The sequence below is a fragment of the Natator depressus genome, chromosome 3, assembly GCF_965152275.1.
Source record: "Natator depressus isolate rNatDep1 chromosome 3, rNatDep2.hap1, whole genome shotgun sequence".
Lineage (NCBI taxonomy): Eukaryota > Metazoa > Chordata > Testudines > Cheloniidae > Natator > Natator depressus.
In genome coordinates, this window is record NC_134236.1 from 61,805,071 (window position 1) to 61,872,038 (window position 66,968).

The 66,968-nt window shown below is 42.2% G+C and overlaps 1 protein-coding gene across 1 annotated transcript; it reads right to left on the reverse strand.

Moving 5' to 3' along the window:
* Nucleotides 1-50,613: 50,613 nt before the first annotated feature.
* Nucleotides 50,614-55,180, reverse strand: HTR1B (5-hydroxytryptamine receptor 1B). Its single transcript, XM_074948011.1, has 2 exons — nucleotides 53,515-55,180; nucleotides 50,614-51,617 (listed from the first exon to the last, which is right to left on the reverse strand). Exon 1 carries the CDS (start codon nucleotides 54,728-54,730, stop codon nucleotides 53,576-53,578), a length of 1,155 nt encoding a protein of 384 aa, XP_074804112.1. The 5' UTR covers nucleotides 54,731-55,180; the 3' UTR covers nucleotides 50,614-51,617; nucleotides 53,515-53,575.
* Between the last annotated feature and the right edge of the window lie 11,788 nt (nucleotides 55,181-66,968).

Genomic DNA, 66,968 nt, shown 5'->3' on the forward strand with positions numbered 1-66,968 from the left:
AGGGGGGCATTTAACAGCAGTCTCCTGGTTCACCCCTGCTGCAGTGGCCAGCCACACCCCAAAGTCTGACACCTTCCCTCAGGGGTCTGGTGCAGTCTGTTATGGCCACTTCCCACAGTCAGGTGCAAGATGGGGGGAAGACAACCCAGGCCCACTACTCTAGGTCCCAACCCAGGGACTCTCTACCAACAGCCTCCCTGCCCTCCTTTTCTCCCCTCATCTGTCCACTCTCCCTGGGTCATTTCCCATCTGACCCCTTTGCATCCTCTGGGCCCTTCTGGTCAGGGCCCACAGCCTGGCAGGTAACAGGCTGGAGCTCTCCTAGGCTCCCCTGAGTCTGCCCAGTACTGCGCTGTCCTAGGTGCTGGTCTCCTTGCTCAGGAGACTGACCTTCCCTGCTGGAGGTCTGGGAGAGAATCCCTGCTCCTCACATGGGCAGCCTTTATATAGGGCTGAGCCCAGCCCTAATTGGTCACCTCTTGCCCAACCTTGATTGGCTCTGTAACAGGCCCTCCCTGAGTGGCTGCCACTTTGCGCAGCCCCTCTGGCCTGTCTTTACCCACTCTCACAGAGGGGGTGGGGCACTCGCCCCACCACACTTCCCCAGTTACAGTGTGTTTATATGATACTAAATGTGGCAGTCCAGTAATGATAAAATCACTAGATAAGGCTGAGATTAAGACATCAAACAGCCTTTTAAAAACCTGTTCCTTGCATTACATATCCAGCTACTCTTCACATAGGTTGTTAAAAGCCTTCAGAAACATTCTATTCCCGTATAAGAACAGCTGATTCTTAAAGATAAATTTTAAACAACTGAATCAGAAAGAGCACAACAAGGTTGGGTCTCAGCATTTATTCTGAGTGGTTGCTTGACTCGAGCAACGAAATATCATGTTCAAAAATGAGTTAATAGTTATCAATCTTTGTTCCCATGTCACTCCTAAGGGATACTTGTCCTGTTTCTGAATTTTCATTTGCTATTACTTGTTTTACTTTGGATATTCCTCTCAAAATTCAACTCTCCATTTTAGAGGGGGCACTGATTTGTGGTACTGTAACTGTAGCCAACTCTCTCAGAGCATATTTTTTAAAATAAATCAGATAAGAAATATTTGATGCAAAGATATTGATAAACAAAAGTGAAGCAGTTACAAAAGAACCTTCAATGTATTGTAATGCTAATGTTTTTTTCAAAAAGTGTAAGGACATGCTCAGGAAGTCTTTCATTTTCCTCTTGCTGCTGTGGCTAAATGGAATGTGTGTTTGGTGGCAGATGGATAACTGTGAAGTGCTCTCTTTATCTACTCAGCAAGGGCAACACAGCAGCAATGGTGTAATCTGCCCAGTTCTTTTGATTTTGCTTCATCTTCGGCCTGAAGTGATCAGGGGCTGGACAGGAGAGCAGCAAGCCTCTTTGCCCATTAAATCATTGTTCTTTCCGCTGAGAATTTCCAGTTGGCCTTCAGTGGCTATGATACTGATGCCTCTCTGTTGGGAGCTAACCTAAGCATATTTCCCACAGGCTCTAAAATGGCAAAGACTTTTGGTAACTACCAAACTGGAACTGGTATAAATTGTTCAGGAAGGACAGGTACAGGAGGAAAGGTGGAAGAGTTGCACTGTATGTAAGTGAGCAGTATGATTGCTGAGAGCTCCGGTATGAAACTGAAGAAAAAGCTGAGTGTCTCTGGATTAAGTTTAGAAGCATGAGCAACAAGGGTGATGTCGTGGTGGGCGTCTGCTATAGACCACCAGATCAGGAGGAGGAAGTAGATGGGGCTTTCTTCAGACAACTAACAGAAGTTTCCAGATCACAGGCCCTGGTTCTCATGGGGGACTTCAATCACCCTGACATCTGCTGGGAGAGCAATACAGCAGTGAACAGCAATCCAGGAAGTTTTTGGAGAGTGTTGGGGACAATTTCCTGGTGCAAGTGCTGGAGGAACCAACTAGGGGTTGTGCTCCTCTTGACCTGCTGCTCACAAACAGGGAAGAATTGGTAGGGGAAGTAGAAATGGGTGGCAACCTGGGCAGCAGTGACCATGAGATGGTCAAGTTCAGGATCCAGGCAAAAGGAAGAGAGGAGAACAGCAGAATATGGACCCTGGACTTCAGAAAATCAGACTTTGACTCCCTCAGTGAACTGAGGGAGGATTCCCTGGGAGGCTAATTTGAAGGGGGAAGGAATCCAGGAGAGCTGGCTGTATTTTAAAGAAGTCTTGTTGAGGGCGCAGGAATAAATCATCCTGGTGTGCGGAAAGAATAGCAAATATGGCAGGTGACCAGCTTGACTTAACAGAGAAATCTTTGGTGAGCTTAAACACAAAAAGGAAGCTTACAAGAAGTGGAAATTTGGACAGATGACAAGGGAGGAGTATAAAAATATTGCTTGAGCATGCAGGTGTGTAATTATTAGGGTGTCCTACCTTGGCCTCAATATTTTAACACTTCACAACTAAATTTAAGTTTAAATTGTAAATATCTTTCTTATCATAACCTTACTATAGTATTTTGTTTAAACCTCTCAGGAGTCAAGGGTTACGTGATTTAGAAAAGCCTAAACAACCTTATATTTTAGTGGTCCATTGCTGTGGCACAATGATATTGGCATGAAGTCAAAAGCTAGAGCTATTTAATGGCAGAGTTTACAGGAGAACCCAGGAATCCTAATGCCCAGTCTCCTACTCTAACCACTAGTCCTCTGTTATGTATTCAATGGACTTCAGTGATTGGTGTACTTATAAAAGTTTCACTATCACAGTTCTTCAAAGAGGCTTCACGATTGTTTTTCATTATATCCCTGTGTTTACTTTCTGAAGTGCACTACTCAGTTTTCCCTGAAGCACGTAAATGATGAAAGATGTTATTCAGTTATGGGGTATACTGGCATAGATTGTACTGACTTTCCTTTCTTCCTTATTTTCTAAAATCTTATGATTGCATTTTAAAATACCTCATTACTACTAAATAACTACTTCCTTAGCTGAATAACTGGACCTAAAATTTTTCCATTGCCATCCAAACTTTCAAACCTGTTACCTTCATACACGTTACCCATTACAGTTCGATATTTGGTGATATCCAGCTGTTCAGAATCCCTTTAACTGCACATCGTTATTTAACAGTTTCTCATGGATTTTGTGAAAGGAAGATCAAAATAAGGAATCTAATTACAATGTAGAATTTATAATCCACTCTTTTTTCCGGTCCCCAGACACCAACCAGGACCAGCTAATGCCAAAGTATAGGGGGGCAGTTGGCAGAACACCCATATCTCAACCAAGTCAGCTAATTGTTGGAGTAATCTGTAGGGAGTTTGCTGAGTGAAGACTATATTACCTTGAATCAATTTTACATAAAACTTTTAGACAGTGTTACTGAGATTGACTCATTACCTCATCTTTCATTCTATATCTTCCTTCCCCCTTTTTTCCTTTCTGAATTTTATTTTTCAGATTAGTGTCTCATCTTGGTGTTGTTTAAAGTGCATCTCTGTCACAGCTGGCAACTCCAATATTGCAGCAGTCCTGCCAGTCTATGAGCAAATTGACAATTGTATCAAACTGATTAGTGCTTCTGTGAGGTTTAAGTGATGTTAAAGTGAGACCAAAGAGTTATTTTTACCTTTGATGTGACTCAATCTAGGATTCGTGTGTGTAACCCACCAGAGAGTATGTTATCGGTCTCCCTCTGTGTGGATCTCCAAAGGTGAAAGGTTAATGTATTACATCACTGTCCAGTTCTCTTCCTTTCCTTTTTGGAAAGGCGGGAGCAGAAAGAGCTGAGTGTGGTAGAAACTAAGTATTCCAAAATCATAAATAAATCTGATTGATACATTGGAACCCAACAATCTCCATTACACCCGTAAGCCTCGAACCTGCCAGCACCTACTCCCTCCCTTAATTTTACACCTGTGAGTATACCTCCTGGGTGAGATTCTGCACTGTGATTCTAGGGCTATGTCCACACTACGAACTGGGGGTGTGATCCCCAGCTCACATAGGTATATTCGTGCTGGATCTCATCTGAGTTAGCAAGCTAAAAATAGTAGTGTAGACAGGGTAGCAGCAGCATGGGCTAGTAGCCCTGAGTACATACCCAGGTGGTTCCGGCAGGTTTGCACTAGCAGTGGCTAGCCTCTGCTGCTGCTACTTTGGCAATGCTACTATTTTTAGTGTGATGGCTCAGGTGAGAGCTAGTATGAGCTGGGAATCAACCCCCCCCCCCCTCCACCCCGTCTTGTATTGTAGACATAGCCTAAAAGGTGCAGCCCAGAACTCACTCCAGCAGCTGAAGGGAGAGGAGGGGGTAAGATGGCTTTGGGTCCTGATCCTGGCCTCCTCAGAGGCTCCCAATTCTTCCTGTATAATATTCTGATCCTTGATTGATCTCTATTGATCATGCCTCACAACTTTGCATCAGCAAATTTCATTAGTGCTTTTTGTGCCAATTAAATATTACATAAGATTGGTCCCAAGAACAATCCTTGAGGAAAAAAGAAAAGGAGGACTTGTGGCACCTTAGAGACTAACCAATTTATTTGAGCATGAGCTTTCGTGAGCTACAGCTCACTTCATCGGATGCATACTGTGGAAATTGCAGAAGACATATACACAGACACCATGAAACAATACCTCCTCCCACCCCACTCTCCTGCTGGTAATAGCACCCACCCCACTCTCCTGCTGGTAATAGCTTATCTAAAGTGATCATCAAGTTGGGCCATTTCCAGCACAAATCCAGGTTTTCTCACCCTCCGCCCCCCCACAGACAAACTCACTCTCTTGCTGGTAATAGCCCATCAAAAGTGACCACTGTCTTCACAATGTGTATGATAATCAAGGTGGGCCATTTCCTGCAGAAATCCAGGTTCTCTCACCCCCTCACCCCCCTCCAAAAACCACACACACAAACTCACTCTCCTGCTGGTAATAGCCTATCCAAAGTGACCACTCTCCTTACAACCTGCATGAAAATCAAAGTGGGCCATTTCCAGCACAAATCCAGGTTTTCTCACTCCCCCACCCCCATACCCACACAAACTCACTCTCCTGCTGGCAATAGCTCATCCAAACTGACCACTCTCCCCACACTGTGCATGACAATCAAGGTGGGCCACTTCCAGCATAAATCCAAGTTTAACCAGAACGTCTGGGGGGGGGGAGGAAAAAACAAGGGGAAATAGGCTACCTTGCATAATGACTTAGCCACTCCCAGTCTCTATTTAAGCCTAAATTAATAGTATCCAATTTGCAAATGAATTCCAATTCAGCAGTTTCTCGCTGGACTCTGGATTTGAAGTTTTTTTGTTGTAAGATAGCGACCTTCATGTCTCTGATTGCGTGACCAGAGAGATTGAAGTGTTCTCCGACTGGTTTATGAATGTTATAATTCTTGACATCTGATTTGTGTCCATTTATTCTTTTACGTAGAAACTGTCCAGTTTGACCAATGTACATGGCAGAGGGGCATTGCTGGCACATGATGGCATATATCACATTGGTGGATGTGCAGGTGAACGAGCTTCTGATAGTGTGGCTGATGTTATTAGGCCCTGTGATGGTGTCCCCTGAATAGATATGTGGGCACAGTTGGCAACGGGCTTTGTTGCAAGGATAGGTTCCTGGGTTAGTGGTTCTGTTGTGTGGTATGTGGTTGTTGGTGAGTATTCGCTTCAGGTTGGGGGGTTGTCTGTAGGCAAGGACTGGCCTGTCTCCCAAGATTTGTGAGAGTGTTGGGTCATCCTTCAGGATAGGTTGTAGATCCTTAATAATGCGTTGGAGAGGTTTTAGTTGGGGGCTGAAGGTGACGGCTAGTGGCGTTCTGTTATTTTCTTTGTTAGGCCTGTCCTGTAGTAGGTGACTTTTGGGAACTCTTCTGGCTCTATCAATCTGTTTCTTCACTTCCGCAGGTGGGTATTGTAGTTGTAAGAATGCTTGATAGAGATCTTGTAGGTGTTTGTCTCTGTCTGAGGGATTGGAGCAAATGCGGTTGTATCGCAGAGCTTGGCAGTCCAGTAGCAAGGATTTTTAATAAATCTATTTCATTTTTCAGTTCTTTCAGTATTATGGGATGGAAGGTACTTGGGCCCCCTGACTTTAAGCTGTTTAATTTTTTTCCTCCTCAAATCTGCTAATTTTCATTTGTGTACTCTCTTTTTTCCAGCATTCATTCCATGTTCCATCTTAGCATCCTTACTGAAAACTGAGGCAAAGTACCCATTTAGTTTGTGGGCCACACCTAGATTATCTTTACTCTCCTTCCCATTCTCATTGCATAGCTGCCAAGTCTCATTCTTCTTTAGTTTCTTTTTATTTATATAACTAAATACCGTCTCATTTTAATTTCCTTAACAAGAGCTAATTCAGCTTGACTTGTAGAAATTCTCACTTTATTCCTACATTTTCTAACTTCCAAGGTGTAGCTTTCTTTGCTGATCCCTCCTTTCTCCCCATTCCCTGTAGGCTCTCTGCTTACTCCAAACAACTTTTTTGAGGCAGTTATTCATGCAGTTGGATCTGGAGGCTCTCTACAAGTTTTTCCCCTTGCTTTGGATGCAAATTGCCAATCGTTTTTGTATAATTGATTTTAAAAAATTCTAAGCCTCCTCCACATTCAAGTCCTTCAGATCTTCAATACAGTTTACTCCTTTAAATAATTCCTTTAGCTTCCCAAAATCTGCCTACCCCACACCATCCCTGAAAGGTTGAAGAAGCTCAGAAAGGGCCAACTAGTGTGATAGGCCCCACATGAGGGAATTAGGCTGGATAACCAACCCCTGATTGGAGAATGAAGCTCACCTGAACAGATATGGGCTGGGCTAGGATAAAGCCAAGAAGCTGGCAACAGAAAAAGTGGTAGTGAGGAAGTCTGTAGCCATTCTCTGCAGTAGAGAGGGAAGAAGGGAACAAGGGAACATTAGAGAGGGAAGGAGGGAACCCAGGAAAAGAGTAGGACCCTGGGAGCCTGGCCCTGAGGCAAAGACATACCCTCAAGAAAGAAGAGTGGAGAAGAAAGCCTCTGAGAGGTGAGTAGGAAGCAGCCCAGGGAGTGAGCAGCAAAGTTGGGGATTGAACAGACCTTGGCTGCATATTGTAGGGTCCCTGGGCTGGAACCTGGAATAGTGGGTGGGCCCAGATTCCTGACTTCCTGAGGAAGTGGCATTGCCTGGACATTGGGTCCAGTCAGACTTTGTACCCTAGAATGGGACAACACATAATGACCTGGCCAGAGGGCTGAGTCACAAAGAGGAAAGCACCCTGTGATGATGCCCTATTGAAATAAAAATACCTCATAGCTGACAAACTGGTTTTGGTTATCCTTCCACTTAATTTAAACTGAATCAACTCATGCTCACTCAATCCAAGGTTATTTCTGGTGCCTAGCTCTTCCATGATGTCCTTACTACTTACCAAAACCAAGTCCAAAAGTGCATTGCCTCTTGTTAGTTCAGTGACTATTTCATGAAGAATCTGTCCTCAATCACACTGAGGAATAACTGGGCCCTACTAGCATTTATGCTCCAGTCTAGATCTGGGAAGTTAGTCTCCCTTTATGACAGAATTCCCAGTAGTATTTCTCTCTAGTAATATTAAAGTATTAAATATTAAAGAGATCTCTATCCATATCCAAGTCTGACCCTGGGGTTCTATATTACTATCACTTCTTTATTTATTCTTTTTTTATTATTATTTTATCCTGTTGAGTTCTAGGTTCTTCAGGACAGGGCCTGTTTCTGTGCAATACTTGGTGTATTTTGGGTGCCCAGAATTTGGAGAGAAATAAATTGCAAAGGTGGGTATAGGGATATCTTTATTGGCAGTTAACAGTAAGATGTTCCCAGGCAATGTTAGCTTGGTACTTTATCTCCAGCTGGTTCTTTGCACAGCCCATCCAAAACTAGGCAATTAAATTAATAATGGTAAATAAAAATAAACAAAAGAAACCTACTCCCAAAGAGGCACTGAATACACACGCTACATTGTCACATAGAGCAATTGCAAAACTCCTTGTGAATTATCGAATATCCTTTTAAAGTGACAACTTTTGATGTCAAAAACAAATTGATTTTTTTCCTCCCAAGACTTCTTTGCTCATCTTATTCTCTCACATTAAGACTCTTCCTCCCCACACACTCACTTTTAACTCTTCAGTACAGAGAGGCATAAATTTTCTGCTGAAACTTGCAGGCTTTTTTGTGAAAAATGAAGATTTGGTGACACTGAAACACTTTCCAAATTCATGTTGGTTTTACCAAATTTGTATAATTAAAAAAATCTGAAAAAATCAAAATGTTTCTTGGTGCTAATGGGGCAGGTTCATGTGGTGGAACGCCGATTCTGGGCTCGGGAAACAAGCACAGACTGGTGGGACCGCATAGTGTTGCAGATTTGGGACGATTCCCAGTGGCTGCAAAACTTTCGCATGCGTAAGGGCACTTTCATGGAACTTTGACTTGCTTTCCCCCGCCCTGAGGCGCAAGAATACCAAGATGAGGGCAGCCCTTACAGTTGAGAAGTGAGTGGCAATTGCCCTGTGGAAGCTTGCAACGCCAGACAGCTACCGGTCAGTCAGGAACCAATTTGGAGTGGGCAAATCTACTGTGGGGGCTGCTGTGATGCAAGTAGCCAATGCAATCAAAGATCTGCTGATATCAAGGATAGTGACCCTGGGAAATGTGCAGGTCATAGTGGATGGCTTTGCTGCAATGGGATTCCCTAACTGTGGTGGGGCCATAGACGGAACCCATATCCCTATCTTGGCACCGGAGCACCAAGCTGGCGAGTACATAAACCGCAAGGGGTACTTTTCAATAGTGCTGCAAGCACTGGTGGATCACAAGGGACGTTTCACCAACATCAATGTGGGATGGCCGGGAAAAGTACATGACGCTCGCATCTTCAGAAACTCTGGTCTGTTTCAAAAGCTGCAGGAAGGGACTTTATTCCCAGACCAGAAAATAACCATTGGGGATGTTGAAATGCCTATAGTTAGCCTTGGGGACCCAGCCTACCCCCTTAATGCCATGGCTCATGAAGCCATACACAGGCAGCCTGGACAGTAGTCAGGAGCTGTTCGACTACAGGCTGAGCAAGTGCAGAATGGTGGTAGAATGTGCATTTGGACGTTTAAAAGCGTGCTGGCACAGTTTACTGACTCGCTTAGACCTCAGCGAAACCAATATTCCCACTGTTATTAGTGCTTGCTGAGCGCTCCACAATATCTGTGAGAGTAAGGGGGAGACGTTTATGGTGGGTTGGGAAGTTGAGGCAAATCGCCTGGCTGCTGGTTATGCACAGTCAGACACCAGGGTGGTTAGAAGAGCACAGGAGGGCACGGTGTGCATCAGAGAAGCTTTGAAAACCAGTTTCATGACTGGCCAGGCTATGGTGTGAAAGTTCTATTTGTTTCTCCTTGATGAAACCCCCCGCCCCTTGGTTCACTCTACTTCACCCTCCCCTCCTCCCTTCGATCACCGCCTGAAGAGGCAATAAAGTCATTGTTGCTTCACATTCATGCATTCTTTATTAATTCATCACACAAATAGGGGGATAACTACCAAGGTAGCCCAGGAGGGGTGGTGGAGGAGGGAAGGACAAGGCCACACAGCACTTTAAAAGTTTAAAACTTTAAAACTTATTGAATGCCAGCCTTCTGTTGCTTGGGCAATCCTCTGGGGTGGAGTGGCTGGGTGGCCAGAGGCCCCCGCACTGCATTCTTGGGTGTCTGGGTGAGGAGGCTATGGAACTTGGAGAGGAGGGCAGTTGGTTACACAGGGGCTGTAGCGGCGGTCTGTGCTCCTGCTGCCTTTCCTGCAGCTCAATCATATGCTGGAGCATATTGATTTGATCCTCCAGCAGCCTCAGCATTGAGTCCTGCCTCCTCTCATCACACTGCCGCCACCTTTCAGCTTCAGCCCTCCCTTCAGCCCGCCACTGACTCTCTTCAGCCCGCGCCACCTCTCCTCCCAGTCATTTTGTGCTTTCCTGCACTCTAACATTGTCTGCCTCCACACATTCGTCTGCTTTGTCAGTGTGGGAGGAGAGCATGAGCTCAGAGAACATTTCATCGCAAGTGCGTTTTTTTTTGCCTTCTGATCTTCGCTAGCCTCTGGGAAGGAGAAGATCCTGTGATCCCTGAAACACATGCAGCTGGTGGAGAAAAAAAAAGGACAGTGGTATTTAAAAAGACACATTTTATAGTACAATGGGTACACTCTTTGACGGTAAACCTTGCTGTTAACATTACATACATAGCACATGTGCTTTCGTTCCAAGGTCACATTTTGCCTCCCCGCAGCGCGTGGCTAGCCCCTCCACCCTCCCCGTGGCTAACAGCGGGGAACATTTCTGTTCAGCCACAGGCAAACAGCCCAGCAGGAACGGGCACCTCTGAATGTCCCCTTAAGAAAAGCACCCTATTTCAACCAGGTGACCATGAATGATATCACTCTCCTGAGATTAACACAGAGAGATAAAGAACGGATGTTGTTTGAACGCCAGCAAACATACACTGCAATGCTTTGTTCTACAATGATTTCCGAGTATGTGCTACTGGCCTGGAGTGGTAAAGTGTCCTACCATGGTGGATCGAATAAGGCTGCCCTCCCCAGAAACCTTTTGCAAAGGCTTTGGGAGTAAATCTAGGAGAGCTGCGAATACCAGGGCAAATTAATCATTAAACATGCTTGCTTTTAAACCATATATAGTATTTTAAAAGGTACACTCACCAGAGGTCCCTTCTCCGCCTGGCGGGTCCGGGAGGCAGCCTTGGGTGGGTTGGGGGGTACTGGCTCCAGGTCCAAGGTGAGAAACAGTTCCTGGCTGTCCGGAAAACCAGTTTCTCTGCTTGCTTGCTGTGAGCTATCTACAACCTCATCATCAGCTTCCTCATCCCCAAAACCTGCTTCCCTGTTGCCTCCATCTCCATTGATGGAGTCAGACAACACGGCTGGGGTAGTGGTGGCTGAACCCCCTAAAATGGCATGCAGCTCATCATAGAAGCGGCATGTTTTGGGCTCTGACCCGGAGCGGCCGTTCGCCTCTCTGGTTTTCTGGTAGGTTTGCCTCAGCTCCTTAAGTTTCACGTGGCACTGCTTTGGGTCCCTGTTATGGCCTTTGTCCTTCATGCCCTGGGAGATTTGGACAAATGTTTTGGCATTTCGAAAACTGGAATGGAGTTCTGATAGCACGGATTCCTCTCCCCATACAGCGATCAGATCCCGTACCTCCCGTTCGGTCCATGCTGGAGCTCTTTTGCAATTCTGGGACTCCATCATGGTCCCCTCTGCTGATGAGCTCTGCATGGTCACCTCTGCTGATGAGATCTGCATGGTCACCTGCAGCTTGCCATGCTGGCCAAACAGGAAATTGAAATTCAAAAGTTCGCGGGCCTTTTCCTGTCTACCTGGCCAGTGCATCTGAGTTGACAGTGCTGTCCAGAGCGGTCACAATGGAGCACTCTGGGATAGCTCACGGAGGCCAATACCGTCTAATTGTGTCCACAGTACCCCAAATTCGACCCAGCAAGGCCGATTTCAGCGCTAATCCCCTTGTCGGGGGTGGAGTAAGGAAATCGATTTTAAGAGCCCTTTAAGTTGAAAAAAGGGCTTCATCGTTTGGACGGGTGCAGGGTTAAATCGATTTAACGCTGCTAAATTCGACCTTAACTCCTAGTGTAGACCAGGGCTAAGTTTCACTGACAGTTAATGGAACTTGTGCTCCCAAGTCACTTGGGTGCTTTTGAAAACTGTATCTTTAGGCCCTAGTTCAGCAAAGCACTTAAAGAGGTCCTTAACTTTACATTGAAGTTGATCAGGTGCTTACGTCCAGTTAAAGTTAAGCATATGCTTGTGTTCTGCTGAATCAAGGCCTACAATGAGAAAGTTCACTGTGTCAAAGAGAGTCATAGCCACTGGTGAGCTGGAGCTGGTTCGCACTGGTTCGCTAGAACCGGTTGTTAAATTTAGAAGCCCTTTTAGAACTGGTTGTTCCACGAGGGACAACCGGTTCTAAAAGGGCTTCTAAATTTAACTGGCCAAAAGTGGCGCCTTAGGCGCCGACTCCATGGGTGCTCCAGCCCTAAAGCACCCAAGGGGAAAATTTGGTGGGTGCAGAGCGGGAAGCTGGACCAGGCTGAGAAGCAGGTGGTGGCTTCCCGCTCAGGCCCAGGGAAGCGGAGGTGAGCTGGGGTTGGGGGGCGCAGGGAGGGCCGCCTGCGTCACAGCTGGTAACCTGGGGGGGGCGTGCAGGGAAACCACTCCCCGCCGCAGCTCATCTCCACCACCCTCGGCCTGAGCGGGAAGCCACCGCCTGCTTCTCAGCCCTCCCAGGCTTCCTGCCAAACAGCTGATTCGCGGGAAGCCGGGGGAGGAGGCAGAGAAGCAGAGCGGGGCAGCGCATTCAGCGGAGGAGGCAGAGCGGAGGTGAGGTGATCTGGGGCCGAGTGCGGGGTGGGGAGCTGCCAATGGGTGCTCTGCACCCACCAAATTTTCCCTGTGGGTGCTCCAGCCCCAGAGCACCCAAGAAGTTGGTGCCTAAGGCTCCCCCTGTTCCCCCCATAGCTATGCTCCCCCGCCCCTAGGAGCCAGAGGGACCTGCCGGATGCTTCCTGGGAGCTGCCCCAGGTAAGCACCTCCGGGACTCCCCACCTCGCCCCCCGGCAGGTGCCTCTGGCTCTTAGGGGTGGGCACCCACTACGGTGGCCCATGAGACCCTCCTGCCCGGTCCTGGGGGCAGACGGGGAGGGGGGTGGATGGGGCAGGGTCTTGGGGTGGGGGGTGGCGTCAAGGAACGCGGGGGGTTGGATGGGGCAAGAGTCCCAGGGGGCGGGGATGGGCAACGACCCCCTCGTGGTGTGAGGAGGGAACCCATTGTTAAGATTTTGGCAGCTCATCACTGGTCACAGCAATCCTGCACTGGGCCTGAAAAGTGGACTCACCATCACAAGTCAGCAGAATAGTATGTACCAAAATAAAGCCAGTTTACTCATTATACATCATGTATAAAAAGCATCCTTTCCAGATTTCTCACTAAAGTTTTAACAATGACTTAGAAAAAAGAGTTTAAGACTCTGATTGATCTGTGTGAGTACACCTTTGCACTCTCACAATCTATCTTGAGGACGAAAGAGATGGCTGGAAGTTGATGCTAGAAAACTTCAAACTAGAAAAAAAGGAATGCAATTTTAACAGTTCTCACTGGAACAGATTATCAACAGATGTGATGGGTTCTCCACCACTTGAAGTCTTTCAATCAAGACTGGATGTGTTTCTAGTGAATATACGCTAGTTCCACCACAAGTTATTGGGCTTGGAAAGATTATATTTTTATTTGTAAATGTTGATTTCACTGTACACACACAAAGGGACAAAAATATTTCCATCAATAATTAATTAAAATGTAGATAGGCAAAGTAAGAAAAATGCTTCTTGAGAACTTAGCGTTTGAGTGGAGGATATTTACTTTGTATATTTTGATATGTGATGTTGACAATTTGTGTTTTAATGGTTCTAAAACTAACTTTTTGAATCGCAACCTCTACTGTCATTAAAGAATGTTGGACCTCCCCTGTTGTCTGTACCCCATAATTTCCTACCATTGTGAAAAATAAAGATTAAAAACTGAAAATGCTTTAAAATAAACATTATCTGTGAAACTTATATTAAAAAGATCAAATTCTGCCAAGCCTGATATAACAGCAGCAGCAAACAGTGGAACATGACCCCATTGAAAAGTATTTCTTTTTATCAGCAAAGACAGTTGGCTACAGAATGTTGTTACACTAAATGTGTGTCTAAATAGAGTGTTACAAAACCACTAAGACTATAAAAAAAGATAAGCACATTAATAAATAAACCATATAGTAGTGCACACCTTGGAAAAGTCAATCTGATAACAGCTAACTATAAATAAACTCCATCTTTTCCTCCAGCACATGTATGGATGTGAAATTACAGGTGCAGGAAGATAAATAGGAAACACAGCTGCACCTGTGATCTTTGAGCCTTTTATTGTTATGGGATAGTTGGACAATCCAAATGGACTATGTAACATTTACTTTGACAACTGCAACCCTAGGAACTGGTTGTCAGGCTTAGGTTGCAATTGGAACCTAGAACTTCTGAGCTGTCCTATTGCAAGTTCACTCAATGCCTCCTAGGGCAGCCCCATTAGCTGCTAGCAAGAACCCATCCCAAGCAGCCACACAATATGTATGACCCTTGCTTCCATCTGTTTACCTTCATCATTGACATATGTGTCTTTTATTCTTTCTCTTTCCTCTCCATTACGGTTCATTAATTCCAGCTAGGAGGATGCCCAAGTGGTTCTTTGCATGTCTAATGAAAGTGCCCTGGTTTAATAAGTTCTGCTATCTCAGGGCCCAATTCTGTCATTTACAACATGCAGGCAAATTTTAGTGGGGCTCCATGCTGGTGCATTTTGCAAATTGTAGGATAGGGGCTACACTTGCACATTCAGCAGACACTTTAATGAAGCCCAGCTTCTGCAAGCTTGTGAAATTAATACTCGAAGTGCTAGTTTTCATATAGTTACTGCTTGACACTTAGTTTGATTGCTATGAAAAAAGGTCACATCTGCCGACCGTAATCACATACTCAAATTTGGGATACCCTATATATTTCCTGCTAAATAGAGAGACTAAAGAATCGGCAGGGGGAAGGGGAGATTAGAAGCGAGCTTGCTTTTGTCACTACTTGGTGGAAGAAAGTATGATTGGCCTTCTCAGTAATTGGAATGTTGTAAACTAGGACCCAGATCCTGCAATGTCATGGGCACAGGTGTCTGCTCACTTGCTTCTCACGGCATGATTATGGCCTACAATGTAATTGGAAACAGACAATTGAAAATTGTTTTTCTTTGTTCTTATAACTCTTTCAGATTCAACTGTTTGTAAAGACAGGGCCAAATTCGGTGCTGATTTTTTCACTCTTTCTACCCCATTTTTGCCACTGGGATTACACGGCTTTAAACAAAGCAAAGAACATAGGCTCTAGTACATCATTTTCTATTTGGATTCTTTAGTGGATGCTTTGGATAAAGTTGCCCAACTTCAGAAACAGTAGTAATAATTAGTAAGGTATTAAGAAAGCATGAGGGTTTAGCTGGGAGGACGAATATGTTTAAGTTCTTCCCTCTTTCACTCAGTCAAGAGGGGAGCCTGAGTCTGCAGCAGGAATGTCCTATCAGAATTAATATATGTAAGCAATGACAGGGTTAGGATTTTCTATTTAGTGTATGCACAGTTTGAAAGTGCTAAGCGGAGTGCCTTACCACACACAAGTAGGCATATATTAGTGCAAACACACCTCTGAGTATGGAACTATACTTATGAAAGGACTCTTTAAAAGGCAAACAGTCCAGATAAAAATGTCACACCCCATTTGACTGTTTTGTATGGCTCTGCATTTTACGACTGTACACTTGGACTGTAAACATTTTGGGGGAAGATGCCCTCAGACGATTTTCAGTTCATTTACACATAGCACCGTCCTGTGTGACACTATCAGTAAGATGGTATGCCATGAGTAAGCATGTAAATATAATAATGTATTAAGCAAACAAAGGAAATAGTGCTACAGGAATCATGTTGGTTGTCCATCTGTTCTGTGTTATAGATCTCTCCATCCTTCAGGAAGGATTTTGGTTAATCGCTCCTGTTTTGATTTTGGTCATTAGAATTTGTGTGCATTTGTTTTATTTGCAAGATACCACATATACTTAACATTAAATGTGCTAGGGAAGCATGACTATTTTTGTTTTCTCTGGGCATCAGTTAACCCCTTTCCTGCCAACGATATGAAGAAAGTGTTATTTTCAAACAGCCCTCCTCCTTCTCCTTCATGTTAGAGAGTGGAATTCACTGCTCCATTTTCAAATTGCTGACTCATGCTCATCAGCTGGAGGATGTGACTGTGTCGTTTCCAAACATGTCTCTACCCTCCTGAAGGAAGCATCAACTTGAATTTCCATTTCTGACTGTGCTGAGAGAAGGGGCTGAGTCCCTTGATTATTTAAGGTTTGTCTTTGCTTGTCAGCTAGAAGATACTGCAGAACCAGAGCAATTTTGAAAGCCTCTCTTTTCCTGTGCACCAAGGTTATAGTTTTGAAAAGTGCCCAAGTGATTTAGGAGCTGGAGTCCAATGACTGTCAGTGGGACATTGGCTCCTAAATCACTTGAGGGTATTTGAAAATTTTACCCACTGCACGTGAACAAATCTATATAATATAATCATCCAAGGGATTTTATTTTAGTGCTCTCTGACACTTCATTTGCTGACTTTCTAACTGTTTTATAAAGAAAGTATAAAACTTGGAGTTTGGGGGGATCTCCCTGAAACTCATTTCAGCATGCTCTCCTAACAAACTCTTTTTTTAGGCATAGCAAAACTAACTTATAGACATAGGGAAAGCTTCTGTCTTAAAAAAGGCAAATCTACATGCCTAGCTAAAAAGCAGATTTCATGCAGATTTCATGCTTAATGCAAACATTTATCAAATAACATCTAAGTATAGCCCAGGTAAGGTCAGTATAATGATGGGGTATGGCCAGGAGCCAATCCTGCTACAAGTGAAATTAATGGAAGTCCCATTGACATCAAGAGGAGCTGGATCAGGACTATAAATAGTCATAGAGACATGCAGGAATCTTAATATTTGTTTTTTTTCTTGGGTACTTTATCTATCCTACCTCGCTTTCCAGTACTCCACCTAGTTTCTCCTTTCCTCATTGATTATTCAGTACTTCCACATTGGTGCTTCCCACAAAATACAGTTAGGCATGATGTCCGCACCATGGAGCCTACCTCTAAGGCCACAGCCCTGCACTGAGACCTCCGCATGTGCAGAGCCCTATTTATTCCAGTGGGTGGCATTGTTTGGGCACAGAGATCCACTTAGTCATGTGCTTACTGTCCGAGTCAATTGAGCTACTATAGTAAACTAGTATAATGGTCAGATTTCATTGATGTGGAATTCTGTTTTTAAAAATCTTGGGGGGGTTATTAGCTTTTTCAGAAGTGCATTTTAAGAGGGTTTTGAATGAAGTGAGAGTGGGTGTTTGGCACATAAGGGTAAGGAATATGTTCCAAGAAAAAAGGGATGACAAAGAAGAATAAAGAGAAGCAAGAATATGAGCAGTATACTAACAAGGTTTGGAGGAGGGTGTGCTGGGAGGACCAGCAACATCAGGAGGGACTTCTCTAGACACAATACAATGCAAAATTCACAGAGCACTGCTGCTGCAGATCAAAAGTTAAGAAGAAAAATTTTCAGTAAAGACCTGTCAAAATTGACACCAGCAACATGCTGTTTTTAAAAAGCTACCCCCAACAGCTGTATTGGTAATGAATGACTTGAGCTGAGATGCTACTGTAGAAGTTTCTGTCACATTAACCAGATGATACTCATTGGCTGTGGCAGGTGTTGTTGAAACTGACAAATCTATTCTAGCTATTCTGTCAATTTTACCTTCCCTTTCCCCTTAAGTGTTCCATTTGCATTTTCATCACTGTCACAGTGATCGTCAAATACAGATCATCTTTATCAATTACACTCTTAGCCAAAACCTCACGTTGTCTGGCATTCAGGACCCCTTTTGTTTAGAACCACATGAGACTCACCACTGACTAAAACTATATTTGCTGTCTAACTTTCTTCTACACAGTGTTGTGCTGGAGAGAATAAACTGATGTGTCTATTAGAGCTGCTTTATTGAATCTGGATTGGAAATGTTCAGTATTGGGTTTGTTAAAACTAATTATAAGATGTCTATTTTTGAGTGTTTTTCTGCCGCATTTACAATACATTGGATTCATAGATGCATAGATTAAGCTTTGATGACTAAAGGACTGGCAGGAAGAATAGATTCTTCAACAATATCATGCTTCAAAAAACCTGGTTAAATAAATTTGTCTTTGATTCAGTTTCCATCTTTTTGTAAGGCCTTGCTTTTAACCAGTTTTCCAGCTGTTTTCACTAAGATACAAAGAGGTCAAGTGACTTAGGGCTAGATTCAAAAGGGAATTAGGCTGAGTGTTGCAACACCGAACTTTGAGGTGCCCAGCTCAGGTGGAACTTACTGCTCTGAGTTAGACACCCAGGCTCTCAACAAAAAATCCATGGGGAGAGTTAGGCACTTAAAAAAAGGGATTCACAGGTGGTAGCCAGGTTCTCTACCTGAGTGGGGAGCTTAGGGTGACCAGACAGCAAGTGTGAAAAATCGGGACAGGGGTTGGGGGGTGGGTAATAGGAGCCTATATAAGAAAAAGACCCAAAAATCGTGACTGTGCCTATAAAATCAGGACATCTGGTCACCCTAGGGAAGCTACCTAAGCTAGCCAGTAGGAAATGCTGAGGAGAGGGGTGTGGCCTAAGCCTTGCCCTTCAAAGGGAGTTAGGCTACTAAGTCTGGACTGGAGGGATGTGCCATCATCAACTCAGGATTCAAAACCATGAATCCTCTCCTGGAGTTAGCCAGCTGAAGCAGGTTGGTCCTTTCTTAAGGAAAGTTGAGGAGGAGGAGGTGGTTGCAGGTTGCCCCCCCTTTTAGCCAATATTCCAGTGGTTAGACCACTCATTGAGGATGTGGGAGATCTAAGTTCACATCACCATTTTACCTGATGTGGGATGAGGAGTAGTTCTCCCTACTCCCACATGAGTACCCTAACCACTGGGCTATGTCTCTCAAGCTCTCCTGTTGAAGCTGTTCCACTTTGTATAAATCATGAACCATTCATTGGAGCAGAGACTGGAGCCTGAGTATCCCACAGCCCAGATGAGCATGCCAACTACTTGGCTATAGAGTCAATATTTCTCTCTGGCCCAGTACATATTTCAGTGTTTATACATCATGGAATATTTTCAACTGGAGAGAGTGCCACCCCAGAATACCTCATAGCACAATGGTTAGGGCAACCATGTGGGAAGCGTGAGACCTGGATTCAATTCCCTGCTCCTCTCAGGCAATGTGGGGAATTGAATCCAGGTCTCCCATATCCTGGGTGAGTGCTCTCACTGCTGGACAAAAGGGGACTGCTACCACCTCTTCCTTTTCTGGCAGCTGTTTCTCTTCCAGGACCCAGTTTGATAGCCATGCCCTCAGGCAATTTCTGTGTCACCTGGAGTGCCTAGGGAACTTTAGTAGGGGGAATTTAGGCACCTACAGTGTTAGATGGCAGCTGAGCAGGAGTTTTGAGAATGCCAGTAAAATAGGTGAGATTTGAGTCATGGCTTTCTCAATTCGGAGTCCTTTCTGCTGGCCACTCACTATTGAGGGTTACTGAATTATACAATATTTTACATGATAAATGCAAGCACTGCACTAAATTGGCATATTTGACATCCTTATTAGCAGGAGTTAATTAGACCATATTTTCCATGCCCAGAAAATGAACAGAATAGCATCCAAACACTGATTTAAGTATCTAGTAAGATTATGACTAATGAAGGTTCCATATATAGTTCTGCACTGGTGTTTTAGCTGAAGTATTAACAGCAGTAAAAATTACGTATGATGCTTTCCCCTAGTCCCTGGAAGGTCATTACCTAAGGTCACGCTTTATAAGATAACTTGCTATTTAGGTTTTAAGTGCTTTAGAGTAGAGAGCATTTAGTACTGTTTATACACAGCCTGTTCTCAGTTGGCCCCTAGGTGCTGCGATGATGATCATAATAAATAATAATATTTAAAATAGGTCAACAGAAGCAGAGGCAATTTAAAATAGGCAAGCAGAAGCAGATGCCAACTATCTTAAGGCTATGCAAGCCATGTGACTAGTCAGGCTTCATGGCAAACAGTACTTATTACAATTTCAAGGACTTTTGCAAAACAAATGGCTTTTAGGAGCAGTTTTGTGCACAGTATTATGAAAAATCTGAGTATGATTTTTGGCATTTGTCATTCCACTCAGGACCACAGAAAAAGACTTAAACATGTCTTCCAACGACTAGCTTTCCTTTACTTGAGATACCTAGCCATCTTGTATCCCTTAGCTGGTGATGCCTAGCCATCTGCTATTCCAGGATGTTCCCAGAAGTGAATGAGAGTCGGAAGCTGGGGAGGGGGATGGGCCTACAGCTTTGCTACATCGCTCCTGGGATGAGGAATAGGAACTGAGAACTTCTGATGATTGCAGCTTGTATCGAGCGTGAATGCCAAAATTCTGTGGAAATGACCACATAGCATGAGCCCCATTGAACAATCTTTTTTTTTTTAAACTAGAAAAAAAGATACACCAGAATAAGGAAACAAAAATCAGAATTGGGACTATTAATCCTCACTGTCATCCATACAGACACTGAAGCATAACATTTTCTCTACCCATGCAGCTGTTACATATTGTTGTATCTGACTCTTGTTTGAGTCACTGAAAGAATTATGAATTTTAATTTATATTGAACTGGCAGAATAGACGTAAGCAGGGCATGTATATTTAATCACCACCTACAATCCCATTTACTTGCTACCTCATTTTATGTTATCTCTTTGCTGTTTGACTTGGTGTTGTTAGTGCAGGCAGCATAAGGCCTCTTGCTTTAACTGACTCAGTGAGTGCTGCAAATATTTGCTGAATAGGTGCAACCCCCTAGTGCACAACTAACCCCTAAAGATGCCTCTTGTGTATTTTTCTTGTCATTATTTGTAGTGATAATGATAAAATATACATGCAGTGACCTACCTTGTCCCAAGCCAGTACTATGCTCAGACAGAAGCTAGAGCTCAGCTGTGAGCCTTGCTCAGTATCTGGGAAGGAAAATAAAGGGAGTGTAAAGACACCCCCCCCCCATGTTCCCCTGCACAGGCTACTACTGTCAGCAGATCATGTGTGAGGATGGCAGGAAGTGGGTGTAGCCTTGGCTGGTGTGCTGGGGAGCAAAACCAATGCAGCTGAATCAGCATGGAGGGGGAAGAAAGGGGCTGATGTAGTTTATTTTTCCCTGAGGGCAAGGGGAAAACTGGGGATCAAACTGTGACAGATTCCCTGCCCTGCTCCTGAGCCATCCCTAGAATTGCTAATTTTAGTTGGATGTATTCCTGGAGGTTTCATCAAATGACAGAATCTTTAATTAAAGATCAATCTTTAATTCCTGGAAAGACTCCAGGACAATCCTGGAAGCTTGGCAACACTAGCATCCCAGCTACATGCCCTTCCTTACTCATGGAGGGTTGCAAGGTGCCAGTCTAACACTATAAAGCTGCTCACTACAACTTCTTGGCTCACTAATGTTTTGAGATGACCCATTTTCAGCATTCTTTAACATCATTGTAGTTTTTAAGGCCAAAGGGGACCATGCAATTATCTAGTCTGATCTTCTGCATAGCACAGATCAAAGAATTACACCAAGTGGTTCCTGTACCAACCCTACAACAAACCCATGATATGCTGGTATTATAATCAAGGCAGGTGGATTTTATTTTGCCTCATTCCAAAGCCACTTGAACAATGTGGGTTTCAAAGTTCTGAACTGGAATATTATTGGGTCCATTTTCTGCTTAGGAGAGTCTGTCCTGAAAAAAGTCCAGTGAAAATGTAGCCAAGAGCAGGCAAAGTGAAAAATAAACATAGAGAAATTCTGGCTGGGATAAGGGAGCAGAGCAATACTTGGAGCAATTATTTCACTTCAGTTGAGTTCCTGTCATATTCTTGAATTAGTTTACCCATTGAACCGAATGTGCTCAATTACAAGTGTTCTCTTATTTTAATTTTTCTTTTGCCTTTCTGGAAACTTAATCCAAAATCTTCACATTTGGGTGCCTAACGTTAACCTCCTAAACTCATATTCAGGCACCTAAACAGAAGTGGTCATTTTGACTGGCGAGCAAACAAAACTGTTATAATCACACACCTTTTTTTAAATTGTATTTTCTGCTCTACCACAACTCAAAAAGGGTTGCTGAGATTTTCCTGAAACTTTCCTAAAGAGTTCAATTCTGGGCTGAGACTGAGTATGAGGAGTTATTTCCAAAGGTGAACTATTCGGTAAGTTATGAGCAACAGGGCAATGATCATAGAATTCTTCATAAACATGGAACTTTAAGTATGAGCAGAGTACCTTCCAACTACCCACAAGCTTAATATAAGCACAAGCACATTATTACATCAGATACATTTGCTGGGAAATTGTCTATATTAGCACATTTTTAAAAATTCATGCCTACAATACAACAATTGATGCTGTTACAAAATACACATTCTGATAGTGTTTTAAGATTGATGTCTATCAAGGTGTTTAAGCATAGCTACCAATCTACTTTAATATTTCATAATAATAATAATAAGAATAACTAATAATATTGCACTGCTTTCCTTTAGATAGCTTCTCCCCATATATTGAACTTGTGAATCTACTACAGATTCTTTGCCATTTTTTGACCCCGACTCCTTTCCTAGCACTCCATACATCTATTTTTCTCCTCTTTCCCTTCCCTTCCAGTCAAGGCCAGAGTAAATAAAGGAGTTTTGAGGCCTTCAAGGCTGTGTAAAATGGCTGAATGGCAAAGTAATGAACACTCTACGACTGGAGTCATAGACACGTATTTATTGCTAAGCAACACAGGCTGATGTCAATGAGTTTTTCCAAATGCAGATGGTGAGTAGGTTTGTTGAACATTTGAAATCATTCTAATATAAATCTTGAAGTTTGGTTCTAACGTAAACACAAAATATGCTCAGCTGGTCAGAATGAAGATCTTTTCAGAGCGGAAATAGAGGGCAACATGAATTTAATAATAGTTTCTGCACATACTTATAGGTGAGATTATTCATAGCTGCATCTACTAAAAATCACAAGTGAAGCTTTGAAAAACACCTGCAAACCCTCCTATAGTGATGGTATTCTTAACAGTTACTGTTAAAAATAAGGGAAGAACCATGTTTTATTTTGAGGGGGTTTTCTTATTATAAATAATATTCCTAGGAGTTACTTGGTTTCTCATGAATGTAAGACTCATAGTATTGCTCAGTGAATACCAGTGGCACCATATTCTTTCCCACACAGCTCTGCCAGAACATCTCACTCCGAATATAACTGCTGTTCCATTGCTGAGTAGTGATGCATGATCCTGCTGAGGAGAAGTTGTGCCAAATTATATAAAATGCTTATACTGTGGGAATGGGTACACCAAACTCATCTGATAATCTCCATCTGAGCCCAAAGTTTCTAGGGAGAAAAACAAATTCGTTCGTCAGCTCCAAGTGCCCCCCCGTGAAAATCATGGTGATCAGCTGAATTTTGACACAGAACTTACCATCAACATGAAGGTCAGTACACCAGAGGGCGGCTTCAGGGACAAATTCTCTTGACTCCCAGGTGGCTTGGGCAGCTTGCTGGGAAACAAATTTAGGGATCAAAAGCAGCTCCTAGGAGGGGGCCTGGCTACACTGCAGTGGGGATGTGTTCGGTCTTAGGAAAAAAAGAGAGTGCAAGAAGCCGAACAGTTCTTAAAGCTTACAAACAGAATTGCACAGCATCGATGGCAGCATCAATGGAAAGGCTGCAAAAATAGCAGTTTCATGGGATAGAAATCAGTTCACTAAATCAGTTGGCAATGGTTCTAACATGTAGATGTGCAAAATGTTCTAGCCTTTTTAGTTTGGCATATGAACAAACCATTTTTATCTAAAGTTGTTCTGATTCATTGTAGAATAAAGGTGTTAGTTTGGGCAAGTCTGCACAGAGGTCTCTTGCATCTGATGCAAGGGAGAGTGGTTAAATTACCTTAGCTTCCAATACCTGGGTAAAGAAGAACTTACTGAGAATGCAGCAGGGGTTAGCAGGGGAACATTTGTTCACTTTATAGTAGGTTAGCTGGCTGTTTTCAGGAAAGTACTTGAAGCCACTTTTTATCTATTCAGATTGTTTGAGGACAAAGATTAGAATTGGGTGAATTCACTAAAGGAAAAAATTATTAATTTTGGGTTACAGGGGTAACTGCTGTTTCCCCACCCCACCAACCTATTGCCCTGAGCAGCTGAAGATCTTTGAGCCCGACAAACCTATCACTCTGGCTCTCAGATGTATTTTGGAACAGTCAGCTGGCTTTCCAAGCAGTTTCCTAAATTACCCCCTGCCCAGGGTCTTGTCAGCTGTGTAGCAGCTATGCAGATGTTGTTAAAGGGGATCTTCCTCACAAGGTTTCGTAAGTTGTGTGCTGCATACTGGAATAGGGTCTGTATTTCTCCCCATTTAAATATAAAAGCAATTATTTTTAGTGGAGGCAGAAGTGAAGACTGCAACAAGAGTGTTCTATATCTGTACAGATGTAAATAATTGTTCTTTGGAGGCTACCAAAAATACTTCAGAAACAGAAGAGAGACAATAGGTAACAAAGGAGAGGGGGAGTAGATATAGTGAAAAGCAATTGGGAAGTTATATAATTACAATTATATAACTTCGTACCTTTTAGCTTCTTAGTGTACAGGGGAGATGTGTTTCTGAATCTATGAATGGATTTCTCAGAAGTCAATAACTCCATAAAGGTGACTTCACAAAAGTCATGGGAGTAGGAGATATGACCAGGCAGAGCCATGCTGTTCTGGCTTGCCTTAACCTACTGTATCTCCTATTCAGCTAACTTCTTTCCCAGCCACTACAGAACACAATCAGAAAAGCAACCCAAAAGAACACAGGAATGCTTTCCTTTGGAGTTCTGCTATGATGTATCCAAGTATTCAGCCACAGTAAATATCAGTTTTGCCACCTACTTCCCCATGTTTTGTAAACTTAATAATTATAATCCATTTTCAGATTTTGATTTATACTCCTTTAAGGTTTTTAAAGTAAAAATGGCCCTGAGACACAACACTCAGATGCAAGTCAGAACCACAGAAACATTTTGGGGTGTCTGGATACAGAGTATTGATTTGGGGCCATCCAATAAATAAAATAGGGAGGAAAAAAATCCCACTGAAAAATCTCATACAAAATTCCATTAGTGCTTCAGCCCAGAAATACATGCACTTCTGTGGTCAGTAATAGAGCGTTGTGCTTTAAATTTTGAAAGATGCAGATTCCACACTAAATTGTGCTCCTTAGGAGCAATATTTTAGTCTCTCCAAAATCTAGCTCCTGGGAGAACATGTATTATCTTTGCTCACTGAGATTTTAAGAGACAATGACAAGTTAAGTCTGATTAGCTTTTAGTTGCAGGCATGCACCTAACTCCTCTTCATTTAAATGGCAGTGATGCGTGTGCAACTGATGAGAGGATTGAGCCATCTCTCTCTCTCTCTCTCTCTCTCTCTCTCTGATATATCAATGATTTTAAAAGCATACATTTCCTTCTTTATGTTGTACTTAATATAATATGTTATTAATATTTTACTTTCATTTTTATGACTATTTAAGATGTTAGTTTACTTTTTGTAACTCTCTCAGTTTGGGGAAAAGAAATTGACCGATCAGTTTTACTTTTGCTTGTGGCCAGTTTCTAGTCAATTTCATTCCCTCCTTTTTACGCAATAGCATAATATTTGGGTCACAGACATAGTGACAGATAACGCTCAGTGCTTTGGAGGAGAGGGAATGCAAGGAGGCTCCCTCCCACAATGCAGCAGCCAGGTACATTTGCTGTCAGGACTGCAGTTGTGCCCAGGCACTGTGTAGGATGATCCATCCTGCCTCCTTATGGATGTCTTGTGGATAGCTTTCAGATCAACATGGCTAAAACAGAGGTGGTAATTTTCCTTACCCCATGTCCTGTCCCTTCTCTTTTTTCTTGATCACCGTGGACAAAATGGACACTCAGGCCCATAACCTGAGCATCAGCTTCAACTTGGGCTTCTGTCTCTAAATCTTGCTTGGTTTTTCTGCATAGCATCTCTAAGATATGGCCTTTCCACACAGCTAAAACCTTTGTCCTGGCTCTCTCATCTTCCATCTCAGCTTCTGCAACATCCTTTTCTCTGGCCTTGACAAATTCCATCTTGCTCCACTCATATCAGTTCAAAATGCTGCAGCAAAGATCATTTTCCTAGCCTGTCACTTCGACCGCATCACCCCCCTCCTTACATTCCTCCACTGGCTCCCCCTTTTTCCATCACAGCAAAGGTAAGCTACTTGACTTCACTTTCAGATATCTTCATGACCTTTCTCCACCCTGCCAATCATCTCTCATTTACAATCCAGAAATCAACTCCCACCTCTGTGGCCCATGATCCCAACCTCCATCACCCACTTGTTAAATCTCCAAACAAGCCCCTTTTCTCCTATGCTGCCCCTCACACTTTGGAGGGGTTTCCTTTACCCATCTACAAAACTACCTCATTGTCCTCCTTCAAAACCCTTCTTAGCAGCCTCCTTTGTCATAATGCCTATAAAAAAGCCTGACAACAGTTAAGCAGCTGGTGTACCAAGACCACTGCCTATCATGCTGACCAATATTGTCTCATTTCCTTGTGTTCTATCATCTCTCTCTCTGTATATATATATATATATATATATATATATATATATATATATATATATATATATATATATATATATCAACCTGTTGTCTCTTGTCTTTTACTTAGATTGCAGTCTCTTTGGGGCAGGGACCATCTTTTTGTTCTGAATTTGTACAGCACCTAGCACAATGGGGTCCTGGTCCATGACTAGGGCTCCTAGGCAGTAAAGTAATATAAACAATAAATAACAACATTTTACAGATGGGGAACTAAGGCTCAGAGTTTAAGTGACTTTCCCAAGTTTGCACAAGGAGTCTGTGACAAAGCCAACAATTGACCACATATCTCCTGAGTCTTAGCCCACTGTCTTAACCACAAGTCTGTTGTTCCCCTGGAAGGCTAGCATTCAATGCGACACTGTACCACATTTCTAATACCGCACATCCCTTCTTCATACACAGCCAGTTTGAATGATAGAAATGAAGCAACTGCTTTTAAAAAGCCTCTTGGGAAATTCATTATTATAAAAGTGCTGAATTTAATGTAAGAATTGCAGTCAAATATTGTTAATTGACACTTCTCCCTATTTTGTGCTCTTTATCAACTGACAAAAATGTGCTATATGCAAGAAAATGATTTCTGAATGTTTATTTTTATTTTATTTTATTCATGCCAGGTTTGTAAATGACTTGTTTACCTGTGGGTTAGAGAAAGTGTTTTAATAATACTTAATGAAGAAACTACAATGGTATTTCAGATGTTAATTTTCAGTTCACATCAGAAGAAAATGATGCATCTCTGAAAGGTAAATTGGAATATAATTTCGCAATGAGTGCATTTAATTTAATTATTAATAATATTGTTGGATTATTTTGCATAAAATATAGAATCAACCTAGCATTATAAATGATCATTTCAAACACAAATTCTTCTTGGAATTAAAACAAATAAATTACAGCAATGAAGCAGAACAGGGTTATAATGTAGAAAGCATACTAATAAAGGGATTCAGACCCTATGATCTGATCCTAGTCTGTCTTTATATTTCTTAAGATATTGATATTGTAATCATGCCAGCCAATCATACTGTAAATCTATTTTAACTAATCTCTCAAAATTAAAGTTCTCATATTTCATGCTATGATACGTATCTCTTTATTATTCCCTGAATAGGAGTTCACTGCACTTGTAGCATAAATATTGACCCAGGTTCTTACTAAGGATCTCTTTCTGCACCACTGAAATCAATGAGAGGTTTGTCACTAACTTAACAGGAATAGGACTGGGCTATAAATGAATATCATTCTAAAATAAAAATATACACTTACAGCATTGAGCAAGGAGAGACAAGCAGGGCCTCCTCTTTTCTCTCCACTATCATCAGGGCAGCCCTCCCTCATCCTGGATACTGTCTTTCAGATTTGGTCAATCCATGTTATCTATCTGCACTGTCCCAGCGTGTGTCCTCCCTCCTCCCTCCCCTACCCCCCGCCCCCGCAGACACCAGGATTCCAAAAGGACCTCCAGCAACATCGACTTTTCTATTCCCTACCTGTCATTCACCCAATGTATACACCTGACCCAGTTCCCACTGAAATGAATGAGTTGTTCCATTGACCTCAATAGGAGCTGGATCAGGCCATAATTTCATCAGTGGATATTGTTACAAAGTTTTTATTAGTAAATCAAGGGTTAAATGCAAACAAAGTACCAAAATAGAAAAAATAGAAAATATTTTTTAAACATAGAAAGGCAAGAGTAAAACTAAAATTTAAAAAGCAAGAGCTATGCTTTTAAAATAAAAAAGCTACTACTAAATATAACTGAAAGTGGGGAAAGGGTTAAGATTTATGTACATGAGAGAGGACCGGTCACAGTTCAATGTGCTGTATTTTCTTGTGTGTTCATAACATGTAGCATAATAGAGCCATTACGACTAGAACAACATAAATAATATTACTAATATTTGCATTAGGAGATGTTCTGATCATTATTAAAATGTTCCATCTTGATGTTTTGATGTCATTTTCATTGATCTGTTGAGCATCAGCAATCTGGCTGCAAAATCGGTTGTCTTCCAAGTAGTCATGCTCAAATAAAATCACAAACAACTCTTTATGCAGAATAATTTGGTATTTATTCTTTTCCCTTATTGAATGGTAAAAATTACCTTCCCTCCCTCTCCCAAATTCTGCATTTTGCTTGGTTTATTATTAATTTATATATATTACAATGTCACCTACAGGCTCCAACTGAGATCTGGTTCTCTTTGAGCTATTCCCTGTACAAACATGTAGTACAAGACCAGTGTAGACCTGAAGATCTTACAGTCAAAATAGACAACATACAGAGAGAGGAAGCAGAGCTGTGAAGACTACTGAATTTTCAGTTCGCTGGCTGTTCCAGACAATAACATACACGTTAATTATAGTAGACCCAAAACAAAAATTGTTCAACATTTTCAATGAAACAAAAATTGAAAGAAAATTGTTTCAGGTTCCAGTTTAACATATCTAATATATCTTTTCTGCCATGACAGATCAGAACATAAGTCATTGATTACTATCAACAGCTATTTAGGCTGAATCCTGAAATGTGTAAGATTATAGTAGGAAAGATACTGCAGATAATCAGCGTTGAAAGTATAAGGAAGTGTTATTGCAAAGGAAGATAGAGAGAGAAGGAAAAAATCTAGTTCCTCAAATAACTTTCAGTATCTTGTGTATCCTTGCTTGTCAGGCAGACAGCTGTGTCTGGAATGCAAAAGAATTAAAAGTGCTATTTGTCATCTTGTATTTTATATAATCTTGGACATGGTGGGAGGATGATTTTTGCCATTATTTTTATTTCTAAAATGCTAAGAGTTGGATCCTACAAGCCCTCCATGTGCTGAATTCTCCTGTACTTAGAATTCAATGCACTAAGGACTTGTATGCATGCACCCTTAGCTCTGAAGGTATATATTAAGTATTACACATATCATTTAAAAGCATCATTTATTGGACAAAGGGGATATGGGAGAGCCCAGGAAGCAGCTGTGGGTGCATCAGAAGAGTAAGATATGAGGAACAAGGAGGGGAATGGTGTGCTGTGGTGTGAGGATATGGAGGGAAAAGGGAGGGAGGAATTGGGACTATGGTGAGCACAGAAGCAAGTGTGGGGCCTGGGGCTCTGTCTAGTATGGGATGGTTGGTTCTGATGGGGAACCGAAGGAGGCAATGAGGTCCTATGGGTAGGGGGGCTGAGAGCCACTGAACCAAACTGTAAACCCTGTATATAATGGAAACCACTTCAAGCCAGGGAGTGCGGCAGCACCTCCAGCACCCCTAGTGCCATCACTTTTGCCTTGGAGCAGTAGGGGGCGGGACTTTAAGCCTGGTAGGGCATGGGGAGAGTGGGTCAGTGGGTGATGTGGGTTTGGTGTGGATGTCTGGGGCTTTGACTGGCAGTAGGGAAACCAGTCTCCCCACCTCTGGCATGAGGTAGGGAAACTGAAGGAACAGATTTCCTTCTGACCAGGGGAAGTGGAGGGCAAGAGGGAGCAGCACAACCGCTGTGCTGTTCTGCGTTGTTACCAAAAATTAAAAAATTGCTCTTTAAGATTCACTCAAAGCTTAAACTAAAATTTAGAGGGAGAAATGACTGCTTATTAATACCAATAACGAGGGGGAGAGAGAATTGTTAAATTGCTGGGACAGGTTGGGTAACAGCTATTTATTTACTATTTCAATTTAAATCATATAAAGACACTTATATGAGTCTCCAGGCATTCTAGACTCATAACTGATAGTAAAACATACCCTGGTAGCATCAAAACAATCATCAAAACCTTGGCAGCCAGCCACTTACAAAAAGAAAAACTCCTTTCCATCCCTTTGTCATCTGGGAACCAGGCACTCCGTCCTCTCCAAAGCCCTGTTGGACAGCAGTCTTTTGCAAGATGTCATAAAGGTCCCCAAATTCAGGTTATTTCAGACCAAGCAGGAGAGCAAGTCCAGGTCCTTGAGGCCTCACGGAGGCCCTGCCAGCCACCCCCTCCCATTTACAGTGAGGGAAATCCAGCTCATGTGCCCCTGCTGACTGCAGATGTGGCAATATGGTGTGGGAAGAGGGGCAATCCCTCACCTAGGCTGGTCCCAGGCCACTTAGGGCAGGTCTACATAGCAAAAAAAAAAAACAACCAAACCCAGAGCAGTGAGTCTTAAAGCCCAAGTCTACAGACTAGGGCTTGTGCTATGGCGCTAAAAACAGCTGTGGAGACTTCTGGGCACAGGCTAGAGCTTGGACTCTAAAACCCACCTCTTTCCCTGGGCTCCAGAGCTCAGGCCCAAATGTTTATATGGCTATTTTAGCTCATAGCACTGGAGCCGGAGTCTGCAGGCCCGGGCTCTGAGACTCACTGCTGCAAGGTGTTTTTGCCCATGTAGACCCACCCTTAGGGGTTTGTAGGTCATAACTAACGCCATGAACTCCACCCAGAGACCAATAGGCAGCCAGTGCAGGTTGCCAAGCCCTGACATCATATGATGCCTGCACGTTGCCACTCTTAGTAAGTGAGCTGCTGGGTTCTGCACCAGCTTCCATCTCCAAATGATTTTAAGGTGTAGCCCTACATAGAGCACACTGCAATGGGCTAAGGCGTGGATAATGGTGACAAGGACCACAGCCGAAAGAAAAGGTCACAACCTCGCAGACAGATAAAGTCTGAAAAAACTGACCAAGTTACTGCTGTAATATGATTGATCACTAACAGCTGAGGGGCTAAAATCACTCCCAAACTGTGAACCCTGGTAACTAATGGCAGATGTATTCCCTTAGTCAAAGGGACCAATATTACCTCTGCCATCGCAGCCTTTTATGGGGTATGTAAAGTAAAATTGCAACCACCTCAGATATTAAAGGAAATCAATACTTGTCAATGAGCATTGGGCAGCTATACTGAACATCTGTGCCTCTTTACTAATCTAGTAGATCAGAGAAAGTAAAGCTTTGAGCTAAATGAGCCTTTTAGCCCTGGAAGGTTTTCATGGAATTTAGAAATTTCCACATTCATAAATACAGACCTCTGGTAAAGAGCTATATCCGCATTGAAGCAAACATTTCAGAGTATATTTTACCATGATCTCATTCCATATCAATGTGCTTTTTCTCTGTCTCCCTTCCCATTCTTTCTAGTTTCCAAGATATTTTTAATAACAAAGTTCATTATGGGCCCCTCAGACAGAGAAAGGCAAGGAGCTGTCTAAAAGAGAAACACCTCCACATTTTAATATTAAGTTCAGGCTTTAAAACTACACATTTTCAAACAATTTCACTGAATATTTAGGAATTATGACAAATGATATATATGAAATTTGTTCCTCTGTTTTGTTTTATTTTTCAATATGGGTAATTTCATAAACATATAAAGCCCAATGCTACCATCTTTACTTTGACAAAACACCCATTCAAGACAGTTGGAGATATTTGTTCCAGATTTCTGCTGATTATTTTCTGAAATATAGGTCCTGTTTCTGGTTCTGTGAACAAGAGGGTGCTCTCTGGGCTGTTTAAGGATCTAATCCACCTTCTTTGCTCAGACACAGCTCCCGTACATAAGGAAAGGTCAAAAATGTTCAAAATCTCATTCTGCTAAGTGACCTACAGCTTCAGAAAAAAGCACAGAACAACCCCTTTAGGATGTTACCAGAAATCTGATTAAAGGAAATTGATTACACTCACTGAACAAGCTCTCTGAATATTTTATATATTTTAAATTGGATGTGAATGAAATCTGTCATTTCATATGGAAATCAATTCTCTGTTCATACAGTAAAATATAAAATTTCCAGTACAACGCTTCTTCAATTGAAATAAATAGTGCCATTTAAAAACTACTCAGACAGGAGAATGCAAGAGGGTGTTATTGTCCAATTGTTTTCTGTGGGAACTGAGTTGTAGCAGTGCCAATTTAAGAGCTAGTGAGGAGGTCTATGATTTAATTAGAGTGAGAAGTGATAAAAATTCTTCCTTCATAAATGAAAACTAATACCCACTAATTGTGGTTGGACTAGGACAAATACAGAGGACCATTTGTGAGCCTTCCTTCTCTGTAATACTCTGGAGTCCTAGTCTAAGGGAATTACAAAATAATTAAATTCTCTAGTATTCACTCTGAATCTGCTGTGATAAATGGTTCCTTTGTGGTCTCGATAATAATTCTTTCATTTGTACCATTTTGTGAAGTAGAGTTGTAGTAAATAGGCCCTCAACGTTCAAAACCATCTACCAGTTTTGGGCATCTCTGGTTTTGGCCACCCAACTTGAGACATCTACAGCCTGATTTTTCAGAAATCCTGAGTATCCACCATTCCCTTTGTCCCCAGCACCCAGTCTAGTCAACAGGGTCAGTGAGCATTTGGCACGTTTGAAAGTCAGGCCAAAGCTGACTCAACGGTCGTGAATATTTGTGAACAGCCAGAAGAGAGAATGCCAGCGGCTTAATCTAAACTTCCATCTAACTGTGAGGCCTATTTCCATAAGCAGGGAAAGACCTGTTAGTATAGTCCAAACTTACTCCACACTCTAGCTTTAAAAATAAAAAGCAGGAATATTTGTGTCTGAATGTAGAAGAGGCTTAGAAAAACAGTATTGCCAATCCCAAGTTCAAATATCATGAGTCAGACCTTCCCCCCCGCAAAAAAAAAAAAAAACAATCATGAGATTGGCCTAAAACTCAAGTGATTATTTTAAGAGAATTAAATCATGATTTTAAGTTTGTCATCTTATTTTTGAACTTTCCCTGCATACTCCCAATGTGTGTGTGACAATCACAGGAGTTTGGGGAGGGAGGGATTGGTAGCAGGAACCTGCGAGGAGCAGTGAACGGAGAGGGCTCAGGGGCCAGGTCACAGGTGTCTGCCCAGGCTGGGTCAGTGGGAGAGAAAGGAAAACCACGGGGAAGCAGGAGCACTAAGGAGCTGGGAGTATGGTGAGCTGGGGGGAAGTGTGTGGGGGGTGAGAGGGAAGCAAGGAGCTGTGTAGCAGGTAATAGCTGGGGTCATGGAGCAGTGAGGGCTGAGAGAGCAGGATGGGGTAGGGAGAAGGAGCTCAAGGGAGTTGAACATAGGATGGGCTGGGGGTAGGGGAGGGGAGGGAAGGGGCCAGAGAAGCAGTGTAGTTATTGGGACCAGGGAGGAGGAAGAGCAGGTGGCTGCTGGGAAGAGGTGGGCTGATGAGTGCAGCCACTGGCTCCCAAACACCATGATGGCAAGAGCTCTTCCAGTCAGCACATGAGTACCTGCAGGAGGGAGCAAAACTGTATGACTTGTAATAAATTCATGAGCATTGGTAAAGCTGTGGGAGCACTTGTTTGGCAAGGGAGTTTAAGACAGGGAATACTAAATTTCACAACCGAGCTGCCTGATAAGCCTGCCCCAACAACATCTGCTGAAGAATTGACACCAAGTCTACCTGACAAACTGCCTCCATTGAAGTAAGCGCCTATATGAGGATCTGAGTTTTGCAGTCATCTTAGCCAAATCAATTGTATCCAGATTAGGAAGGAGGAAAAGATTCTGTATATGCTAATTCAGACAGTTCTTTAACACTGTGTTGCCTCTTTCCATGGTCCTGAAGATGATGGCGACATACCCAGGTCAGAACAGTGGAATCTTTTGTGAGGTCTTTCTTATGGCAATTGACAATGAATTGTGGAGAACCATCAACAAATCTATTTCTCAAAATACACAATATAAAACCAAAGCCAAGAGAGGCAGCGTGGTCCACTGGCTAGGGCACCAGTTTAGGACATTGGAGACCTGAATTTTAGTCCCTAATCTTCCACAGACTTCTTGTGTGATTTTGGGAAAGCCACATAAGCTGTCTCTCCTTCCATCCCCCATCTGTAAAAGGGGGATAATAGCACTTCCCTGCCTCACAGGACTGTTGGGCATGTAAATACATTAAGAATTGTGGGGTGCTCCATTACTATTACAATATTTAGATAGAAATATTCAGAATAGTGGAGGTTTAGGCCGAGATCCTCAAATGTTTAGGCACTTAACTCCCACTGAGTTCTTATTTAAGAAATAAGACACATTTGTGAAACATAGTCTGTGAACTTCCTGTCAGAGAGGACTGGCCATCGGGGGACGGGAGAAGGAACAAATAATACATTGCTTAAAGTACCTCCACAATAAGTATTTAAACCATATTTATAATATTTTTTCATTCTTATTGAAATATTTATTATGAATCTTGCTACCTTCAGGGCAAAACATAAGGCCCAGCTCTTTGTCCTCTCTTTCCTACAGTGTTAGTAATTATAATAAATTAAACAAACCCATCAAAGAAACCTCCCATCTGTGTGTTCATGGAAGGGAGGAGGGAACCAAAGGGAGTCTCGAAGAGAAAACTACATTGAGAAAATTACCTGCCAGATTTATGTCATATAAATCGCTCAGATACCAGATTAATGAGGGTGATTCTCAACTAGATTGTGCAATAAATGGCCTAGTAAATGGCAGTAGCAGATTCCTACCCTTCTGGAGAAAAAGGGGGGGGGAGAGAAATAGATTGTACATATAATTGACCCTCACCATTGCGAATTACTATTTCCTACCCCTCCTCTCTGCTGCTTGGGATCAGCTGTTCTGGCTGGTGCAGGGGAGATGGAAACAGACAGGGACACAGCTGGGGCTCTGTCAACTCACTCTCTGCCTGCTGGAGATGGGGTAGTAACAGGTGTGCAGAATCTGCTTATCCCTATACCCCAAAATCCAAGCTCCAGGGAGAGCTTATGGGTCTTACTCTCTTACACCTTATGTATAAATATAGGGCTGGCCATGATCTAGCCCATAAACATCAAGGTCCTGATCTTGTAACCCCTGGGGGAGGTACACAGAGGTCTTCCCGGGGGGCACATCAACACAACCATATATTTGCCTAATTTTACAACAGGCTACATAAAAAGCACTAGCGAAGCCAGTACTTACAGTAACTCCTCACTTAACATTGTAGTTATGTTCCTGAAAAATGCAACTTTAAGTGAAACGATGTTAAACGAATCCAATTTTCCCATAAGATTTAATGTAAATGTGGGGGGTTAGGTTCCAAGGAAATTTGGGGGGGGCAGATAAAAGGCATTATATACTGTACAGTACTGTACTGTACTGTGGTTGGGAAGTGCTTATCCCACACAGGCACAGCCCGCTGCAGGCAAGGACGCTAGGTAGCACCTTCCCTGCAGAAGCAGTGGCAGCTTACCCAGAGAAGAACAGGTGCCAACTTTGCCAGGGGATGCTCCAGGCCCGCCTCTTCCCGTCCCCACTCCACTCCAGTCCCACCTCTTCCCACCCCTACTCCACCTCCTCTCCGGAGCACACTGCAACCCCGCTCCTTCCCGCCCACCGCCTACCCCCCCAAAAGTCCTAAGCGCTGCCAAACAGCTGTTTGGCGGTGGGGGAAGCGCTGGGGGCGTGGGGGAGGAGGCGGAGAAGAGGAACTTGTGCAATGCTCCCTTGTAAAGTTGCTGCTCTTCCACAAAATCTTACAAGCAGTGGACAGAGCAGGCAGCCAAACAACGTTATAAGGGAGCATTGCACAACTTTAAACGAGCATGTTCCCTAACTGAGCAGCGACATAACTTTGAAACAATGTTAAGCGGGAGGATGTTAAGTGAGTTACTGTACTAAAATTTCATCCAATAACTTTTTTTATACTGCTCTATATACTATACACTGAAATGTAAGTACGATATTTATATTCCAATGGATTTATTTTATAATTATATGGTAAAAATGAGAAGTAAGCAATTTTTCAGTAATAGTGTGCTGTGACACTTTTGTATTTTTATGTCTGATTTGGTAAGCAAGTAGTTTTTAAGTGAGGTGTAGTTTGGAGGTATACAAGAAAAATCAGTCTCTTAAAAGGGGTACAGTTGTCTGGAAAGGTTGAGAGCAGACCCCATACACTTGTGGAGTCAGTGGGACTCTGCAGTATTAGATACCAACACAGGAGCAGGGCCTGAAGAGTAAGTTGCCTTGGGTCTGGCCTTCCATACACCAGCATTCACTCTTTTCCTGATCTCCAGGTGGTAGCTGTCAAGAGCTGTGGTGTGGCTAAGCAGCCTCTTGGAAATACAGCACAGCTCGTGGCATTACCATACCAGAAATGGCTTTAAAACAAGTGTCTACAGAAGATTCTAAAGGAGTATCCAATGTGTAGCCATATGCTGGATCAGAACCTTCAAAAGGGAATAGAACAGCTATAGAACAAAAACAGTTGTTTTGCTCAGTAGGCTCTGTATTCGGATCACTGCAGGGTTATGTATTCAGCTTCTTTCGGTTAAATTGACCATTGGCATTTTATATACTGCTCATTTTGTTTATTTATTTTCTTGAGCCCTTATTCTTGTCACATTCTTTCTTCTTGGTGCTTTTTGTACTGCTCTTTCAGGCTGATCTGCATATAGATTTTTGCTAGCAACACCAAGACTTCAGATTTCACTCTAATTAAGTGCTGCTGCTGTCGCTAATTGATCCAGCGCTAAGGGCCAGGCTTTTAAGAGTATTTAGGCACCTAAAGATGCAGATAAGTGACTAAGGGCTTGTCTTCACTACCGGTGTAAATTGACCTAAGTTAAACTACTCCAGCTACATGAATAACAAAGCTGGAGTCGACGTAGCTTAGGTCGACTTACTCCGGTGTCTTCACTGCACTACATCGATGGGAGAGGCTCTCCAGTTGACTTCTCTTACTCTTTTTGGGGAGTACCAGGGTGAACCAGAGAGTGCTCTTCCATCGATTTAGCAAGTCTTCACTAGACCCACTATATCGACATTCACTGCATCGATTGCAGCAGCATTGATCTCCGTGGTAGTGAGACAAGCCAAAAGAAATTTTAAAATCTGGCCCTAAGTGCCTAGTGAGCAACAACCAGATGTTAATTTCCTCCCATTTCCCTTCACTCCCAATTTGATAAGAAACCTTCTTGCTGGGATACTGAGAGCTGAAATACTGCAGTTAGTTCTCTTGGATTTTTACCATAAAGTACTTAGAAAAGTAATATCATTAATATTGATGAGATGACAACCCTTTAGATCACTCCACTGGCTATAACAAGTTCAATTCTTAATGTTAGCGAGCAATTCAGTAAATTATTCCTCTGATTTACAACCTGCATAAGGTCATAGTAGGCAGACAATTTTTTTATTTATTGAATCAGACTCTTAATCTGAAAGAATGACAAAAATGAAGAGAGAGAGAAGTCATCACAATTGTGCAGCTTTTCAGAAGATGTCAGTACTTAGGGCAAAATTATCCTCTCAGAACTGCAAGGTAAGCTCAACTTCTATATTTTGATGTCCTTACCGAACTCCCAGCAACATCATATCATATTTTTTACATCACTGACAATGGTGTGTATGTGTCATTGATGATGTTCTTATAATCTGATTTCAATATATTTATATTTATATAATACTTAGTCCTGTCTTGAGAGCATGGGACTGGACTAGATGACCTCTTGAGGTCCCTTCCAGTTCTATGATTCTATGATTCTGTTTAAAGTGGTACGATTTTCTTCTTGATCATCTAGGCCATACTCTGAATTTATAATCTGGGGGCCGTGTGTGTATCTGAAGTCAGAATACGGTATATTGTTTTGGCTGATGCAAAATCCAAAAGTTTTAGGCATTTTTAAAAAATCTGATTCATTTGGCATGAATTGGAAATTTTCATTCTTATACTTCCTTAGACTCTGAAACCTAATCTTGCATCCTTATTTGGTCATTGTACGGGCAAAAGCCACTGATGTCACCAGAGCTACACCAGTACGGAAGGTAAACCTGAGCACTACCAGGCAGATTGAAGAGGAGAATTTTTTCCATTAGCAACTTTCACATAGAAAGAAACTTGAAATTGAAATATTAAAAACACTTTATTGTCATGTAGTTTACTATTACTCATGCCTGTGGTTAATGTATGCCTAAGTATCATCCTTTCTATGTGTTTGGGTATTCTATCAGGGTATTTGTGGGAGAATTGATTTGATTAGTGATGTGATTATGATATCATTTGTTTTGTTTATAGAGGTAATTTTCTCTATAGCACTATGTTTGAATGTTGTTGTTTATTTTGCTGATGGTTTAGTTGTACTGTATTTTTGTAATTTTTTATCTGTTTTAAAATCTATTACATTTTCTTCTTTTTTCTTTAACCATTTATTTTGCTCATAATTTTTGCTAAGTATTTATTACTGGCTCTTGGAGACATTTATGTTTTCAGAGATTTCTTTCCTTACAATCTCTGTTTTGTTTTTCTTATTCATGCAATTAATCCATAATCTGCAGTTTAATGCTGTGAAAATGATGTGATGCTTCATTTTAGGCATTGCAGTTTTTCTGCAATTCGAGCTGGAAGGGAGCCAGAAATCCCTTGTTTAAATATGTGTCTTTGTTATTTAGAAAAAGTGATGTGGCAAGAAAAATTATGAACATGTAAAAAAGGCTTTTTTTTATTTTAGCTATGAAAACTAGTGATTTCCACACAATGGCGTCTTTTGAAAATAATGCTTGAGAGCTCACTCCAAGTGCCATTGAAGTCAATGGGACTCCTTCTATTGGCTTCGGTGGGAGTTGGATCATACTCTAGAGAACCGCATTGCCGGACTAATCACTCACCTAAACTCTCATAAGTACTCATGCATGGGAATACATAAGTAAGTGCTCATCCACTGGAACACTGAAAAGATTTACTGTGCCTAAAATAATGCAGGTAAGGAAGTCTCCACTCCAATCCAAATGATTACGACAGTGATATTCAGATCTCAGGGGTTCAGGAGCGAAATTAGCAATCAACATTACCCAAAAGAGCCACAGTAATGTGAATTCATTGTTTCATTTGCCATAGTACTATATAATGGTATCAGAGGAAAAATATTTGGGGGGAGGGATAGTTCAGTGGTTTGAGCATTGGCCTGCTAAACCCAGCGTCGTGAGTTCAATCCCTGAGGGGATTGGATCTGTGCCAAAAATTGGGGATTGGTCCTGCATGGAGCAGGGGGTTGGACTAGGTGACCTCCTGAGGTCCCTTCCAACCCTGATATTCTATTTAATTTATATTTATATATAAACAGCAAAATTAATAACCAAGTATTATTTCATCAACTACAATTGGTTAATAACATAGTAAAAGCATCCTGATTGCTTAATAATTTAGATTGGTTAATAATTAAATCACACACTGTTTGAATATCATGTGCAGCAAAGAGTCACAGGAAACACATTAAAGAGCCACTTGTGGCTTGTGAGCCTCAGTCTGAGTATCACTGGATTAGGACATGTATAAAAGTGACTAAAGTAACTTGCATACGGAGTCAACAAAAACCATAGGCCAGAGTCACCCCTGGTGTAACTCCTATGGCTTTAGTAGAGTTATACTAATGATGAATTTGGCCCAACAGGACTTGTTCTGGCTTCTAATGCACGCACTTGTGTATTTATAGGCATATCTAATGCCTATATAGGCTAATGTAGTGCCAATCTTTAAAAAAGGGAAGAAGGAGGATCCTGGGAACTACAGACCAGTCAGCCTCACCTCAGTCCCCGGAAAAATCATGGAGCAGGTCCTCAAGGAATCAATCCTGAAGCACTTACACGAGAGGAAAGTAATCAGCAACAGTCAGCATGGATTCACCAAGGGAAGGTCATGCCTGACTAATCTAATCGCCTTCTATGATGAGATTACTGGTTCTGTGGATGAAAGGAAAGCAGTGGATGTATTGTTTCTTGACTTTAGCAAAGCTTTTGACACGGTTTCCCACAGTATTCTTGTCAGCAAGTTAAAGAAGTATGGGCTGGATGAATGCACTATAAGGTGGGTAGAAAGCTGGCTAGATTGTCGGGCTCAACGGGTAGTGATCAATGGCTCCATGTCTAGTTGGCAGCCGGTATCAAGTGGAGTGCCCCAAGGGTCAGTCCTGGGGCCGGTTTTGTTCAATATCTTCATAAATGATCTGGAGGATGGTGTGGATTGCACTCTCAGCAAATTTGCGGATGATACTAAACTAGGAGGAGTGGTAGATATGCTGGAGGGCAGGGATAGGATACAGAGGGACCTAGACAAATTGGAGGATTTGGCCAAAAGAAATCTGATGAGGTTCAACAAGGATAAGTGCAGAGTCCTGCACTTAGGATGGAAGAACCCAATGCACCGCTACAGACTAGGGACCGAATGGCTAGGCAGCAGTTCTGCAGAAGAGGACCTAGGGGTGACAGTGGACGAGAAGCTGGATATGAGTCAACAGTGTGCCCTTGTTGCCAAGAAGGCCAATGGCATTTTGGGATGTATAAGTAGGGGCATAGCCAGCAGATCGAGGGACGTGATCATTCCCCTCTATTCGACACTGGTGAAGCCTCATCTGGAGTACTGTGTCCAGTTTTGGGCCCCGCACTACAAGAAGGATGTGGATAAATTGGAGAGAGTCCAGCGAAGGGCAACAAAATGATTAGGGGTCTGGAACACATGACTTATGAGAACTGGGATTGTTTAGTCTGCAGAAGAGAAGAATGAGGGGGGATTTGATAGCTGCTTTCAACTACCTGAGAGGTGGTTCCAAAGAGAATGGTTCTAGACTATTCTCAGTGGTAGAAGAGGACAGGACAAGGAGTAATGGTCTCAAGTTGCAGTGGGGGAGGTTTAGGTTGGATATTAGGAAAAACTTTTTCACTAGGAGGGTGGTGAAACACTGGAATGCGTTACCTAGGGAGGTGGTAGAATCTCCTTCCTTAGAAGTTTTTAAGGTCAGGCTTGACAAAGCCCTGGCTGGGATGATTTGATTGGGGATTGGTCCTGCTTTGAGCAGGGGGTTGGACTAGATGACCTCCTGAGGTCCCTTCCAACCCTGATATTCTATGATTCTATGATATCTGTGGTGCTCATCCCTGAATTATCTGGATAACTTCAGTAGAGTGATGATTTAACAATGCAGGGTAACTTCAGAAATTGGTTTATATGACATAGGAGATGGCCCTAAGAGGTGCTGAACACTTGCAACTCTCAGTGAAGTGTGGTCTAATAATGTGTAGGCTACCTGCTAACAGCAACAACAGCAAGAGAACTACCTGCATGGCTATATTCAAATTACTTCAGTGGGAAGTTGCAGATGTTCACACAAGATCAGGATCAGTCCATAATCTATGTCATATACCAAGGAGAGGACACCACATTGATGAAAGAAATAGTTGTGCAAGTCAATCTAAATACTAACATAAGTAAGTGGTGACTGCAATGGCAAATATCTGTGTTTAATGAAATCTGAGAGAATTCTATGTGATCCACCTGCTTAAAAGAAAATAAGAGATTTGAACTATTATCTAGTTCTTTTAATATTTGGTTTTGATTTTTGTTGTTTTGATCATACAAATACTACTATTTCTAGTACCTTCAATTATTATATGAATTAACTCTTCCCAAATTAAATAGTGGTTTCTACACTCACTTACCAGCTGTGCTCACTGAAAACAATGCGGTTGCACAGTGGAGTCCAAAATCTGTGGCCTTTGTTTATGCCCAATTATAGCCTTCATTTGTGTGACAGTTACTGATAGCCAATAAAGATGCACTCTGATAGTCTCACTGTGAGACAAAAGTTGACATAAGATTCTGAGAGGTATGAGATAGCTGTAGTGCCTAATTAGTGTCTGTACCCACTAATTAGAATACCCACCCGTTTGTGACTGGTAAGTGACCATATGGTTTTTTCTCTTTTTGCTGCTGCTGCTTCTGCTTTGGGCTGCAGTTACATACGTCTTTTGTCAAACAGTTCAATGAGAACATAATATTCTTGACAAAGGCCAGAATTCATCTAGGACAGACTGTCTAATAAAGGCAGAGTGATTGGCATTTCCCAATCTTAAATACTTCTATGTGGCATGTAGGGATAGTACAGTAAAAGATATGCCCCCTAACAAAGATCAAAAATGTTTTGCCTTACATGTTTTCTGGATGGAGAGACCAACTGAAAATAGGGACCCCAAACTCAGGCTGTTGTTACTTACTTCAGGTCAAGTAATTTACGAAGCCAGCACCATGAATGATCTGATCTTTGAACAAACCCCAGATATTGCAAATTTGCCGCTTTCCTGGTTTATCACTACTTATTCGCAGAGGTCAGGGCCTTCCATCAAGGAGGCAGGCTGACCCTATCTGTCTATCTTCAAAGTTTCACGGACTCTGTTGGCACTCGCTGGTGGCAAATGATGACCATCTGCTGGACCAAAGCATTAAAGGGTTGGTAGTATGCTATAGTCATCTATTATCCACAGCCACTGATGCACTGCTTATGCCCTCTCCCTCCCCCCTGCCCATCCTGTCAGATCACCTTGGTAAACTGATGAGTTGGGACAGATTAAAGGGAGGAGGCAGTAGATTGGAGCATTGATGATGGAAGAACAGAGTCTGATAGTCTGCAACATGAAGAATTTGTGACTTCTATTCCACATTGGTGAAAGAATATAAACACATCATAGAGTCTTGCTCCAAAGTTCCTACAAAGTACCACCTGGCAGATCTTTAAAACTATACCACTCTTATTGAGAAACTTCTCTAACAGTCAAGGAGCACTGGTTCTCTTTGTTCAGTTCCAAGGGACTATCGTGCTCATAAGGAGGGCTGTACTGAAAGCATTGGAGACTAAGGTTCTCTCCCCACAGAACCAGTAGGGCAAGGTATAGTACAAGCTCCCAACACTATCTAGCTATGTGTCTCAATTCCTAACCTAGAAAGATCCCTTTTTGGAGAGTAAAGCTCAATCCGTACGCCCAAACTGTCAAAAAGGGGACCAAATTAATGTTGTTGTTCAGGTGTCAATCCAGATCCAGTAGTCTGTGTGGAATGGCTGGTAGCCTCAGCCCAGTTGCTAGTGAACTTCCATTAAATATTAGGAGTACTTGTGGCACCTTAGAGACTAACCAATTTATTTGAGCATAAGCTTTCGTGAGCTACAGCTCACTTCATCGGATGCATACTGTGGAAAATACAGAAGATGTTTTTATACACACAGACCATGAAAAAATGGGTGTTTATCACTGCAAAAGGTTTTCTCTCCCCCCACCCCACTCTCCTGCTGGTAATGGCTTATCTAAAGTGATCACTCTCCTTACAATGTGTATGATAATCAAGGTGGGGGGAGAGAAAACCTTTTGTAGTGATAAACACCCATTTTTTCATGGTCTGTGTGTATAAAAACATCTTCTGTATTTTCCACAGTATGCATCCGATGAAGTGAGCTGTAGCTCACGAAAGCTTATGCTCAAATAAATTGGTTAGTCTTTAAGGTGCCACAAGTACTCCTTTTCTTTTTGAGAATACAGACTAACATGGCTGTTACTCTGAAACCTGTCATTAAATATTAGTAACTCCGCACTAGAGTTTTAGCCAAAGCACCATTTTATAGACAAAAGGTTGTGGTTTATCCATGATCAATCCTATGAATCATTCAATCCTTTATTCAACGAGGGTGGTATTCACTACCGTGCAGTGGTCTTGCACAATGCCCTACAAAAAAATTCAAACCTCAGTTATCTCTGTGTTAAGGGTATAAGTGGTACATAAGATTTTGCACTGACCTGCTATGCTAGGATGGATGTCCCTCTTTAAGCCCCCCAGTTATAGAACAGACCAAAGACACCTAATTCCTGAACTGTAGAAGATTATGTTATTGTTTATTGGTGTTTTAAAAATAACTCTCTGTACATGGTCTATAATTCACCATACTTTAGATGAAGATTTAATCTCAGTTACTTGTGTCTACTCTCTCTGAATTTAAATACACAATTCCTGATTTTTTCATTAGTTCAAAAAAAAAAATAACCTGCATCTCCCATCATTATGCCCTCTAGCATCAGGAACAATGGGTTCCAATCACTTCTCTTCCCATCTTTTTTCTAGAATACCCTACTCCACTGCAGTCTAAGCTATCCAATAGTCCTTTTATCATTTTTGTTGCTTTTCTTTGAAACCTTTATTGCTCTTTAATGTCCCTTTTGCAGTGGATTGTCCTTAAATATCCAGAGTACTCTAAGTAACTATCCTTAATCGGGGACTTGCACAGGCAGATCAAGAGCAGTAAATGGCACTAAAGGTGGTCTGGCAAGTCTCTAATAGTAACTCCTATGGGTGTCTTTGGTTTCATTTAAACATTTCCCTTTTTGTGTCTGAAATCTGCATTGTTTTGCAGTTCTGTCTGTCATTCCTATAGCCGCTGACCCTGTGGTTAGCAAAGTTTTCTGTTAACTTAGGTCAGTGATTAGTGGCCTTTTTCTGCAAAGGGCCACACTGAAATATGAACCTGGCTTGTTTTGCTCTGATGCTCTTAAATCTACTGCTACTTTTCCTCTTAAGATTTTTTTGAAAACTATATTTCTTGCAATTCAGGGTTTGAGGGCAAGGTTCTATGTGTCTGACTCCAATTTAGATTCATTTTCTAATAGAGTTATACAGGTAAAGATAGTGCAGAGTAATTGAGAATAATTTTGAAAATGTTCAGGAAAAAGGAATGAATTATAAACTAAACAACTTAATACAAAATTTCTTATGCCTATAGTAATAAAAGATAATTTTATTATGCCCAGGGAGATCAAAATTTTGGTAAATTATATTAAGCAACCAATATTGGGACTTCCTGAGGTATCCAAGAGAAAGGGGATGTCTGATTTTATATCTGCTACTTTGAATTCTGGAGCTATTTTTGATCCACCTCTCTTATCCTAAATGGATTCAGGAAACCAAATAAACGTTCATTAATGTCTAAATTGGCCAGATCAAGTATTTTTTCTACTGTAATTGTAGTCTTTGCCTCAGTTCTAGATAGGGAAAGAATTACAGAAATGCAAGATTACTTTATACATTGATCATGGGATTCATGTCTTTCCTGATCTTTCTAAGACCATTCAGCCTAGAAGTTGAAATGTATGTTTGCTTACAGAAAGCCCTACAGCCATGAAATCTGTTTTTTATCCTTCAAAGCTGTGTTTTTCTAAAGACAATGGAAAATTATTTTTCTTTTACAATGATTGTGAGGCGTTTCTAATCTCTCAGAGGAATAATAAAGAGTCTCTTTCTCCAGCTACAGAAATGTTGATTTCTGTGCTGTAATTGTGATATTCTGTGGATCAGATCTTCACCTAGTACAGTGAGTCTAGTGTTATATCACATCTTTCAAGCTTAATATGCAGTTGATTAAAAAGCTTAGATTTCTTTGTTGCTCTTTTATCTGATCTTTCTATGCCAAGGTGTTTAGTGGCCTGCTGAAATTTGTGGTTGTGAGATAGTTTAATTGCACTATGTAGGCACTTTGTCTTGAATGCCATTATTTATTCAAATTTGGGATATCATTTTTAAAGTAATATGAAACTCATTTGAAGGCTGCCTTTGAAAAGAGTCACTGAAAAGTACCCCTTGCTGATGTTACTGCACTCCCACTCGCTCCAAACTGTTTATTCATCACCCTCTTTCCCCTAATGCCACCTACATCTAGTGAGATTGTAATTTCTGCTCGCTTCTTTACAAGTGCACTTTCTCACTTCACATTAATCTACTGAGGCTGCTCTTCAGCTGTTCTCTATTCTATTCTGCTTCATCACACATTCCAAGCTGGTTTTTTACATTTCTGTGAAGCAACAGACACCCCTGACTTTTGTTCTCTCTATTTCCAAGGCAAGCCTCTTAATCTTACATTTACTTAAAAAGAAACTGTTGAAACAACTTAGTACCTTTCTAAATAAGAGGCCCTGATTTAGAAAGGTAATAAGCACATGCCTCACTGAAAGTGTGTGAGGGCACTACACTGCAATTACATATCGCCGGTTGGCCTGTGCCAGCTGATTCAGGCTCGTGGGGCTTGGGCTGCAGGGCTGTTTAATTGTGGTGTAGCAGTTTGGGCTCAGGCTGAGACAGAGCTCTGAGGCCCTTCTCCCTCACAGAGTCCTAGAGCCCAGGGTCCAGCTCGAGCCAGAACGTCTACACTGCAGTTAAACAGCCTCTTAGCCAAACCCGCAAGCCCAAGACTGTAGGCATGGGCCAGCCGCAGGTTTTTAATTGCAGTGTAGACATACCCTGAGTGGATCCGTTGAAGTCAAACAGACAACTCATGTTCTTCGAGTGAGGCACATGCTTAAGTATCTTGCTGAATTAGGAGCATACTTATAATTTCCCTCAGTCTCTGCAGAAATGATTCCTTTTTCTCAACTACTTGCTGGCCTCCTTGTCTTCTGCAACCCTGAAAATCATGAGAGTGGTGTCTTGCTTTAATTTATTTGCTGTATATTCATTAATGGCTCTAGAATCCTTCCTAGCACCATGTTTATGCTCTGTGATTTCCTAGTTCCTCCCTGCTCCATTTCTTAAAACTGGTTTTATGTTTGTTTTTCTCCTATTCCTCAAGGCCTGCAACATTTTTAGAATTGATTAAAATGTCTGTACTTGGATTAATACAGAATGTGCACCAAATGATTCATGATCCACCTCATGATTCAAAAGTGTATTCTGTTGCACAGCAGCTCTAGCTGTATGTAACGATCTGAACGACATCACTTGCTCTCATATGATGGCTAATGCCCTCCGTTTTTCACTTTCCTCCCCAAGAAAATCCCTTCCTTTTTGAAGTCACTGGATTTACTTGGGTTTTCTGGATTTTCTTGTGAACAGTGACTAAAGGTCCTCACTTAAAGCAAAACTGTGCCCTCACTCACCAAGGGTACATGGGGGAAAGCGTTATGAATCAGAAGGCCTAGTAACCAATATGCTAACAGAGGGTAGGATGGCACAAGGGAATCAGGGATGGGGTAGGGAGATGTCAGCACAGGATTCTACAGCACTCCTTACTGCTACTCCAAAAAGGAACAGTAAGCACCATTGCTACCTCACAAACTCTAGCAGGGGCTGCAAGCCAGGTCAGAATGCTCAGATGCCATGATGATTTGTATGATACAAATGCCCAGATAGACAGAAAGTCCGTGTGGCTGGACATGCCCTTCAGAGCACTGGCAACTAGCCAAGCCCCTTTCTAGCATTCAAATGTATGCCATGGCTGTACTTTACCCTGCTGCTGCATAGGTGCATTAAGGCGGGGGTTCTCAACTAGGGGTACACATATCCCTGGGGATATGCAAAGGTCTTTCAGAGTGCACATCAACTCATCTAGATATTTGCTTAGTTTTACAACAAGCTAAATAAAAAGCACTGGCGAAGCCAGTACAAACTAAAATTTCATACAGATAATGACTTGTTTTACTGCTCTATGTTTTATACACTGAAATGTAAGTACAATATTTATATTCCTATTGATTTATTTTATAATTATATGGTAAAAATGAGAAAGTAACCAATTTTTCAGTAATAGTGTGCAGTGTCACTTTTGTGATTTTATGTCTGATTTTGTAAGCAAGTAGTTTTTAAGTGAGATGAAACTTGGGGGTATACAAGACAAATCAGACTCCTGAAAGGGCTACAGTACTCTGGAAAGGTTCAGAACCATTGCATTAAGGGAGGAAAGAGGATTTTATCATTGATTTAAATATCCTGTGCAGGTGTGACAAATGGGAGAGATGGAAATGCCTGTTAAGAGTACAGGAAAGTGGTAGCCGTGAGGCTAAGAGCCACTACCTTAACTATGATTATTCTTGACTACTCACAAATATGTCTCTCTTTACCTCCATGCTGATCAACCAGCAATGTTAGAACATCACTGTCACATGTACACTTTATCTCCAGACATGGGAAGCACAGAGCTCACAGATTCCTGGTATTTCAGACCTCAGTGCCCAGCTCTTCTTTTTCTTAACAACATCATATTATTATGTTCAAGCCCTGTGCAAAAATCATGATTGTATCTAATAGCAAGACCTGCTGCTTTCATAAGCAAGGATTAATATACTGTGTGCTAAGCACCTTTAGGATTTTAGCAATTTACTGACAAGAGTATGAAGGACATGTTCATTAAAGACAGATGCATAAGACAACTCCTCTACTCAGAGTGGAGGCGGGGGAATGGTTAATTTCACCCAGCGAACATTTCTGATGCCCCATCATCTCCTGTGGAACTTGTGACCATTCAAAAGAGTAAGAGGGAATGACCCTCTAATCCTGCAGATGCCCTAAAATCTATGGGGAAATCCACAGATCTCTGGCATGTCTGAACCAAACCTTTCATGCTGCTCCCTGGATCCCCATGTCCTTTAACAGCCCAGTTCAATCAGAAGTCATGCTGTCAATGTGATCTACCCCTTCCCTAAGAAGGTAGATGCCAAAATGAAGTTATTGCTGGGTATAGTGGCTGCCCCTAGGCCTATGGCCATACCTTCCTAGCTTCTATCCGGCAGAGGGGTTTCTTCCATCTTGAAATACAGGTTGTAAGAGTAGTCTCTGCTGTTCTCCTTTGCATGTTTACTAGACAAGTTTGACTGATATTTCCCCTAACTTCATTCCTGATACACAACAGAGTGAAGTGTATCTTTGGAGGTGGGAAGGGAAAGGTGCTTACACTTAACCTATTGGTGAATCCCTGTGCTCCATGAGTACTGCCACTTCGTACTGTACTATGCCTTTTCAATATGCAGATCTTCCTATGGGAATGGTTTACTAGCTACATGTTTGAAATACATGGTCAGTGTTCAGCCAATAGTAAATCCTATAACAAGGGGATATATTAAAGTGGTTTCTGTTTAATCCAAGATTTCTTGTTCTGGCCTCTAATCATTCAGTGCAATCTCTACCATGATTGTCTTCCCAACAGTGACTATTATTAGCTGAAGCATATTTATTTGTGCTGGAAGGTCAAAGAAAGACTCATCATAAACTTGCACAGATAATCCCTTGATGGATTATCTCTGCTACTATTTAGCAAAACTTTCACATCACAATTAGGGGTCAGTAGTATCTAGTGTCAGTCCTACAGTGACTGGAAATAAAGGCTTCGTCTAATGATCTGAGAACAAGGAATGTTAGAGTTCTAATCCTGGCTCTGTCACTGACTTCTTTTATGGCTTTATCTGATGAGTCACGTATGCTCTTTTCCTTGCTTTAAAACTGATATAACAGGGATGTTATAAGTATTAATTTATTTATGGATTTGATCCTCCTTTCCTTGGACACTCAAAATTCCTATCCATATCAGTGGCTGGTTGGGGTGAACAAGATCTGGCCCGCTGTTTGAAAACAACTTTGAAAATGAAAGGTACTATATATAGTGTAGGCTAAGTATTATTAAATGCTTTCTTCTTTGCTTTTGGCTTCACAAAAATTTCTAAAAATCAGGTTTAAAGAGACATTTTAAACGGCACTGCAGCACTTCTATCAATTAAGCCAATGTTTGAAAAAAACTTTTCTATATTTTGAAAAAACAATGTTGTATTTTAATAATTAAAAAGAACACTTTCTAAAAACTTGTGGTGATAAATAGCCATTCCAGTCTTAAGAAAGCCTTCTAGATTTTATCAGCTTTCTACAAATGTATTTTGACCATTGGTTGTGCTTGCAATTTGTGGGCTATGTTTTGTATTCTGTGCACATGTATGCGCACATACACACACGCCTGTATGTAATGGGAGCTTTGGATGTGCAAGGATGAAGGCTCAGGTATTTGCTGTTGAATTCAATATGTAAATTTATATTGTTTAAATGATTCTCCTGGCAAGCATATGTGGATAATAGCTGACTAAATCCCACATATTTCTCTTGATAGGCCTACAAACAAAGTCTAGTCTAGCATAATTCTTTTTTCAATAGGAGCATTAATTACTGTGTCACTTGGGTGACTAAGCAGGTTTTGTTTATTCTTATTGTGATAAGCTGTGCTTTTATTAAGCATGTAATTTATATTACTGAAATTTATCTGTGATGGTACAGAAAATAAACATAGAAGTTATATCTAAGGACAGTGGAAGGCTCAAGAGTGAAGCACTCTATTAAAAACCTGATGGCTGATTGCAGCTTACAATTTTAGCCCTCATCAATCACTGTCTTGAATGATACATCAAATGATCTTCACCTATAAGGACAGTATTGAGAAAGCCAAGTGAACCAATAAATATTCTTGTTAGTAACACAATTACTACTAAATACGCTTGAGAACACAGTGAAGCTTTTTATTGTTTGTATTTCATTTTCAGTTACACATAGGAGGAACACTCAATGCACTTGTATCACAGCAGGTGGCCACAGTCTGAAACTCTAATTTTGACTGCTGGACTTAAGTAGACCTGTCTTAAGATCTTAGCTGAATAAAGAAAAAAAAAAGAAAGTTATTTCACTGATGTCTGACATCAGTTTATCCAGAATTATGGGTATTTATTTTGCAGGTGCTGTGGCTCATTTAACAAAGCAAACTGCTTCATCTCCCTACAGAGCAGAATAATCAATATTAAGTATTTTAGATGGTCTAAATTCTCCAGTGTTTGATGCAGTAAGGGTGTGCAACGGACACAAATAGAAAAAACTTCAGTTACAACATCAAATAGTACTTGGTCCCAGTTGTTTAAAGGTAAAGCACATAGAACTTTTTGTTTTCCCTTAATGTTTGAGTAGAACTATTTAACTTATGAAGGAAACTATAATACAAGAGATAGCAATTGTTAAAGGATAAACCGAGGACACAGCCATATGTGTGATGCAGTTGAATACATCTAGGACTCTTATTACTACAGTATTTGTATTTACTATTGTTTCGAATACAAATATAACATTTTGCACACTCCTGCTTCACACACATGTTCTGCCCAAGGAGTCATTTACACAGTTTATGTTCCTATTTTTAAATGCTGCAGTTTTCCTCCCGTCGCTTTTTAAAGTAAAGTTAACAGCTCTTTCCACTGAAAAAGAAATTACAGGTGCACATAAGTACAACTATGGTCATACAGACACAAACAACTATTATGCACACCCCTACAACTTTCAAGAGAAAAGTTAAAGGCAAGCCTGCAAAATAAATAGACGTTTTACTCTCAAATTTTGTTTCCAACCCCGATCAGTTCTAAATCTTGATTTGCAGTTGCTCTCTTTTTGTAAGAGATGTGTGTTTTGGAAAAGCATCTTTGCAAGAGTCATTACATTGAAATGCAGGGCAGAACAATTTGGTGGCAGTATGTATTGATGTTATTGCAGCATCATGAATCTGACAACTGGGGCGGGAGGGGTTCAAGCAGTGTGTCTTTACAATAGCAACTTGATTCTGCAGACAAAAAGGGAAAAAATTCATAGAATTATTAAAGTGTCACAACAAAGACAGTAAGTATTCTGCATAAAATGGCACTGAAAAGTATATATATTCCATTATATCATGCTAAATGCACATGTGTTCAACATGTGAAGTAAACAGAATCCTTTAGGACACTTAATTTAGTGGGACTGTGTATAGAATGTTAATGTTTATATTAAAATCATTTTACTTCAAATGATCCTGATCCTGCAACCCTTATTCAGGCAAAACTGTCTTTGAAGCCAAAGGGAATTGTGGGTGTACAAAGGCAGCATGGGACCCAGAGTGTGCTGAAGTTAAGGTCACTCCTAAAACAGGGCCAGATCCAAACTAGTTGAAATAGATAGAAAAATTCATATTGAATGTTGGAGTTTTGGATCAAGCTCCAACTGCACAGTGAAATCTTCTGATCTTTCTGTCTAGAGAAGTAACTAGTTATCAGTCTCCTGAGAGGTGCAAATGAGAAGGCTGTGCTGGCACTTACACAGTTCAGTATGAACTATCGATCTGGAAGCAACATTCATTCCTTCCAATGAATATTACATTAACTCTGGCACTTAGTTTTATCTAAATATTGCCCCCAAAACTCCAAAATTCTTTGAGCAAAAACCAGAAGCACTGAAACTGCCTACCTTTGCTATTTCTATTTGTTCTAAGGTAGATGGCCCATATATTTCATGTAATCCTCACAAGGAGATGAGTAATCAAGAGACCGGAGCTACATCGGGGTTCTTACTATATTGCATTACAAATATTACTGGAAAGGGAGCAGGTCTCTGAAGGTGCATAATGGTGCATGAGAAGGGGATTAGAAGTGAAAGGAATGTTATTGCGAATGAGTGCAAAGAGAAAATACTTCGCATTTTAAAAGTCCTGCACGGAGAAGATACGCCAAGGCTCTCTTAATTCGACCCCAGTGTCACTAATCAGATTAGCTTCCGTTTGACCAGTTTACTGTTGTGAATTAATTTCTGCTTTTTTTCCGCCCTAGACAGATTGGCAGAATTGGATTAGAGAGCAAAGGCATCTTAAAAAGATGGGTTGTTTAACATTAATTGGGCTAAATGATTGTATTAATATATGGAATAACAGCAAACTGGTGTGAGTCACTCCTTATGGGCCTCCTTTGGCTGCGAGTTTAAATATGTAAAATGTCAGAAAAGTGTAGCGGCAATAAAATGAAAGCAGCTTGCAGGCTTTGGCACGAGCGCACGTACAATTTAATTTGATTTGTTAAACGTGATTTGACAATAGCTAAACAGAAATAAGTCTCTCAGCTGCGGGAAAACACACACAATGGGGTTGCTATTTTCATACTCAATAGCCCCTCCCTGCCCCCAGTTTCAAGTATAAGGTGGTTAGCCTCAACCCATCATTGCCAATTCTTCCAGGTGTCTGCTCTGTCCGCTTACAAACTACGGTTTGGAGCCTTATAAAGTCCACGTGGCTCATTCCGTCATGTTTTAAATTAAAGAAACAAAGAGCAAGATAGCTGTAGCGAGACATTGCCAAAGGACTTGCAGAGACAGCTGATACAAAGTTCTCCTAGGGCATGCTGGGCGATAAACTTCTAGTTCAAGTACTGCCAAGCTGTAGATCTGTCCAAAAGCTCTCCAACTCCTAACATAGTGCTCTACGGGCTCTAGAGGGCATAATCCAGGAGAGACAACAGTGTTTTTTTTTTTTGTTTGTTTGTTTTTTTTTTTTAAGAGCTATTGCTACTTAGCGGGATTACCAGGGCTAGAGGAGAAACTTTTACAGATTCGCCCCTCTGAAGGGAAGCAAAGCCCTGCTTGCCTGATTGAACTTCGCTCTCCCATTAGAGCAGCCTTTTAGAGAAATGATAACATTGTAACAATAATCAACCTACCTGTAGAATCAGACACAAAAGTGTATTCAAGCAGCCCGGGAGAACACAATGCATTCAACATTCAGCTTGTGCATCTAAAACGCATCAATTTATGAAAAGCTTGTTTGAAGTCTTCATTGGACATTGTATAGATTATGGGATTGATTAAAGAGTTGAGATATCCTAGCCAGGTGAAAAAGTCAAAGATGGCCATGTGGAACCAGCAAGCGTCCTTGCAAATAGGCAACACCAAGGTAATGATGAAGAAGGGCAACCAACAGACAATGAAGGCTCCTAAAATAATCCCTAAAGTCTTGGTAGCTTTCCGCTCCCTAGCAGCCGTGAGCTTCTTTTTCTCCAGAAGGGCATCCGAGATCTTCACCTTGACCTGATTCATATATACAGGAGATCCGGTTTCACTGGAAGCCTCTGGGGCCTTCGAGTTTATGGAGGTGACAGATGACGATGATCCGGGGGAGTCGGTTATTAAATGAGCCCTTGTTAATCTTTTGCCTGTTTTCGTTGGCGACTGTTTCAAAATCCGAGATCTGGCTTCCACATAGATCCTTCCATAGAGGGCTATCAGCAGCAAGGTGGGGAAGTAGAAGGCTCCCACTGTGGAGTAAACGGTGTACAGTATGTGGTCTGTGTTCACCACACAGTCAGAAACTTCTTCCGCTTTCGCTTGACGCCAAAACAAAGGCGGCATGGAGATGGAGATAGAGAAGACCCAGACCAAAGCGATCATGCCCGCTGCCCTCTTGGGAGTCCTTTTCGTAGAATATTCAACTGCATCGGTGATCGCCCAGTATCTGTCCAGGGCGATGACACACAAGTGGAGGATGGAGGCTGTGCAACAAGTAATATCCGAAGATAACCATACATCGCAGACGATCTGGCCCAAAGTCCATTTCCCGGTCACAGTATACATGGTGCTAATGGGCATGACAAGGATAGACACAAGAAGGTCCGTGACAGCCAGGGAGGCTATGAGATAGTTGGCCGGAGTGTGCAATTTCCTCGTCTGGTAGACGGTTGCAATTACAAATGCATTAGAGAGCATGGTGGCGAGAGTGATAAGAGCCAAGATAATGGTGAGGACTATCTTCCAGGAGAGCGGAGTGGCATCTTGGTAGATCCCTTCCGCTGCACTGCAATTGCGGTCGTGGTACGAGTCATTGGTCTGAAGCACCTTCAGGTTGTCGGGTGCTGGCTGGCAGGGAGCCGCTTGCTCCATCACTTTCTCAGCCGAAGCGTCAGCCGGCAAACTGACGGGCGTTGAGTTAGCAACCCAAGGCGGCAAATGGCAGGGCAGCTCCCCCCGCCAGGAAACCGATCGCCTGCGGAGCGGGCTGCACCTCTTCCAACTCCGCCGGCCCCGGCACGGACTGGGGAGAGGCGACGCTCCCCATCCCCGCCCGAGCCGGGCAATCCAATGGGGAGCCTTCTCGCTTCTCCTGCGCCCTGGCGGGTCCCTGCCCAGCGGCGCCAGCGAAACCCGGGCACCGCGCGAGCCGGTGCATTAGCACGCGGGGCTGCAGCCAGCCTGAAACCGCCCCGCGCTTTGGCGGGGTTCAGCGCGGCTCTGCCTGCGGGGCTGGGGCCGCCACGCTCCCCGGGCAGCCCGCAGCCTCCGGGCGGGAACAGCGCGACGCTCCGGGTACTGGGCCGGGCGGAGGTTCCCCTGCCTATGGCCGCCCGGGCTGGCGGGGGACGCGGCGGGAGCCCTGTGCGCCGGGCGCGCCAGCCCGGCTCGCTGGTGCCCCGCGGGAGCTCTGCCCCGCCACCGCCACCGCAGCCCACTTCAGCAAGTTGCCGCGAGGGGCGGCGGGAGGCAAAGGCGGCCCCCTGTGGCCGCCGAGCGCTCGGGGGCAGGCAGGGGCTGGGCTCCGGCAGGCAGCGGCGCGGCCGGGAGTGAGAGGCGTGCGGCCTCCGCCCCTTATATACAGCCCGGCTCGGAGCCGCCGGAGCAGCGCAACTCGTGCGGTGCCGAGTGCGGGTTCCCGGCGGCTCAGCACCCGCCCCCCTGCCCGGGGAGGTTCCCTCCGGGTCCTAGCGCCCCCGGCAGCGCTTTCCTCTGCCCCCCTCCCGGCCGTGCATTGCTCCTCTCCCACCGGAGCCGGGGGCATCCCTCCACTCCGGCTGCCCGCCCCGAGGCTGTGAGCGCAGGAGAGAGCGGGCCGAGGAACCGGGTCGGGCCAAGCCCCAAGCCGCGTTTCGCTCCGGAGGATCTCTCGCCTGGTCCCCCCTCCCCTACCTGCCGCTCCTGGGCGGGAACCCTGAGCCCGGGGGTTTGCCCGAGGGGGCTTTTCTGCGCTGGAAACAAGCTGCAAGCGAGGGGCCAGGGAGCCTGCAAAGCTGGGGAACCTTAGACCGAGACCCCGGGCTGCAGCGATCCCTGATAGGGGCGGGGATGGCTGGTGCGTTTGGGAGGGATCCTGTCTTTTGGTAACGTCTGTTATCTCTTATCCGCCCCCTGATTTTAACCCAGGCTGTGCATGCTGGGGTGATAGTGCGGCCCTTCTGTATTGTAGCCCCCTTGGAGGGGGTCCTTGCTGCAGTTGCATTTGCTTTTGTTGGAAACTGCCCCCCGCAGCTGCTGGACTGCTTAAACATAGGCAGGCCAAGCGCAGCTCGCCCGCCACCCCAGAGCATTGCCCGCGAGTGATGCATCCCATTCACACTGTGTGCGCATCCTTGTTCCAGAACCCGTATCCCGTACATTGCTAGGGAAGTTTTGCATTCAGATATAGTCAGTATCCGGTTGGGAAAGGCAAACAACGGATTACAAACAAAAGCGCTCAAGTTGACGGGGTGAGAGATTAGGCTTTAGGGCGGCAGTAGGTGATTTTTATTAGCTTGATAGCTGTAATCTGTTGTTTGCCAGCCTTCGATTTCCGGCAATAAACCGGTGAATTGGTCTAGTTTTATCGGGTTCCTCTCGGAGTCGCAATCTCTCCCCCCGCCCCACCGCGAGAAACCCCAGGACTGGGGAGCGCTCTGATGGGAGCCCAGCGCTTTTATGGACTAACGTTGTGTAAATCCACGTTTATTGTGTGGATGTAAAGTCCTAAACAGCAAATAGCCGATTGTTAAAGCATTATCACTCTGTCATTTAGAACCCCCCCCCCCCGCTGCCGCCCCCACGTTCACACTCTGTTTAATGGAGAGGATGCTTTAATCAACACACACACACACGGCTGACTGAGCCTGAAGTGTGTGTGTGGTGTTAGTGCCGGCTGGACACACAATGTACAGGATTTCTAACTTCTGGGCGCTGTTGAGAAGTGGCCCTTGCAGCTGTTTCAGTCATTTCCCACATGCAGCAAAGGAAAGTTTTGCAAGGAAAAATAAATGTAAGATTTTTTGTTGATTCGGTGCTCCTGCTGGAGTCTCTCAGTGATGTATAGAAAACGGATTGGGGAAGGGAAAGGAAAGGGAATTCTCTTCCCGAAATCTCTATATGTACATGTGTGTATACAGTAGACACACACACACACACACACTTGATTTGTGCATGTTGTTTATGCATAAAACTTCAGAGCACTAAAAATCTCATTGAATCTTTCATACCCGGGAACCTCAGCGGGCGTCGCATTGTCGTCTGGCAATTGAAACTGTCAATCTTTAGCTGGCAAGCTCTGCTCTTGTTCGCCGGGAGTGCTGAGTCCTCAAAGTCACCAGCACCTCCAGGGAGCCTTTTGTTCAAGGGAGCAGGTCGGTGATCCTGGTGCAGCCCGCACTCTGCAACTGCACGTTTGCTCTTGTCGCCCAGCCAGTAGCCAGCCGCTTGTTCTGTGCAGTGGGCCAGGTAAAATGTCAAGAGCTAAAGGGGTTAGCACCTTCCTCTTGCTGATGACCCTTCTTTTTTAGTGGGTGTTTTCAGGTGTGCTCACAGTGAAATGCTTTTAGAGGACAATTCTTAGAAAGTAAGTTGATCTAGAGAGAGAGAGCCAGAATCATAGCCCATGGCTTTGGCACAGAATTATAGAGCCATTTCCTCCTGTTTATACACTCCCCCACCTGACCAGCGGTGCAGCTTTAAGAGAACTCGAAAAGTCTTGTAAGACGAGACAAGCACACCAGACAAGGCGATGTGTGCAGTCGAAGGGCGTGTTAGGGTGGCAGGCTGAGAAGCAGGGATGTGCAAATATAAACGAAGGGGGGAGGAAGCTGGTAAGAAAGCTCCCCAAATAGAAGCTCAGAGAAAAAGTTGCATACAGCTACCGGGACTTTGCAGGCTGCGGTGTGCGCTGAAAGAGCTGCCGTCGGTAGGGAACTGTCCAGGAAAGAGACCTTCTGGAACAGGCTAGCGTCCATAAGGAATGGAAAAGCAGTGATGCTGGACAGCAAGACGTGCGCGGGCTCAATCCCCCCTCTGCACCCTCCAGACAGGGTGGCATGCCTTTCGGAAGTATTGAGCACCCACAAATCGGTTGAAGGTACGGGTGCTCGGCATTTTGAAAGTCAAGCCATAAAGGCCCAGTCCTCGCCTCACTGAAATCATCTAGTTAGAAACTCTGCAGAACTAGAGCTTCAATCAAAATCTTGGCAAAGATGAGAGTTTGAGTTAATTGGAGTTTTGATAGTCAAGGTTTGGCTGTACTGGCATTGGCTTCTGGTCGCAGTATATATCGTCCCTATTCACTTCCAAGCATCAGCCTCTGATGTTTGCCACTTTTTCAGCACGGAACCAATCGATATAGCCAAGATTCGTCACCTATTGATGTAAAGTATGCACTTGATTAAAAGGCCAGAAGTTGTTTTTATGAAAGTATTTTATTTTGTATGTACACACAACGGTGTATTTAACTGCACTTCACTGCACACTGGGAATGTGTTCCTTGACAATTTAGCAGTGAGTGATTAGCCCATGCCCACATGTTACATAGTGGGTAAATTCAATCACTGCTTAATTACTCTTCCACGGATGTAAATGAGGGTGGAATACTGACCATCAGTGAAGCTTGGTCTCCCGCCCTTTGGCGTAGGGACTGTTTTATGTACATGCTTCAACATTGCCAAGCACAACGAGGTTGATCGTTGATTCGTTGATCGTTACTTATAACAAATAATAATATAGAGCCTTTGGTATTCTTCGGGACTCTTTTCAGTGGGAAGAGGTTTTACAATGTGAGTTCTTCATGTTGCAGCATAAGTTCCCTCTCTCCCATTTAACATTTTCTATTGACTTTGGTTAAACTCCTGTAGGCAACTTCCCTCTGAATACCCACCCCCGAATTCTCCCGAGAAGAATTGTGATACCCAACTGATTTTAATTTCAAAAGCTGTTTCTGTTTTGCAGCAGCATGTCTTCCTTCGGTGGAAAGTCTCTTCTCCTAGAACCGAATGTCCTTCAACAGTAACGTTCTAACCTTATGACCTCCAATCTAACCTTTAATCAAGATAAATACCAGGTGGCTGGAGAATGAGCTCTGGCCTCTCTAATGCAGTTGTTTACCATTATTATAAAAAGTTCTTGTTCCTCTGAGGGTGCTCTTGCGGTTGTCCTTCTCCCTTAATTCTCGGTATTGTACGTTGATATTCATCAGTCATTGGTCCCCTGTTTGTTTGGCAGGAAATGTCTTTCCTTCTCACGTTTTTAAAGTTATGCTATACAACGCTGAATCGTATGATCAAGAGTGTATTCATCCAGGTCCAAAACCATCACTGGTGTAATTTCAATGATTTCACTAGAGTTACACCAGGGAATAATTGGGCCTCCATATTTGTCCCCACTTATTTCAGCAAATATACCCTATATTTCTTACTGGGAATACTGCTTGAACTGGCAATATCTTACTTACAGGCAATAAGGTAAAAGACAACTTCCTAACTGGGCTCACTGTAGCAGATTATGTACTAATGATCTCCATGGAGGGGCCCGGGGAGAAGGAATGCTCCCACCCAGGCTGTGGAGCTACTCCATGGGTATTCCTGGTAAAAAGGGGAAAGAAAACTTTGGAAAACTGCGTCTATTCTCTTTGGGCTGTGAATACTGATTCTCAGGGTCTGGGCCATAGTGAAAGATGCTGCAGACTTTCAAGGGTGTCTTTTATTCTCTTTCCACCCAAGGAGTGCACAGTCCAAGTGCTGTTACATGATGGGCTCCCACAGAGCCAAGAATTGATGGAGGCAGGAAACAGGATGATAGCAGGATCTTCAAGAAATTATTGGCAAGTGTCATCTTATCCCGGAGTTTCAATCAGCACAATAATTTGAATCACATATATTATCACATGAATGATTCTAATCCATAGTTATGCCATCGCACTGAAACCTGCATTTCAAAGCAATAGGCAAAAACTCTCGCAAGCTTCTTTTCTTGTCAACTGTGCCTTAAAAAATGCTTATGGAAAGAGATTCAACTTCTTGCAGCTTTTGGCTTTTACACAGAGGAATGCATAAATAGTCATTTCATTCTGTTGGGGTAATAGTTCTGATATTTCTTTTATTCACATCTTGACCTGTTAAAATAGCTTAATTAAGGAACTGCAAGTGAAAAAAAAGATAATATTCTGGTTATTTTATTGCAAACTGCCAGCATATGGTGATTGATGTGGCACAAACTTGGGTCGGTGGCTTGTGAAGAAGTCAGAGGGAAAGGCAGATATGTAGGAACAATCCTATGAATACCACAAACTAAGAGTCTAAGCCCACAATCAGATCTGTGAAGATGGATCTTTTCACCCATTTGGAGTCAACAGGTCTCTGCATAGGTTCATAGGTCTGTCTCTATGAATCAGACTGTAGGATCAGAACTTATGGATTTTGTTGTGTTCCCTTAGGCTTTAAGTCACTCCAGTGTATAAGGCTCTAGGCACAGCTTAAGCCTCCCTTATACTTATATTGGTATTTGGTTGAGTTTGCCAGCAGACAAACACCACCAAAATATGTGTGAAGTTTCCTAATGTTAACTTTGAAATATAGATGAGGCCATTTAAATGCCAACTCTTTTAAGTCACTAGTCAAAATAAAAACACCCAGCTTGAGTTACTAAAATTTAATTATAAGGAACAGCTGGGGATGGTTTTGATTTTGACTCTGAAGTCCTATAAAAAGAAACAAGCACATGTGCTCATGCTCACACTCTTTTTCACACAGACACATACACACTCACACTTAATTGGACTCTTTAAACAGAGGGATAAAGCTGATATTATTTGAATTATCACTTTTTTCTTTAAATTTGTCCAGTTAGGAAGATCAGAGCATCCATAGGTGCAGTTGACACTCAAACTTCCTATAAATAGGGGTTATCTTGCATTACAAATTACTTTTCAACTGGACATCCAGAGTCAAATGATAAGAGGACTCAATCCTCCCTTGCACATTCTCTGCCACTTCATCTCCAGACACTGTATCCTGCCTAACTGGCTTCCTCCAGCTCATGGAAGTGGTATCAATGCTCAGTGACTGCTTCCCCTTCAACCTAAACAGAACTCATAGATGATGTTCAGTTTATTATGCATGGAGTTTTAGCAAATGCTACATGACCACCTCAGACCAACCCACCATCTCCTCCTTCTAGGCTGGCCAACGTCCTCCTGGCAACAGAACAGAAAAAAAGACACTCAGCTGGAAACAGAAGTAGTCCCATCATAATCACAGGTATCTTTTAAGGCAGGCTTTTCTTATGAGAGCCTCCAGATCTGGTTGGGGAGCAGCATGAACAGTAACTCCAGTGAAAGCTCTGCCCTTTCTCCAGGCCCCTCATAAGCAACGTTCCCTGAGGAGGGACCATCCTCATAGTTTAGACAGTCACAAGTTATGCATTTTAGGTAGTCAGTGTTTGATGCTCAGCAGGAGAAGTAATGAATTTTATGCTGGTCCTTGTGGAATGGACCATAGAAAATGGTTCCCATCCCTAAATTTTCAGATATCAGGGTACACTTATGTGCTAAGTAGTTAGCATGGGTGAACTATCCTTTTAATGCAGAACTCTTTCTTCAAAAGAAGAGCTAGGTACCTGTTCAGCATGTAGGCCAGCTTCTCACCATCTCCCAGAACCTGATGGTAAAGCTGTAAGAGGAAGTAAAGTGGGGTAGTGAGGACTCCAAATCTGGACTGTCTGGACGCACCTAATTTGAAAAGTATTTGTCCAGCATTCTATGCTGAGACTTGACAAAAGATAAACCTTCCAACATCAGTTATGAAGTGAATATCAGAGGGGCTAAAACTTATTTCACTTTAAATCAGGTGTAAACTTGCCTCCCTTTAAAGGAGAAAATCTGCAAAGACTTAGTTTCAGGATCTAGAGTTGTTTTAAAAAATCTCCAATAGTGAAGCTCCCAAACAGCAAGTTTTTGGAAACACTTCAGAGAATTCTTCATATGTGTTTTTAAAAGACAACAAATCAAGAGAGAACAAAATGTGCAGGGAATGTGTTCAGTGCTGTAAATCAAAGCGAAGAAATAATAATACTGGAAATTAAGGGCCAGATTCTCAGTTGGTGTAAAGCAGCAGAGTTCCATTGACTTCAGAGGAGCTAAGCTGATTTACTCTAGATGAGGCTCTGGCATTTCTAAATCCCTAGTGAATATCTATCTAGGCAAAAAAGTAACATATGTTAAGCACACTGCTAATGTTAATATATATGCTTTCACCATAGCTTCTTTTTTTTTGGAGGTAACCAGACTTAACTCCCAATTTTTTATAGCTTTTGGCTTTATATTGGTTAGCTGGAGTGTCAGAGCTGGCTCTTTTGAAAATCATTGATGAAGAAAGCCCACAAATACAACATCAGGGAAGATTATAACTCATACTGACAGTACCCACATACTACTCTATATTGTCTTGTTGGGAAAGGTCCAAGCTTATGTGTCCTTTCCTATCTTGAAGCTATACTGAAAGATCTAGTGAAAGAAAAGCTGATTTAGCCATCCTTTTTATGACAGCTGCAGATTCTCTGCAAGCCAGTCAGATCCAATACAATCAGGTCTTGGACTCAGTCTCACATAAAAAATGCAAGTATAGATGTTGCCAAGTATGGAACCCAATCTGTCAAAGGGGTGTGCAATTATCAAAGGATGTGATGTAGCCACAGTTCTTTCTGCAGCCCACTGGGATGGGAGACCAGACGTCCATGAAACATTACTGGAAACTCTTCAATGAGTATATATAATTTCCCTGCAATGAGTTTAAGGTTCTCCCAAATATTGAAAGTAATGTAACTCTTCACCTGCTGGTTGTAAGAATAAATATTTCAATTTATTTGAGGGGAATGAGGGCATTAATGTAGTTCGAGTGACTTCAATGGAACTGTGCCAGTTTATGTCAGCCAAGGATCTGGCCTACTATTTCCCCCCACATTTTATTTATTTATTTATTTATTTATCTATCCCATCTATATTTCTCATAGATGTATTTTCAAATATATGCATATATCTTCCTTAGTTAGAAAAGGTCAGCTTCTATTTTTCTTTCCTTACAGGAAGAGATCAGACTAAAATATTCAGTTCTCAGGTCAGAACCCTGTCAAGATAAAGGTAGCTATTATCTCTACTGACCTTCCAAAATATCTCTGCTGTGGGTGAGTTCTTCAGAATGCACTGGACTTTAAAGATTATAGTACATGGAGCTAATTCTGCCCTCAGTTTCACATAGCAGAAGGCAGATTTAGGCTCCTTTATTCATTTTTGGATCTATATTTTGGACATGAATTGTACTGTTTTTTTACTCTCCCTTGTTGGCCAAAACTTTTTACTTCCCTCTAAGGTATAGTTTACAAAGTGGAATGTACATAAAATAATTATGTTCTTTATATTGCTTATAGACATCACTGATTCCAAGCAGCTAGTGGAATTCAAAATAGGATTAGATGTTTATATAGGTGATCACAGCATTATATTAGATAGGATTATGAACACATTAGAAGGGGTATAAGCCAACCATTAACTGACAAGAGGTTAGAAAAATGACTAGAGTTTTTGGTTGTGCTGCAACTCTTGCTAATTGATTGCCAACTAACTCATTAACTGACACAATAGTAAATTCTAATGTAGACACCCTCAGACATTTGTTCATGGCCACGTTACCCTAGGCTGAGTCCTACAGTGAAACATGACCAGAAACAAACATTTGTCTTCTGGAACAATCATTGTGAGTCAAGCATGGACATATCTCTGGGGTTTATTGCATCTGTAAAACATCTGGTACTAGCCACTGTCAGAGACAGGATATTGGACTTGATGGAATCAATTTCCGTTTTCCTGTAAAAATTGTCTTGTGGCTTATTACATATTTTCCATTTGGGGAATAGAGAGGGGTTTTGCTGTTTGGGGAGGACATTGAAAATTGTGTCGTGCTTTCTTTATGTAACTAATTCAAAATAAGAATGGGATGTCATGGAATACTCCTGGGAGGTGGCATGTGTCAGCTTGTTCACATCTATGGCAATTCTGCTTTTCTGAAGTGTAGAGATTTAAAGGGCAGGAGGATAACTTAAATGTGAAACATAGTGTAATTTCCCCTCCTCAGATAAACAGAGGATGTTCTTAAAGAGGCACGATTGTGGGTTGTACTTTTGGACAGGACAGCAGCAAATAGAATCTCCCTGCCCCTCTCCTCACTTGCTCATCATCTGCCTCCAGAGACCAAAATCTCCAGGGCTTCTTCAAGGAACATTTTCTTGAATAATTCCTAGTATAAGGCCTTCACAATTTCATCCTAAGCAATCAGTTTTTAAATGATATACATAGCATTGCCTGCTATTTATTCTTATCATTGTAATGTGTTAAAAAGTGAATGCCCCTTGAAGATTCAAGGGCTGAAAGTTCCTATATTATGAGAAACTTATTGACTTGCTTTGACATAAATCCTGCAAGTTTGCAATAATTTTAGTTTCTGCAACAGGCGCACTTTGTCACTTGGTGTTGTCAAAAGGTTTGCAGTTCTTCTGTAGGACTGAATAAGTCACCTTCCCTTCAAAAGACATGTTTTTTGCAGGATTGCCTACTTTCTTCACTGTTTTGATTGCTATTAAGTTCCCGGAGTTCTCCAAGATGTCATCCTTGGATGAGATGTTCATGTGGGGCTCAGTCTATTATTTACTGCCTCATGATTATCCTGCTGAAACAACACTGAGGATGTACACTCCTAAACACTAGAGGTGATGCACATTTACTTTTATATCCCTTGGCAAAGCAGGCTTTTAACTTGGATTCTATCAGATGAAAACTATTAGAACAGGATAATCCAAGAAGCTCATTTCTTCTATTGAGGAACTGTTTGAGCATGCAATTTTTTTTTAGTTAGTTATTTCTGCCACTCTCCATTATTGGGTCTTGCTGGTTCCCTTGGAGCTTTATTTCTTGTTCAGGATCAAATTCTGCTCTCAGCTACACTGGTCCAACTGGCCTGCAGATTTGCAACCCACTTCATTTTCATTTATGTGTATGTAAGTCCCATGGAATTTTGCCCTAAAGCTTTATCACAGACTTAATGTCAATAAAATGAAGAAACAAATCACTTGGATGCCTAATAAAAATACTGGCAAAAGATCAGAATAAATTAAGAGGAAGATTAAAAGCAGGGAATAGGCTAGGTGGATCTTGGTTTTAATCCTCTGCTGAAGATTCTAAATCAGGCCAGCGTGTGTCATACTAGTCACTTTGATTTTAAAATGATATAAACACAGCGAAGGCACAGCAGATTGCAAGGAGAGTGATAGAGTAACCTGAGGATATTTAATGAACTGCTTTAGATAATACTAACTCTTTATAATGAAAAATAGTAGATTACACAGGGAGTGGTTCTACTAAATTACACAGAATTCTGATGGGGATTCACAGAGTAGATGTGACCTCCAAGGAAAGGCTATTTTGAAATGCAGGAACATGAGAGTATTGCAAATAATCCGTGGAAGGTCTGAGGGCACCAAATGCATTTCTTTACACAATCAAGTCCAACCTTTGCTGTTATTTAACCAACACAATCACATTTATTTTCAGTTGAATTCTGCATACACCGTTATTTATACCAGGATTGCAAACTGCATCTCTTGACTCACTGAAACTTATTAAAGAGCTGGGGCACATATGTACCTAGAGCCCACAGGAAAAAAGGGTTTGGAGATAATGTCAGTATCTAAAGAGTGGACAGTGCCATTTTTTTTCAGACTGGAGACAAATTGAAATAGGGATTAAATGAGATAAAATGGTTAGGAATTAATACAACAAACTTGAAAGAAATAGTGGGTCAAGACATAAAGTCTCATGCTATTGGTTCATGGGAAGATTTGCCTGAGCTAGACTTGAGTAAAACTTGAGTCCCTGATCATTCCAATTCAAATACACACGCAGACACAATCCTCCATGCACAGAATTCACACATAGAAGGAAGGGCTCAGCCTTCTCCATGCTGTTAGCCTTCTGTGGAACCCCACAAAGGTTGCTGAACTGGACCACGGTTTATATTAGTGGAAGGGGCTGGAAAGAGCACTCCTTGCTTCCCCTTGGCATAGGTGAAAAAGATAATATAGGTTTTGGCATTATCTGATTTTTGTAAAACATCCTTGGAAGAAAGCAAAACAGAATTAATATGATTCATAAAATGAGGAGCCCAGTTGATTCTAAAATATTGATAACAGGTGTTTTGGACATTGTTAAAATATAGGTAAGCAGCAATAGGATTTTTTTTTATTGAGCTACTGTAGTGACAAAGATGGTGATTTTGGTAAAGGCAAAGTAAGTTAAATGTAACCAAATGGTATACTAGGAAGGCAGGTTGAGAAAATCTAGAACAGGTGACTTTCTATTTTAGGGAGATACATTCACAATTCCTAGACCTACTGTAATTCATAGAAGATTCACAGATTTCAAGAACACAGGGGAGCATTATGATTCTTTAGTCTAGTGATACTCAGACTGAGGCTCGTGAGCCGCTAGTGGCTCTTTACTGTGTCTCCTGCAGCTCTTTGCAGCACATGATATTAAAACACTGTGTGATTTAATTATTAACCAATCAGGATGCTTTTACTGTGTTATTAACCAATTGTAGTTGATAAAATAATAATATTTGGTCAGTCATTTTTCTGTGAGAATATTATAGAGATATATAAAAATAGTAAATGAAGCAAAGAATTCACACTACTGTGGTTCTTTTGGGTAATGTTGATTTCTCATTTGGTTCCTGAACCAGTGAGGTTTGAGTATCACTGCTTTATTCTGACTGCTTGCATAGCACAGGCCATATCATTTCTCCAAGTGATTCATGTATTGAGCCCAATAACTTGTTACTGAGCTAGAGCACCTGTTTTAGAAAGACGTGCAATCCTGATTCAATGACTCCAAGTGATAGAGAATCTACCACGTCCTTTGTTAAACTATTCCTGTGGTAAATTGCCTTAACTGTCAAAAACTCTGTTTTATTTCTAGTTTGAATGTTGATGACTTTAGCTTCCAGCCATTGGATTTTGTATGCCTTTATCTGCTAGATTGAACAGCCCTCTAGTATCAGATGTCTTCTACCTGTGT

What these genes read in the sequence shown, in the direction of transcription:
- HTR1B (XM_074948011.1), bottom strand. Translation starts at nt 54,730, where the DNA reads ATGGAGCAAGCGGCTCCCTGCCAGCCAGCACCCGACAACCTGAAGGTG.